Genomic DNA, 71663 nt, shown 5'->3' with positions numbered 1-71663 from the left:
AGGATGTTTCCTATAGTGGGGGAGTCTAGGACCAGAGGACACAGATAGAGTGGATGTGGAGAGGATGTTTCCTATAGTGGGGGAGTCTAGGACCAGAGGACACAGATAGAGTGGATGTGGAGAGGATGTTTCCTATAGTGGGGGAGTCTAGGACCAGAGGACACAGAAGAGTGGATGTGGAGAGGATGTTTCCTATAGTGGGGGAGTCTAGGACTAGAGGACACAGATAGAGTGGATGTGGAGAGGATGTTTCCTATAGTGGGGGAGTCTAGGACCAGAGGACACAGATAGAGTGGATGTGGAGAGGATGTTTCCTATAGTGGGGGAGTCTAGGACCAGAGGACACAGATAGAGTGGATGTGGAGAGGATGTTTCCTATAGTGGGGGAGTCTAGGACCAGAGGACACAGATAGAGTGGATGTGGAGAGGATGTTTCCTATAGTGGGGGAGTCTAGGACCAGAGGACACAGATAGAGTGGATGTGGAGAGGATGTTTCCTATAGTGGGGGAGTCTAGGACCAGAGGACACAGAGAGTGGATGTGGAGAGGATGTTTCCTATAGTGGGGGAGTCTAGGACCAGAGGACACAGATAGAGTGGATGTGGAGAGGATGTTTCCTATAGTGGGGGAGTCTAGGACCAGAGGACACAGATAGAGTGGATGTGGAGAGGATGTTTCCTATAGTGGGGGAGTCTAGGACCAGAGGACACAGATAGAGTGGATGTGGAGAGGATGTTTCCTATAGTGGGGGAGTCTAGGACCAGAGGACACAGAGAGTGGATGTGGAGAGGATGTTTCCTATAGTGGGGGAGTCTAGGACCAGAGGACACAGATAGAGTGGATGTGGAGAGGATGTTTCCTATAGTGGGGGAGTCTAGGACCAGAGGACACAGATAGAGTGGATGTGGAGAGGATGTTTCCTATAGTGGGGGAGTCTAGGACCAGAGGACACAGATAGAGTGGATGTGGAGAGGATGTTTCCTATAGTGGGGGAGTCTAGGACCAGAGGACACAGATAGAGTGGATGTGGAGAAGATGTTTCCTATAGTGGGGGAGTCTAGGACCAGAGGACACAGATAGAGTGGCTGTGGAGAGGATGTTTCCTATAGTGGGGGAGTCTCGGACCACAGGACACAGATAGAGTGGCTGTGGAGAGGATGTTTCCTATACTGGGGGAGTCTCGGACCAGAGGGCACAGATAGAGTGGATATGCAGAGGATGTTTCCTATAGTGGGGGAGTCTCAGACCAGAGGACACAGATAGAGTGGATGTGGAGAGGATTTTTCCTATAGTGGGGGAGTCCAGGACCAGAGGACACAGATAGAGTGGATGTGGAGAGGATGTTTCCTATAGTGGGGGAGTCTCTGGACCACAGGACACAGATAGAGTGGCTGTGGAGAGGATGTTTCCTATAGTGGGGGAGTCAAGGACCAGAGGACACAGATAGAGTGGATGTGGAGAGGATGTTTCCTATAGTGGGGGAGTCTAGGACCAGAGAACACAGATAGAGTGGATGTGGAGAGGATGTTTCCTATAGTGGGGGCGTCTAGGACCAGAGGACACAGATAGAGTGGATGTGGAGAGGATGTTTCCAATAGTGGGGGAGTCTAGGACCAGAGGACACAGGGAGAGTGGATGTAGAGAGGATGTTTCCTATAGTGGGGGAGTCAAGGACCAGAGGACACAGATAGAGTGGATGTGGAGAGGATGTTTCCTATAGTGGGGGAGTCTAGGACCAGAGAACACAGATAGAGTGGATGTGGAGAGGATGTTTCCTATAGTGGGGGCGTCTAGGACCAGAGGACACAGATAGAGTGGATGTGGAGAGGATGTTTCCAATAGTGGGGGAGTCTAGGACCAGAGGACAAAGATAGAGTCTTTGCGGAGAGGATGTTTCCTATAGTGGGGGAGTCTAGGACCAGAGGACACAGATAGAGTGGATGTGGAGAGGATGTTTCCTATAGTGGGGGAGTCTAGGACCAGAGGACACAGGGAGAGTGGATGTGGAGAGGATGTTTCCTATAGTGGGGGAGTCTAGGACCAGAGGACACAGGGAGAGTGGATGTGGAGAGGATGTTTCCTATAGTGGGGGAGTCTAGGACCAGAGGATACAGACAGAGTGGATGTGGAGAGGATGTTTCCTATAGTGGGGGAGTCTAGGACCAGAGGACACAGGGAGAGTGGATGTGGAGAGGATGTTTCCTATAGTGGGGGAGTCTAGGACCAGAGGACACAGATAGAGTGGATGTGGAGAGGATGTTTCCTATAGTGGGGGAGTCTAGTACCAGAGGAAGCAGATAGAGTGGATGTGGAGAGGATGTTTCCTATAGTGGGGGAGTCTAGGATCAGAGGACACAGATAGAGTGGATGTGGAGAGGATGTTTCCTATAGTGGGGGAGTCTAGGACCAGAGGACACAGATAGAGTGGATGTGGAGAGGATGTTTCCTATAGTGGGGGAGTCTAGGACCAGAGGACACAGATAGAGTGGATGTGGAGAGGATGTTTCCTATAGTGGGGGAGTCTAGGACCAGAGGACACAGATAGAGTGGATGTGGAGAGGATGTTTCCTATAGTGGGGGAGTCTAGGACCAGAGGATACAGACAGAGTGGATGTGGAGAGGATGTTTCCTATAGTGGGGGAGTCTAGGACCAGAGGACACAGATAGAGTGGATGTGGAGAGGATGTTTCCTATAGTGGGGGAGTCTAGGACCAGAGGACACAGATAGAGTGGATGTGGAGAGGATGTTTCCTATAGTGGGGGAGTCTAGGACCAGAGGACACAGATAGAGTGGATGTGGAGAGGATGTTTCCTATAGTGGGGGAGTCTAGGACCAGAGGACACAGATAGAGTGGATGTGGAGAGGATGTTTCCTATAGTGGGGGAGTCTAGGACCAGAGGACACAGATAGAGTGGATGTGCAGAGGATGTTTCCTATAGTGGGGGAGTCTAGGACCAGAGGACACAGATAGAGTGGATGTGGAGAGGATGTTTCCTATAGTGGGGGAGTCTAGGACCAGAGGACACAGATAGAGTGGTTGTGGAGAGGATGTTTCCTATAGTGGGGGAGTCTAGGACCAGAGGACACAGATAGAGTGGATGTGGAGAGGATGTTTCCTATAGTGGGGGAGTCTAGGACCAGAGGACACAGATAGAGTGGATGTGGAGAGGATGTTTCCTATAGTGGGGGAGTCTAGGACCAGAGGACACAGGGAGAGTGGATGTGGAGAGGATGTTTCCTATAGTGGGGGAGTCTAGGACCAGAGGACACAGATAGAGTGGATGTGGAGAGGATGTTTCCTATAGTGGGGGAGTCTAGGACCAGAGGACACAGATAGAGTGGATGTGGAGAGGATGTTTCCTATAGTGGGGGAGTCTAGGACCAGAGGACACAGATAGAGTGGATGTGGAGAGGATGTTTCCTATAGTGGGGGAGTCTAGGACCAGAGAACACAGACAGAGTGGATGTGGAGAGGATGTTTCCTATAGTCGGGGAGTCTAGGACCAGAGGACACAGATAGAGTGGATGTGGAGAGGATGTTTCCTATAGTGGGGGAGTCTAGGACCAGAGGATACAGACAGAGTGGATGTGGAGAGGATGTTTCCTATAGTGGGGGAGTCTAGGACCAGAGGACACAGGGAGAGTGGATGTGGAGAGGATGTTTCCTATAGTGGGGGAGTCTAGGACCAGAGGACACAGGGAGAGTGGATGTGGAGAGGATGTTTCCTATAGTGGGGGAGTCTAGGACCAGAGGATACAGACAGAGTGGATGTGGAGAGGATGTTTCCTATAGTGGGGGAGTCTCGGACCAGAGGACACAGGGAGAGTGGATGTGGAGAGGATGTTTCCTATAGTGGGGGAGTCTAGGACCAGAGGACACAGATAGAGTGGATGTGGAGAGGATGTTTCCTATAGTGGGGGAGTCTAGGACCAGAGGACACAGATAGAGTGGATGTGGAGAGGATGTTTCCTATAGTGGGGGAGTCTAGGACCAGAGGACACAGATAGAGTGGATGTGGAGAGGATGTTTCCTATAGTGGGGGAGTCTAGGACCAGAGGACACAGATAGAGTGGATGTGGAGAGGATGTTTCCTATAGTGGGGGAGTCTAGGACCAGAGGACACAGATAGAGTGGATGTGGAGAGGATGTTTCCTATAGTGGGGGAGTCTAGGACCAGAGGACACAGATAGAGTGGATGTGGAGAGGATGTTTCCTATAGTGGGGGAGTCTAGGACCAGAGGACACAGATAGAGTGGATGTGGAGAGGATGTTTCCTATAGTGGGGGAGTCTAGGACCAGAGGACACAGATAGAGTGGATGTGGAGAGGATGTTTCCTATAGTGGGGGAGTCTAGGACCAGAGGACACAGATAGAGTGGATGTGGAGAGGATGTTTCCTATAGTGGGGGAGTCTAGGACCAGAGGACACAGATAGAGTGGATGTGGAGAGGATGTTTCCTATAGTGGGGGAGTCTAGGACCAGAGGACACAGATAGAGTGGATGTGGAGAGGATGTTTCCTATAGTGGGGGAGTCTAGGACCAGAGGACACAGATAGAGTGGATGTGGAGAGGATGTTTCCTATAGTGGGGGAGTCTAGGACCAGAGGACACAGATAGAGTGGATGTGGAGAAGATGTTTCCTATAGTGGGGGAGTCTAGGACCAGAGGACACAGATAGAGTGGCTGTGGAGAGGATGTTTCCTATAGTGGGGGAGTCTCGGACCACAGGACACAGATAGAGTGGCTGTGGAGAGGATGTTTCCTATACTGGGGGAGTCTCGGACCAGAGGGCACAGATAGAGTGGATATGCAGAGGATGTTTCCTATAGTGGGGGAGTCTCAGACCAGAGGACACAGATAGAGTGGATGTGGAGAGGATTTTTCCTATAGTGGGGGAGTCCAGGACCAGAGGACACAGATAGAGTGGATGTGGAGAGGATGTTTCCTATAGTGGGGGAGTCTCTGACCACAGGACAGAGATAGAGTGGCTGTGGAGAGGATGTTTCCTATAGTGGGGGAGTCAAGGACCAGAGGACACAGATAGAGTGGATGTGGAGAGGATGTTTCCTATAGTGGGGGAGTCTAGGACCAGAGAACACAGATAGAGTGGATGTGGAGAGGATGTTTCCTATAGTGGGGGCGTCTAGGACCAGAGGACACAGATAGAGTGGATGTGGAGAGGATGTTTCCAATAGTGGGGGAGTCTAGGACCAGAGGACACAGGGAGAGTGGATGTAGAGAGGATGTTTCCTATAGTGGGGGAGTCAAGGACCAGAGGACACAGATAGAGTGGATGTGGAGAGGATGTTTCCTATAGTGGGGGAGTCTAGGACCAGAGAACACAGATAGAGTGGATGTGGAGAGGATGTTTCCTATAGTGGGGGCGTCTAGGACCAGAGGACACAGATAGAGTGGATGTGGAGAGGATGTTTCCAATAGTGGGGGAGTCTAGGACCAGAGGACAAAGATAGAGTCTTTGCGGAGAGGATGTTTCCTATAGTGGGGGAGTCTAGGACCAGAGGACACAGATAGAGTGGATGTGGAGAGGATGTTTCCTATAGTGGGGGAGTCTAGGACCAGAGAACACAGACAGAGTGGATGTGGAGAGGATGTTTCCTATAGTGGGGGAGTCTAGGACCAGAGGACACAGATAGAGTGGAGGTGGAGAGGATGTTTCCTATAGTGGGGGAGTCTAGGACCAGAGGAAGCAGATAGAGTGGATGTGGAGAGGATGTTTCCTATAGTGGGGGAGTCTAGGACCAGAGGACACAGGGAGAGTGGATGTAGAGAGGATGTTTCCTATAGTGGGGGAGTCTAGGACCAGAGGACAGAGATAGAGTGGATGTGGAGAGGATGTTTCCTATAGTGGGGGAGTCTAGGACCAGAGAGCACAGCCTCAGAATGGAGTGGTGTCCATTTAAAGCAGAGATGAGGAGGAATTCCCACATTCAGAGGGTGGTGGATCTGTGGGATTTGTTGCCACAGAGAGCTGTGGTGGCCAGTCATTGGGTATATCTAAGGGTGAGGTTGATCGACTCTAGATTGGTCCGGGCGTGAAGGGATACGGGGAGAAGGCAGGAGACTGGGGCTGAGAGGAAAAATGGATCAGCCATTTTGAAATGGCGAAGCAGACTCGATGGGCCTAATGGGCAAATTCTGATCCTATATCTTATGGACTTATGGTCTATATTTAAGGCAGAGGTTACCCAGAGGGTTAAGGAGTGAAGGCATGAGAATGATGAGGGAAAAAAATCAGCCATGACTGAATGACAGAGAAAGCTTGATAGGCTGACCAGCCACATTCTGCTCTTACCACTTCTAATAGCTCGTCATCCTCTCTTACTCCGACCCCCAACCCAGTTCCTCCTTTATCCTTCCCTCCCTCTCTCCCATCTCTCCCTCTCTCTCTCCGTCGTTCCCTCCCTCACATCTCTTCCTCTCTCCATCCTTCCCTCCCTCCCTCTCATCTCTCCCTCTCTCTCCTTCCCCCTCCCTCCCATCTCCCTCTGCCCTTCCCTCCCTCTCATCTCTTCCTCTCTCCATCCTTCCCTCTCTCCCATCTCTCTGTCCCTTTCCCTCCCTCCCTCTCATCTCTCCCTCTCTCTCCTTCCCCCTCCCACTCCCATCTCTCCCTCTCTACTGCCTCCATCCTACTCTCCCCTCTCCCTCCCTTCTCTCCCTATTTCCCTCCTTCCCCTTCCCGCCTATCTCCCCTATCTCTCTCCTTCCTCCCTCCCTCACTCTCATTGCCCTCCTCTCCTCCCCTCTCCCCATCTCCTTTCTCTCTCTCTCCTTCCCATTTCTTCCTCTCTTTCTTACCATCCCCCCCTCCCTCACATCTCTCCCTCTCTCTCCTTCCCTTCGTCCGTCCCACCTGTCCCTATCACACCTCCCTCTGCCCCATCTCTCTCTCTCTCTAAGTGGATGGCAGGGAAAGTCTTTGCCTTTGGGCTGATTGATCACGAGGAAACCTCACAGAACTCCCTCGCTCTTTCCTGCATTTTCCGGGTGTCAGGACACCCCAGTGGACGCCAGGGCAGTGCACCTGTCTCCCGAATGCCGCCTGCACCCACCGAGACGCGGAGAGGTTGCCAATCGTCTCGAGGACTCTGGGGCGCCCCAGCGCAGATCCCCACTTCACCAGTGAAGCCCCTTGTGGAATTGGAGGGGGAGGCAGAGAAAGAGCCCCTCCCCCTCTTTAACTCTCTGCCTGGGTCTGTGAACCTGTCGAAGTTTAATGTCCTGGTTGTCAAGCAGCCCAGGATGCTCAGGACATTAACCCTTCTGAGATGCCTCAGTGGTGTGAGGGTGACATAGTGATACATCTTGGCCGGGCCCTCGGAGGGCGCGTTAGGGTGGAGGCATTGGTAGTTCTGCAGTGGTCAAGTGGTCATTAACAAACCGGGCCGTGCCAACGCCAGCGGAGTGAGGTAATCACTCACACAGTCACAGAAACACGACATTCGGTCCATCTAGTCCGTTCCTTCCCGATCTTCTGCCTTGTCATATTGGCCACCCTCTCCCGGCACCTGGTTCGGCGCTCCGCATGAGGAAGTTTCTGCTCAGGGTGCCCAAACACCTTTAACCTTTAGGATTGCCATCTCATGAACTCTGGCCTCCCCACCGTCGAGCTCACCTTCATAAGGCAGTGTGTGAAGAAGGGGAAGGAGCCCCACCACACAGGGCATCCTCTCTTCTCGTTACTACCAGCAGGAGGTACAGGAGCCTGACGACACACACTCGACATTTGAGCAACAGATTCTCCCCCTCTGCCATCAGATTTCTGAACGTACGAGGAACCCAAGAACATTACCTCAATACTCCTCGTTTGTTTTATTTATAACTTCATCTAATTTTATGTATCTGGTTTCCTCAGGTTGTCATAGCCGGGGTTGGTAATGGGGACAAGCTCCCACTACCTATTAAATGCTCCCAATGGCGTCCATCTCAAATAGCCTCTGACCCCCACCTGTGGCTTAGCTACTAAGCCCGGTGGAACCGTTTCTACTGGCAGGAGAAGGGCAAAGCCTCTGGGCAGGTCAGCCGTGGTTGGCAGCTCAGCTGGGAGAAGGAAAACTCTGATCTCAAACCTCCACTGCCTTGTGGCTCTACCCACTCATGGGAAAGGCTTCGGGAGTAAACCCCGGGGAAAAATCTGGAGCTGGAGTCCCTAAGGCAGTCCCACATTCAGTTCAATGCTGACTAGAAGTTCCTCCAACACCGCTGGTCTCAAACTGTATTGGTCTCTGCAGTTTCTTTGTGTTCATCAGATGCGTGGAGAGGGGTAGCCTGCTACATGGGCAAAGGCCTGGCCACCGTATTGTACTGCCCAGGCTTGCGTATTTAGACAGCTCGACACAATATCCATGGTCGACCCTGACGGACAAAGGCCCATATGTACGGTACTGCAGACACTGAAAGAACACGTCACAGTGCAATGTTGGTCAGTGACCATACCAAGACGGTGTTGGTGAGACATGATGCGGTTTTGCGGCACAAAACTATTAACAATTCTACTAAGTTGTAGCGATGTGCTACACACAGCGCTAGAATAACCACACGGAGTCGGTGAGTTAGAGTTGCGATGAAAGAGATTTATTCAAACTTCGCGGCCCGCTTTAAAGCCTTCCCGTTCCCGCCCTCCCTGGGCGGGACTACTGTGGGGAATGCATATTCCCAGACCCTTTCCGCGCGGGATTTTCCCCCTGCTGGTGAAGATGGCCTGGCGCCCATTTTGCGGCCGGCCCCTCTCCCTGTGCGCGCTGTTGTGAGCCGGTTCGTGTGTGCCAGAAAGTGGGTCGCAACATAATCCCCCCACAGAACCGGCGATACCTCCCCCAATCTCCACAGTCTGGATCGGCCTCTGTCTGGGAGGTCTGCCCCTGCGCCGCGGTGCCTGAGTCTGGACCGGTTGCGCCAAGTCCACATGGGCCGGTTTGAGTCGGTCCACCGTGAAAACCTCCTCTCTCCCCCCAATGTCCAGCACGAACGTGGGCCCGTTGTTCCTGATCACCTTAAACGGCCCCTCGTAGGGCCGCTGTAGCGGTGCCCGGTGTCCGCCCCGTCGTACAAAAAGAAACTTACAGTTCTGCAGGTCTTTGGGTACGCAGGTCGGGCTCTGTCCGTGCTGTGAAGTGGGTATGGGGGCCAGGTTACCAAGCCTCTCCCGTAGTCTGTCCAGGACTGCTGTGGGTTCTTCCTCTTGCCCCCTTGGGGCTGGTATGAACTCTCCTGGGACGACCAGGGGTGCGCCGTACACCAACTCGGTCGACGAGGTGTACAGATCCTCCTTGGGCGCCGTGCGAATTCCGAGCAAGACTCAGGGAAGTTCGGCCACCCAGTTAGGCCCCTCCAGGCGGGCCATGAGAGCTGACTTCAGGTGACGGTGGAAACGCTCCACTAGTCCGTTCGACTGTGGGTGGTAGACAGTTGTGTGGTGTAGCTGTGTTCCTAAAAGTCTGGCCATAGCCGACCACAGGCTGGAGGTGAACTGGGCACCCCTGTCGGAGGTAATGTGGGCCGGTACCCCAAAGCGTGCTACCCAGGTTGCGATCAGTGTTCGGGCGCAGGATTCGGAGGTGGTGTCGGTGAGCGGGACTGCCTCTGGCCATCTGGTGAACCGGTCTATCATAGTTAGGAGGTACCGCGCTCCTCGTGACACTGGCAGGGGCCCCACGATATCCACATGGATGTGGTCGAACCTCCGGTGGGTGGGTTCGAACCGCTGCGGCGGAGCCTTGGTGTGCCGCTGCACCTTGGCCGTTTGGCACTGCATGCACGTTTTGGCCCATTCACTGACCTGTTTACGAAGTCCATGCCACACGAACCTGTTGGAGACCAGCCGGACAGTTGTCCTGATGGAGGGGTGCGCTAAGTTGTGAATGGATTTGAAAACCCGCCGGCGCCAGGCTGCTGGGACGACGGGGCGGGGTTGGCCAGTAGCTACGTCACATAGTAGGGTCCTCTCACCTGGGCCTACGGGGAGGTCTTGGAGCTGCAAACCGGAGACTGCAGTCCTGTAATTGGGGATCTCAGCGTCTGCCTGCTGTGCCTCTGCCAGCGCTGCATAGTCCACCCCCTGGGACAGGGCCTGTATGGTAGGTCTGGAAAGTGCGTCTGCCACGACGTTGTTCTTTCCAGAGACATGCCGGATGTCCGTCGTGTACTCGGAGATGTAGAACAGATGTCGCTGCTGGCGGGACAACCAGGGGTCGGACACCTTAATGAACGCAAAGGTAAGTGGTTTGTGGTCTGTAAACGCGGTGAAGGGCCTACCTTCTAAGAAGTACCTGAAATTCCGGATTGCCAGGTATAGTGCCAATAGCTCCCGGTCGAAAGCACTGTATTTGAGTTCGGGTGGTCGTAGGTGTTTGCTGAAGAACGCAAGGGGTTGCCAGCGACCCTCGATGAGTTGTTCCAGCACTCCACCGACTGCTGTGTTGGATGCGTCCACCGTGAGGGCAGTAGGAACGTCCGTTCTGGGGTGCACTAGCATCGCGGCGTTTGCCAAGGCTTCTTTGGTTTTAACGAAAGCGGTTGCGGCCTCTTCGTCCCAGGTAATGTCCTTGTCCTTACCCGACATTAGAGTGAACAAGGGGCGCATGGTTCGGGCTGCTGAGGGGAGGAAACGGTGGTAGAAATTCACCACACCCACAAATTCCTGCAGGCCTTTGATTGTGTTGGGTTGGGGGAAGTGGCGGACCGCGTCTACCTTGGCGGGCAGCGGGGTTGCCCCGTCTTTAGTAATCCTGTGGGCCAGGAAGTCGATGGTGTCGAGTCCGAACTGGCATTTGGCTGGATTGATTGTAAGGCCGAATTCACTCAGGCGGGAGTAGAGCTGGCGGAGGTGGGACAGATGCTCCTGCCGACTACTGCTGGCTATGAGGATGCCGTCCAAATAGATGAATGCAAAGTCCAGGTCGCGTCCCACCGCGTCCATTAGCCGCTGGAAAGTCTGTGCGGCATTCTTTAGACCAAACGGCATTCGGAGGAATTCGAAAAGTCCAAACGGGGTGATAAGTGCTGTTTTGGGGATGTCGTCCGGATGTACAGGGATTTGATGGTATCCCCGGACGAGGTCTACCTTGGAAAAGATCCTTGCGCCGTGTAGGTTTGCTGCGAAGTCTTGAATGTGCGGCACAGGGTAGCGGTCTGGCGTTGTAGCCTCGTTCAGTCTGCGGTAGTCACCGCATGGTCTCCAGCCCCCCGTTGCCTTGGGCACCATGTGAAGGGGAGAGGCCCATGGGCTGTCGGACCGTCGTATGATCCCTAATTCCTCCATCTTCTTGAACTCCTCCTTCGCCAGTCGGGGCTTGTCCGGGGGAAGCCTTCGAGCACGGGCTTGGAGGGGTGGTCCCTGGGTCGGGATGTGGTGCTGTACTCCGTGTCTGGGCACGGCTGCCGTGAACTGCGGTGTCAGTACTGATGGGAAATCCGCCAGGACCCTGGTGAATTCATCGTCGGACAGCGTGATGGAGTCCAGGTGTGGGGCTGGCAACTTTGCTTCACCCAGGGAGAACATTTGAAAAGTCTTGGCGTGGACTAGTCACTTCCCTTACAGGTCGACCAGCAGGCTGTGGGCTCGTAGAAAATCTGCCCCCAGCAGTGGTTGGGCCATGGCGGCCAGTGTGAAGTCCCACGTGAACCGGCTGGAGCTGAACTGTAGCCGCACCGTGCGGGTGCCGTAGGTTCGTATTGTGCTGCCAGTAGCGGCCCTCAGGGTGGGTCCCGGTTCTCTGTTGCGGGTGTCGTAACTCGTTGGAGGTAAGACGCTGATCTCCGCTCCGGTGTCGACCAAAAAGTGGCGTCCCGACTGCTTGTCCCAGACGTACAGGAGGCTGTCCTGATGGCCAGCCGCCGTAGCCATCAGCGGCGGCTGGCCCTGGCGTTTCCCGGGAATTTGCAGGGCGGTCTGCAGCGGCGGGCCTCCGTGCCCCACCGCTGGTGGTAGAAACACCATTGTTCGTTGGGCTCCTCACTCCCGTCGCCGGGTTTTGTAGGCTCTGCTGCCGGGCCTAGTCTGGTCTGTCGTTGGGCACCCGGCTTGGTGATCTGTGCGACGGATGCCCCTCTCTCTTTCCTGGCATTCCACAGCACATCTGCTCGGGCCGCCACCTCCCGGGGGTTGCTGAAATCTGCGTCGGACAGCAGCAGGCATATGTCCTCGGGCGGTTGCTCTAGGAACGTCTGCTCAAACATGAGGCAGGGTTTGTGTCCTCCAGCCAGGGCCAGCATCTCATTCATTAATGCTGACGGCGGCCTGTCTCCCAAACCATCCAGGTGCATTAAGCGGCTGCTCGTTCGCGCCGTGAGAGTCCGAAACTCCTTATGAGCAGGACTTTGAATGCTGTGTATTTGCTGTCCTCCGGGGGCGACTCTATAAACTCCTCAACTTGTGCAGCAGTCTCCTGGTCGAGGGAGCTCAGCACGTAGTAGTAGCGAGTGGACTCCGAGGTTATCTGCCGAATGTGGAATTGAGCTTCTGCTTGTTCGAACCATAATTGGATTCGCAGCGTCCAGAAGCTTGGTAGTTTTAACGAAACTGCGTGAACAGATGCAGCGTCGGTCATCTCTGGTCCAAATATCGTTTGGGCCGTCGGGGTCACCAATTGTAGCGATGTGCTACACACAGCGCCAGAATAACCACACGGAGTCGGTGAGTTAGAGTTGCGATGAAAGAGATTTATTCAAACTTCGCGGCCCGCTTTAAAGCCTTCCCGTTCCCGCCCTCCCTGGGCGGGACTACTGTGGGGAATGCATATTCCCAGACCCTTTCCGCACGCGGGATTTTCCCCCTGCTGGTGAAGATGGCCTGGCGCCCTTTTTGCTGCCGACCCTCTGCCTGTGCGCGCTGTTGTGAGCCAGTTCATGTGTGCTAGAAAGTGGGTCGCCACAAAGTATACATTTTCCTGTCTACGATCACTGAAATCATCAGGCAGCCATTGGGCCCTGGACGGGCTTCACTCCCCTCAGCACTGAACTGTCTCCGTGACTGTGGCCTGTATCAGGCCCTGGACCGGTTTCACTCCCCTCAGCACTGAACTGTCTCAGTGACTGTGGCCTGTATCAGGCCCTGGACCGGTTTCACTCCCCTCAGCACTGAACTGTCTCCGTGACTGTGGCCTGTGTCAGGCCCTGGACAGACTTCACTCCCCTCAGCACTGAACGGTCTCCGTGACTGTGGACTGTATCAGGCCCTGGACCGGTTTCACTCCCCTCAGCACTGAACTGTCTCAGTGACTGTGGCCTGTATCAGGCCCTGGACCGGCTTCACTCCCCTCAGCACTGAACGGTCTCCGTGACTGTGGCCTGTATCAGGCCCTGGACCGGCTTCACTCCCCTCAGCACTGAACGGTCTCTGTGACTGTGGCCTGTATCAGGCCCTGGACAGACTTCACTCCCCTCAGCACTGAACTGTCTCCGTGACTGTGGCCTGTGTCAGGCCCTGGACAGACTTCACTCCCCTCAGCACTGAACGGTCTCCGTGACTGTGGACTGTATCAGGCCCTGGACCGGTTTCACTCCCCTCAGCACTGAACTGTCTCAGTGACTGTGGCCTGTATCAGGCCCTGGACCGGCTTCACTCCCCTCAGCACTGAACGGTCTCCGTGACTGTGGCCTGTATCAGGCCCTGGACAGACTTCACTCCCCTCAGCACTGAACTGTCTCCGTGACTGGACTGTGTCAGGCCCTGGACAGACTTCACTCCCCTCAGCACTGAACTGTCTCTGTGACTGGACTGTGTCAGGCCCTGGACCGGCTTCACTCCCCTCAGCACTGAACTGTCTCCGTGACTGGACTGTGTCAGGCCCTGGACCGGCTTCACTCCCCTCAGCACTGAACTGTCTCCGTGACTGGACTGTGTCAGGCCCTGGACCGGCTTCACTCCCCTCAGCACCGAACTGTCTCTGTGACTGTGGCCTGTATCAGGCCCTGGACCGGTTTCACTCCCCTCAGCACTGAAATGTCTCCGTGACCTCACTTTTGGGGACTGTGGTTCATGTCTGTTATTTGTTTATTTTTTATATTGTTCACACAATTTCTTCTGTTTTTCTGCTCGTTGGATGTTTGATGGTGTTTGTTGTGTGTGGGGGGGCAGTTTGTGGATACTATTGTGTTTCTTTGTCTTGCGGCTGTCTGCAAGAAGATGAATCTCAAGCTTGTGTATGGTTTGATAATAAATGTACTTTGAACTTGAACTTTGGGGGTTTAAACTTGGCCATAAATCTGAATCTGATTTGGACTTGATTTTTTCAATACCATCCCAAACGTTGCAGAAACTCCTTACTCTGCCTTGCCTGTGTCCATGTCGTACTGCAGAAGTCTGCTGTATGAGCTGGGATTATCTGTTAGCTGGCCATTTTAATCCCACCTGCCATCTCCACACCAACGTGTCCGTCCACGGCCTTCCCTTCTGCCAAGGTGAGGCCAGGCCCAGGGGAGAGGTACATAATCTGTCTGAGCCGTCAGTAGCCTGACAGCATCAACGCTGATGACTCGAACCCTTCCCTCTCTGGTACTCCCTTCCCCTTTCTGTTTTCCACGATCACCCCCGAAATCCTCCCTCTGGTTCCCCGCCTCCTTCCGTTTCTTCCACAGTCCACTCTCCTCTCCAACAGATCAGATTCCTTTCCCCAGACCTTCACGTCACACCCCTCCCCGCTGTTCCTGCTAGGCTGCGTGGCCGCACAGTCACTGAAACGCCCCGCGCACATACCTTCGTTGCCACGCAGCTAGAAAACGTTTATAAAACGTGAAAGATTTTCTTTGTCATACTGTATCTCATTACACCCGTCAGTTAATAAATAAAATCAAAAATGCATGTGATTTTTCAATTTTCATTCTAAATATGCATATTGCAAAAAGAAACATTTAAAATGCCACGCAGATTTCAGGCCGTGTAAAAATTTCCTGCTCAGAGCAATGGTTGGTCTGTGCAGTTGTAAAAAACATAGGAGGAAACGTAGCTGCCTCCCGGCTTCACCATGCTCGCATATCCCAATCCTTCCCCACCTACAGTACCTTTCCTTCGCCCTCACTTGGATTCATACATCATCTCCCAGCTCCTGCTCCTAACCGTCCCCTTCATCTCTTTACGTTCCCCCAACCCCCAATCCTGATGAAAGATCTTGGCCCAAAACTTCGACTGTCCATCTCTCTGCACAGATGCTTCCTGACCCTCTGAGTTTCTCCAGTGTTTTGTGTGTGTTGCTGCCCCGGGCATTCCGAGGCCTGGGATCCACGGTCCCCTTGCTTCATGCTATTGATCCATGGCATAAATAGGTTGGGAACCTCTGCTATTACGTGCCCTCATTGGCCACTTTATCACCGTACACCTGCTTGTTAATGCAAATATCTCATCAGCCAATCACAAGGCAGCAATTCAATGCATAAAAGCACGCAGACATGGTCAAGAGGTTCACTTGTTGTTCAGATCAAACATCAGAATGGGGAAGGAATGTGATCTAATTGACTTTGACCCTGGAATGATTGTTGGTGCCAGATGGGGTGGTTTGAGTATCTCAAAAACTGCTGATCTCTTGGGATTTTCACCCACAGCAGTCTCTAAGGTTTACAGAGAATGGTGTGAGAAACAAAAAGACATCCAGTGAGTGGCAGTTCTGTGGTGAAAACGCACATTGTTAATGAGAGAGGTCAGAGGAGAATGGCCAGACGGGTTCAAGATGACCACACGTTATAACAGTGGTGTGCAGAACAGTATCTCTGAACACACAACATGTCAAACCTTGAAATGGTTGGGCCACAATAGCAGAAGTCCACGAACATACTGACAGTGGCCACTTTATTAGGAGCCTGTTCATAAACAGCCCACCCACCCTGTCTCAGCCCTCCGGACAAGTGGGAGGCAGGGAGCCCCCCACTGACCTCATCAACTCTCGAGTGGGAAGGAAGTCACCTTTGACTCCGAAGGGTGGACGAGAGGCACTGGACAGCAAGAGGAGAGAGGACAAGGAACATGGAGTCAGGAGGGAGTGAATCAGAGTGAGGGGGAGGTTTGGTTGTGCATTGGGGTATCGGGGGGGGTTGCAAGGGCTACCCATTACACTGGCAGAAGGTGAGGACAGGCAAGCTCTTCCGATGACCCCCAGACAGAACACCTACCCTTCCTTCTGCTCAGGCCGAGCGACTGCACTCTTCCACGGGCGCAGCGACCCCACACGGAGACCCTAGATCTGGGCGGATACAGTTCCCACGGATAAAGCCCCTTTTCCGGGCCTTCATGCGGGGCTTAGCTACTAATCCCGGCAGAACCGCTTCTACTGACAGGGGAGAGGCAAAGGCGGGTTACTGGTGCCTTAAAACCAGTCACTTCGGGCAGGCGGGGCTCGTCAGCCGCGGTTGGCAGCTCATCTAGGGGACGGAAATCTCTGATCTCAGACCTCCGCTGCCTTGCAGCTGTACCCGCTCATGAGGAGGGCTTCGGGAGTAAACCCCAAGGGAAAAATCCGGAGCTGGATTCCCTAAGGCAGTCCCACATTGAGTTCAACGCTGACTGGCAACTCCAGCGACGCCGCTGGTGCCAAACTGTATCGGTCTCTGCCGTTCCTTTGGGTTCATCAGCTGCAGGGAGGGGAGGAGCTGCTGCATGGGCAACAGTTTGCTCTCCATAGCGTCCTGTCCAGGCATCCACATCTAGACAGTGAGGTTGCAACATCCATGGTTGACCCTGTCCAACAGAACCCTCACAAACTCTCCTCCCATTGGACCCAATCCCAATGAAACCCATTCCCACGTGTTGAGATCAGTCCGTTCCCTCCCTCCCTTGACTCCCACTATGGTTCAGAGGGAGTCCCAGCATCGCACCAACGGCCGTGTCTAATTACTAATGGCCATCTGTAAGGAGTTTGTACATTCTCCCCATGACCCCGCGGGTTTCCTCCTGTTACTCTGGTTTCCTCCCACATTCCGTACATTGGTGAGTTGTGGGCACTCTATGTTGGCGCTGAAATCACGGGCACACACGCGGGCAGTCCCCGGCACTATCCTTGCTTCATTGCATGTTTCTGCATACACGGGGCTGGTAAAGATCATCTTGAATCTTCAGTCTTCATCTCCGACGTGCCCATGTTCTGATCCTTCCCCCAGCCCAGAGAGCGGTGCTGCAGCCGGACCCCCGTCCATTGCAGCCCCAGGTACCACAGCCCACAACAGACACAAATATAACACAGGCAAATGCTCAGGGAAACGCCGGCAATCCAGAAACACTCAAACAGCATTGAGAATATAGTATTAATGGTAAGACTCTTGGCAGTGTGGAGGATCAGAGGGGTCTTGGGGTTTGAGTCCATCGGACACTCAAAGCTGCTACACAGGTTGACTCTGTGGTTAAGAAGGCATACGGTGCATTGGCCTTCATCAATCGTGAGATTGAGTTTAAGAGCCGAGAGGTAATGTTGCATCTATATAGGACTCTGGTCAGACCCCACTTGGAGTACTGTGCTCAGTTCTGGTCGCCTCACTACAGGAAGGATGTGGAAACCATAGACAGGGTGCAGAGGGGATTTACACGGAAGTTGCCTGGATTGGGGAGCATGCCTTATGAGAATAGGTTGAGTGAACTCGGCCTTTTTTCCTTGGAGTGACGGAGGATGAGAGGTGACTTGATGGAGGTGTACAAGATGATGAGAGGCATTGATCATGTGGATAGTCAGAGGCTTTTTCCCAGGGCTGAAATGGCTAACACGAGAGGGCAGAGTTTTAAGGTGCTTGGAAGTAGCTACAGAGGAGATGTCAGGGGTAAGTTTTTTATGCAGAGAATGGTGAGAGTGTGGAATGGGCTGCTGGTGACGGTGGTGGCGATGGAAACGATAGGGTCTTTTAAGAGACTTCTGGATAGGAACATGGAGCTTAGAAAAATAGAGAGCAATGGGTAACCCTTGGTAATTTCTAAGGTAAGGACATATTCGGTACAGCTTTGTGGGCCAAAAGATCTGTATTGTGCTGTAGGGTTTCTATGTTTCTAAATCCAGCACTGGCGGACTTGCAAATCTTTTGCAGTGTCGGAAGTTTGAGCTCATATTTGGTAAATTTTCCAGCAAATCTGATAAGGTTAAGGGGAAGGTTTGGTCAACAGGGTCCTGGGTGGGTTTAAAGAAAGCGGGAGATGGGGTTCCAGTGGGATTAAAAATGCTGGCAGAATGAGTCCTGGTGGGATTGCTGGAGAACCGGGGAATGGTTGGGGATTGGTAGGAAATCGAGGAGGTTGAGGGAATGGATGGGGTTTGGTGGAGAATTGGGGAAAGAGAGGGAGAGGGAATGAATGGGGATTGATGGGGAATTGGGGTGAGGGTGAGGGAATGGATGGGAATTGGTGAGGAATAGAGGAAAGAGGGAGAGGGAATGAATGGGGATTGATGGGGAATTGTGGAGAAGTTGAGGCAATGGATGGGAATTGGGGCGAGGGTGAGGGAATGGATGGGGATTGGTGGGATTTGGGGTGAGGGTAAGGGAATGGACGGGGATTGATGGGAATTGGGGAGGGGTTGAGGGAATGGATGGGGATTGATGGGGATTTGGGGACCGGTTGAGGGAATGGATGGGGATTGGTGGGAATTGGGGAAAGAGAGGGAGAGGGAATGAATGGGGATTGATGGGGAATTGGGATGAGAGTGAGGGAATGGATGGGAATTGGTGAGAAATAGAGGAAAGAGGGAGAGGGATGAATGGGGATTGATGGGGAATTGTGGAGAAGTTGAGGCAATGGATGGGAATTGATGGGAATTGGGGCGAGGGTGAGGGAATGGATGGGGATTGGTGGGATTTTGGGTGAGGGTGAGGGAATAGATGGGGATTGATGGGATTTGGGGTGACGGTGAGGGAATGGGGATTGATGGGAATTGTGGACCGGTTGAGGGAATGGATGGGGATTGGTGGGAATTGGGGAAAGAGAGGGAGAGGGAATGAATGGGGATTGATGGGGAATTGGGATGAGGGTGAGGGAATGGATGGGAATTGGTGAGAAATAGAGGAAAGAGGGAGAGGGATGAATGGGGATTGATGGGGAATTGTGGAGAAGTTGAGGCAATGGATGGGAATTGATGGGAATTGGGGCGAGGGTGAGGGAATGGATGGGGATTGGTGGGATTTGGGATGAGGGTAAGGGAATGGATGGGGATTGATGGGAATTGGGGAGGGGTTGAGGGAATGGATGGGGATTTGGGGACCGGTTGAGGGAATGGATGGGGATTGGTGGGAATTGGGGTGAGGGTGAGGGAATGGGGATTGATGGGAATTGTGGACCGGTTGAGGGTATGGATGGGGATTGGTGGGAATTGGGGTGAGGGTGAAGGAATGGATGGGGATTGGTGGGAATTGGGGTGAGGGTGAAGGAATGGATGGGGATTGGTGGGGAATTGGGGAAAGGTTGAGGGAATGGATGGTGATTGGTGGGATTTTGGGTGAGGGTGAGGGAATAGACGGGGATTGATGGGATTTGGGGTGACGGTGAGGGAATGGGGATTGATAGGAATTGTGGACCGGTTGAGGGGATGGATGGGGATTGGTGGGAATTGGGGTGAGGGTGAAGGAATGGATGGGGATTGGTGGGGAATTGGGGAAAGGGAGGAGGGGAATGGGTTTGGATTGTTTAGTAGGAATGGATTGGGAGGACTACTGGCTTTGGACACTCAAAATGAATGGTAGTGCCCTGGGGAGAATCAGGGAAGAAGGAGCCTTTGGTGTACATCTCCTCCCCAATCAATGAAGACAATGGCTGCGGATGCAGGACCACCCTGCACAGGATCCCCTCCCAGTCACACACCGTCCCAACTTGGAAACATATCCCCGTCCCTCCCCTGCCTGTTCATGGGGTAAGAGTGAAAGGTGAATCTCTACACTCAGAATTACCAGTGGATGTGGGGCCGATTTCATCGTTACCAGATATATGGACAGGTGCACGGGTGGGACAGATTTGGGCATCGTGTTCTGGGTGCAGGTAGAGGAGTGGGCCAGCACGGAGGAGACGGGCCGATGGGCCTCTCTCTCTGTGCTGTAGTACCATATCACTCTAAGGACTGCAGCCTTTCATAGGAGCGATCACACACCCCCGCCTCTCAGCTGGGGATGGGTGAAAAATGGCGGCCTCGGATGAGACAGAAAGGAAGTCCTCTGCAGAGTGTCAGGTGTGAGTCAGGGGTCACTGTTCGACACCTGTCACCCCAGTGGGAACAGGAGCAGTCTGGACAAGTCCAGCAACGTCGGAGCCTGGCTCTGTCATCTGTCCGATTACCTGTCTGTGTGTGTGTGTGTATGTCTGTGTGTGTGTGTATGTCTGTGTGTGTGTCTGTGTGTGTGTGAGTGTGTCTGTGTCTGTGTGTGTCTGTGTCTGTGTATGTGTGTGTGTGTGTCTGTGTGTGTGTGTGTGTGTATGTGTGTGTGTGTGTGTGTGAGTGTGTCTGTGTCTGTGTGTGTATGTGTGTGTGGTGTGTGTGTGTGTGTGTGTGTGTGTCTGTGTGTGTGTGTGTGTGTGTGTGTGTGTGTGTGTGTCTGTGTCTGTGTGTATGTGGTGTGTGTGTGTGTGTATGTGTGTGTGTGTCTGTGTGTGTCTGTGTCTGTGTGTGTGGTGTGTGTGTGTGTGTCTGTGTGTATGTGGTGTGTGTGTGTGTGTGTGTGTGTGTGTGTGTCTGTGTGTGGTGTGTGTGTGTGTGTGTGTGTCTGTGTGTGGTGTGTGTGTGTGTGTGTGTGTCTGTGTGTATGTGGTGTGTGTGTGTGTGTATGTGTGTGTGTGTGTGTGTCTGTGTGTGGTGTGTCTGTGTGTGGTGTGTGTCTGTGTGTGTGTGTGCGTGTGTGTGACCATGTGCGTGTCTACATGTGTAGAGTTTGTATGTTCTCCCTGTGACTATGTGTGTGTCCCCCCCCTCCACCCCTGGGTGCTCCGTGTCCCTCCCGTGTCCCAACGACATGCAGAGTCAGTGGGTTAATGGCTGTAACCCTATCCCCCTGGTGTGTGGGATACATGGGGAAACGATGGAGCGAAGAAGGAATGAGATTGGGTAGGAATGGGAGTGTGGGACTGGACTCCGTGGCCCGAGCATTGTTTCTCTCCTGTATCTCTCGAAGGCTCCACGAGCCCTGAACTGACCCCAGTCCTGGGCTGTCCAGCACAGCTTCCCGCTCCAAATCCAGCCCGGTTGTCCGAGGTGAGGTCGGGCCTATAATGACATGAGACGCAGGCAAGATGCAAACACAAGTCAGGTAAATCCACATTTTAAAAAAAGACAATTAACCAATTAATCTCTACAGTTAACCTGCTAAACATCCACTGTTAACTAGTTATAGTGATAGTTAAAAGGTCCATAAACGGGGCCAGGAATTGCCGCACTCTGCCGCCCTCTCCGACGCTGGCGTGTTCGTGGTGACTTGTTGCTGTTACGTGGTTGGACCCAGATTCGGTTTCAAGGGGCAGATGATGTTAGGCGAGGTCTCGAACTTTGGCCAGCAGCGAGATTACCTCACAGATCAGCAGGGAGAGGCCGGCCCTCCAGGCCCCACCGTGGCCCCGCTTGTCTGTCACGTGTTCCATATCCTGTGTGGTCCTAGGCCCCACCGACAACTCGGCAGCCGATGGCCGGCCTGGAGTTAAAAACTGACCAGTGTGTAGACCATACTGAGAGAGAGAGAGAGAGAGAGAGAGAGACGGAGAGAAAGTGAAGGTGCATGCAGTCATGGGCTCCAATCCAAACAATTGGTTTATTGATCATTACAGAATGTCTCTCTGGTGCTTCCCGCTCCCTCCCCTCTCCCTTCCCCTTTTCCCAACCATGATTCCCCTCTCCCTGCCCCCTTCCCACTCTCAGTCCACAATAGAGACCCAGATCAGAATCAGGTTTATCATCACTCACACGTCAGGAAATTTGTTTTTTTTGTGACAGCAGTACAGTGCAATAAATAAAATTACTACAGTCCTGTGTAAAAGTCTCAGGCACATGTGATATATAAGACTTTTGCATAGGTGTCTGAGTTTTTGTTTGTACGTGTCTGTCGGTACCTATGTCTGTGTGTGTGTCTGCGTCTGTATGTGCGCATGTGAGAGAGGCAGACGGGGAAGTTTAGCATCGTGCGTGAGAGAAAGGGAAGGGCACGGCGATTCGGAGGGCAATGTCATACAGAGCCCTGAGCAATTTAAACAGGGACGCTCTGGCACCATCGGAGGCAATCTCTGTACTTCTGTCCAACCTGCGATGTCCCAGCGTGAAGAGTTCACAGCTCCAGACCAACAGAGCACCTGACTGAGAAGGGAAGTTACCCAAAGGCTCTCAAATGGGGGAAATATTTCTGAAATATCAGCAATTTGACCAAATGATTTGTCTGAATGATTTGAACAACATTTGGATAAAGTGTCAGACTTTGATCTCATAACGACGGTGGAGTGTGGACTGAATAAACACACCCTCAGCCAATTGCTAATATTTATAAATGATCTTCATTCTGCAAAATGAAATTAAGAAATCATAGAATACACTTTATTACAGCAGGGATCATTCTGCCGTGGGTAACCACAGATTCCTGCATTTACTGCACATTTTACGATGATGTTCCTGCATTTTCTGTACAATTTAAGACGATGTTCCTGCATTTACTGCACAATTTAACCGTAGCCAAATACTGCACAATTTACAAAGACCAATGAACCTACTAACTGGTATGACATTGGACTCTGGGAGGGAACTGGAGCACCCGGAGAAAACCAAAGCATTCTATGGGGAGGACGTACAAACTCCTTATAGGAGTGCCAGGATTGAACTCTGAACTCTGACGCCCCGAGCTGTGACGATGTCGTACTAACCACTACAATACCATGGTGCACTAAGATCGATCTGACCCTTCCCTTCCACCTAACCCTCCATCCATGTGTCTGTCTAAGAGTCTCTTAAATGTCCCTAATGTATCTGTCTCTACACCACCCCTGGCAGGACGTTCCACACACCCACCACTTACCCCCCATCACCTGAAATGTCCCGAATGTATCTGTCTCTACACCACCCCTGGCAGGATGTTACACACACCCACCACTCTCTGCATAAAAAAACTTACCTCGAACACGGCCCCCCCCCACCTGTATACTTTCCACAAAATACCTTAAAATTATTCCTCCTCATATTAGCCATTTCTGCCCTGCGAGAAAGCCTCCGATATATGCTACTTCTCATCTTGTACACCTCTATCAAGTCACCTCACATCCTCCTTCGCTCCAATGGGAAAAGACTCAACCTATCCTCGTAAAATACGCTCTCTAATCCAGGCAGCATCCTGGTGAATCTCCTCTGCACCCTCTCTAATCCAGGCAGCATCCTGGTGAATCTCCTCTGCACCCTCTCTAATCCAGGCAGCATTCTGGTAAATCTCCTCTGCACCCTCTCTAATCCAGACAGCATCCTGGTGAATCTCCTCTGCACCCTCTCTAATCCAGGCAGCATCCTGGTAAATCTCTTCTGCACCCTCTCTAATCCAGACAGCATCCTGGTAAATCTCTTCTGCACCCTCTCTAATCCAGACAGCATCCTGGTAAATCTCTTCTGCACCCTCTCTAATCCAGGCAGCATCCTGGTAAATCTCCTCTGCACCCTCTCTAATCCAGACAGCATCCTGGTAAATCTCTTCTGCACCCTCTCTAATCCAGGCAGCATTCTGGTAAATCTCCTCTGCACCCTCTCTAATCCAGGCAGCATCCTGGTAAATCTCCTCTGCACCCTCTCTAATCCAGGCAGCATTCTGGTGAATCTCCTCTGCACCCTCTCTAATCCAGGCAGCATCCTGGTGAATCTCCTCTGCATCCTCTCTAATCCAGGCAGCACCCTGGTAAATTTCCTCTACACTCTCTCTAATCCAGGCAGCATCCTGGTGAATCTCTTCTGCACCCTCTCTAATCCAGCCAGCATCCTGGTAAATTTCCTCTGCACCCTCTCTAATCCAGGCAGCATCCTGGTGAATCTCCTCTGCATGCTCTCTAATCCAGGCAGCATCCTGGTAAATCTCCCTCTGCAGCCTCTCTAATCCAGGGAGCATCCTGGTAAATCTCCTCTGCAACCTCTCTGATCCAGGCAGCATCCTGGTCAATCTCCTCTGCACCCTCTCTAATCCAGACAGCATCCTGGCGAATCTCCTCTGCACCCTCTCTAATCCAGACAGCATCCTGGTAAATCTCCTCTGCACCCTCTCTAATCCAGGCAGCATCCTGGTGAATCTCCTCTGCACCCTCTCTAATCCAGGCAGTATCCTGGTAAATCTCCTCTGCACCCTCTCTAATCCAGGCAGTATCCTGGTAAATCTCCTCTGCACCCTCTCTAATCCAGGCAGCATCCTGGTAAATCTCCTCTGCACCCTCTCTAATCCAGACAGCATCCTGGTAAATCTCCTCTGCACCCTCTCTAATCCAGGCAGCATCCTGGTAAATCTCCTCTGCACCCTCTGTAATCCAGGCAGCATCCTGGTAAATCTCCTCTGCACCCTCTGTAATCCAGGCAGCATCCTGGTGAATCTCCTCTACACCCTCTCTAATCCAGGCAGCATCCTGGTAAATCTCCTCTGCACCCTCTCTAATCCAGACAGCATCCTGGTGAATCTCCTCTGCACCCTCTCTAATCCAGGCAGCATCCTGGTAAATCTCCTCTGCACCCTCTCTAATCCAGGCAGCATTCTGGTGAATCTCCTCTGCACCCTCTCTAATCCAGGCAGCATCCTGGTGAATCTCCTCTGCATCCTCTCTAATCCAGGCAGCACCCTGGTAAATTTCCTCTACACTCTCTCTAATCCAGGCAGCATCCTGGTGAATCTCTTCTGCACCCTCTCTAATCCAGCCAGCATCCTGGTAAATTTCCTCTGCACCCTCTCTAATCCAGGCAGCATCCTGGTGAATCTCCTCTGCATGCTCTCTAATCCAGGCAGCATCCTGGTAAATCTCCCTCTGCAGCCTCTCTAATCCAGGGAGCATCCTGGTAAATCTCCTCTGCAACCTCTCTGATCCAGGCAGCATCCTGGTCAATCTCCTCTGCACCCTCTCTAATCCAGACAGCATCCTGGCGAATCTCCTCTGCACCCTCTCTAATCCAGACAGCATCCTGGTGAATCTCCTCTGCACCCTCTCTAATCCAGGCAGCATCCTGGTAAATCTCCTCTGCACCCTCTCTAATCCAGGCAGTATCCTGGTAAATCTCCTCTGCACCCTCTCTAATCCAGGCAGCATCCTGGTAAATCTCCTCTGCACCCTCTCTAATCCAGACAGCATCCTGGTAAATCTCCTCTGCACCCTCTCTAATCCAGGCAGCATCCTGGTAAATCTCCTCTGCACCCTCTGTAATCCAGGCAGCATCCTGGTAAATCTCCTCTGCACCCTCTGTAATCCAGGCAGCATCCTGGTGAATCTCCTCTACACCCTCTCTAATCCAGGCAGCATCCTGGTAAATCTCCTCTGCACCCTCTCTAATCCAGACAGCATCCTGGTAAATCTCCTCTGCACCCTCTCTAATCCAGGCAGCATCCTGGTAAATCTCCTCTGCACCCTCTCTAATCCAGACAGCATCCTGGTAAATCCCTTCTGCACCCTCTCTAATCCAGGCAGCATTCTGGTGAATCTCCTCTGCACCCTCTCTAATCCAGGCAGCATCCTGGTAAATCTCCTCTGCACCCTCTCTAATCCAGGCAGCATTCTGGTGAATCTCCTCTGCACCCTCTCTAATCCAGGCAGCATCCTGGTGAATCTCCTCTGCATCCTCTCTAATCCAGACAGCACCCTGGTAAATTTCCTCTACACTCTCTCTAATCCAGGCAGCATCCTGGTGAATCTCTTCTGCACCCTCTCTAATCCAGCCAGCATCCTGGTAAATTTCCTCTGCACCCTCTCTAATCCAGGCAGCATCCTGGTGAATCTCCTCTGCATGCTCTCTAATCCAGGCAGCATCCTGGTAAATCTCCCTCTGCAGCCTCTCTAATCCAGGGAGCATCCTGGTAAATCTCTTCTGCAACCTCTCTAATCCAGGGAGCATCCTGGTAAATCTCCTCTGTACCTTCTCTAATCCAGGCAGCATCCTGGTAAATCTCCTCTGCACCCTCTGTAATCCAGGCAGCATCCTGGTAAATCTCCTCTGCACCCTCTCTAATCCAGGCAGCATCCTGGTAAATCTCCTCTGCCCCCTCTCTCATCCAGGCAGCGTCCTGGTAAATCTCCTCTGCACCCTCTCTAATCCAGGCAGCATCCTGGTAAATCTCCTCTGCAACCTCTCTGATCCAGGCAGCATCCTGGTCAATCTCCTCTGCACCCTCTCTAATCCAGACAGCATCCTGGCGAATCTCCTCTGCACCCTCTCTAATCCAGACAGCATCCTGGTAAATCTCCTCTACACCCTCTCTAATCCAGGCAGCATCCTGGTGAATCTCCTCTGCACCCTCTCTAATCCAGGCAGTATCCTGGTAAATCTCCTCTGCACCCTCTCTAATCCAGGCAGTATCCTGGTAAATCTCCTCTGCACCCTGTCTAATCCAGGCAGCATCCTGGTAAATCTCCTCTGCACCCTCTCTAATCCAGACAGCATCCTGGTAAATCTCCTCTGCACCCTCTCTAATCCAGGCAGCATCCTGGTAAATCTCCTCTGCACCCTCTGTAATCCAGGCAGCATCCTGGTAAATCTCCTCTGCACCCTCTGTAATCCAGGCAGCATCCTGGTGAATCTCCTCTACACCCTCTCTAATCCAGGCAGCATCCTGGTAAATCTCCTCTGCACCCTCTCTAATCCAGACAGCATCCTGGTAAATCTCCTCTGCACCCTCTCTAATCCAGGCAGTATCCTGGTAAATCTCCTCTGCACCCTCTCTAATCCAGGCAGCATCCTGGTAAATCTCCTCTGCACCCTCTCTAATCCAGACAGCATCCTGGTAAATCTCCTCTGTACCCTCTCTAATCCAGGCAGCATCCTGGTAAATCTCCTCTGCACCCTCTGTAATCCAGGCAGCATCCTGATAAATCTCCTCTGCACCCTCTGTAATCCAGGCAGCATCCTGGTGAATCTCCTCTACACCCTCTCTAATCCAGGCAGCATCCTGGTAAATCTCCTCTGCACCCTCTCTAATCCAGGCAGTATCCTGGTAAATCTCCTCTGCACCCTCTCTAATCCAGGCAGTATCCTGGTAAATCTCCTATGCACCCTCTCTAATCCAGACAGCATCCTGGTAAATCTCCTCTGCACCCTCTCTAATCCAGGCAGCATCCTGGTAAATCTCCTCTGCACCCTCACTAATCCAGACAGCATCCTGGTAAATCTCCTCTGCATCCTCTCTAATCCAGGCAGCATCCTGGTAAATCTCCTCTGCACCCTCTCTAATCCAGGCAGCATCCTGGTAAATCTCCTCTGCACCCTCTCTAATCCAGACAGCATCCTGGTAAATCTCCTCTGCATCCTCTCTAATCCAGGCAGCATCCTGGTAAATCTCCTCTGCACCCTCTGTAATCCAGGCAGCATCCTGGTAAATCTCCTCTGCATTCTCTCTGAAACTTCCCCATCCTTCCTGTGAAGGCGACCTGAACTGAACACAATATTCCAAGTGTGGCCTAACCAGAGCTCCAACATTACCTCACGGCTCTTGAACTCAATCCCCCGATTAATGAAGGGCAGCACACTGTATGCTTCTTAACCTGCCTTTGAGGGATCTGTGGTCATGGACCCCAAGATCCCTCTGTCCCTCTATACTGCTCAGAATCCCACCATTTACCCTGTGTTCTGCCTTCGGAATCAGCCTTGCGATGTGAACCGCCTCACGTTTCTGTGCTCCCTCTGCCGCGTAGCGGGGTTAGGTGGGGCCTTTATCACGCCGGCTGCTTTACTCAGGCTGTGAGAAGTCTTTTCTTTTCTGAAGACTACGACCAGCTCTTTGTTTTTGGCTGATGGTGAGGGAAATATAGTTGTCACAGCGCCATGCAGCCTCAGTCTCTGTCTCCTCCCTGTACTCCGGCCCATCGTAATATGGCCCACTACGGTGGTCTCACCTTCAAAGCTGTGTCTGGAGCTGGAGCAGAGACTGGCCCCGCAGTTGTGAGTGTACAGGGAGCTGCGGGCCCAGGCCTGTGGTGCACCCGTGGCAGAGAGGTGTGCATGACTCCCCTCGGCAGCTGTGGAGGCCAGGTCATCGAGTATAATTAAGGCAGAGTTTGATGAGTCAGGGTGCCAAAGGTTTCAGGGAGAAGGTGGAAGATTGGGGTTGAGCAGGTCAGAGTTAAAGCCGACTTCTCCCAGCTCATCAGCAAAACAGTACGTTCTTCCTATTCTAAAATCTCTAAGCTCTTTCCAAGGTTTCAGGGTCCTCTCGGGACCTTGGACCTGGCAGTGACACTCGAGGACTGCGGCTCTGCACCAGGGTGTGTTACCGTTCTGGGAGCTCGCCAATTGGCTGCGTTTCGGCACATCCCGGATTGGCCTGAATTGGGACAGCTGCACGGCCCTGCGGACGCGGATTTTCACCCCTGAGGCTTTCCGTTATCGATCTGCCGGTTCTCCAGTCGGGGGAACTCGAAAGCAAAAAACAGCACTTCAGACCCGACTGTAGCATCAAAATGGTCTCCCCGTCGCTGTGGAAGGAGTGATATCTGTCTCTCCCTCGCTAGTGAGAGAGCCAGCCTGAGGGATGTTAAAATGTTGGGACGAGCAGTAGTTTTTGATGGAAAGTCACCTATGGTCCATCCAGGGGCTTTGCTGATGCGGGCCTGGTGGGTGGAGGGAATGCTGGTGCTTCGTGTTAGAATAAGTGGAGCTGGGGAGGGTTGGTGCTGCTTGAGCCTGGGGCAGGGGGCTCTGGGGATCTTGCGTCTATTTTCTATCATTCATTCTTTGGGAGGTTTTCTTCTGTTTCAAGGATGTCTGTGAAGAGTAAGAATTTCAGGTTGTATACTGTATACATTTTCTGATTTTAAATGGGACGACTGAAATCAGCCAATGATTTGACTCGATGGGTCAAAACGGCCTAAGTCTACCCCTATGCTTTATGGTTTTATGGTCTGACTGATCGAAGTCTGTTGGCTGGGAAGTCAAGGACTGAACTGCAAAGTGTCCCACGTGCACGAGTTTGAAGATCAGTTTCCTTGGAATTATAGTCTTCTTCTGGGTTAAGAGGGCACTGGAGAATCTCAGGGAAGACAACTCAACACTTTGTTCATCGCACTTTTTCTGGCAAACGATCATCGCAAGTAATAGCCCGTGCATTCCCTTTGGACCTGGAGGCGATTGGATGTGGCTGGCCTGAGGCCGGATCAGTCGGCAGGGTGAGGCACACAGAGTGGGGTCCAGGCCCCAGAGGATGAACCCAACGTTTGGAAGGAGATTTAGGCACCAGACTAAATTGGAAAGGTCACGGTATCGGGGCCCGAGATAAGTGAGTGGCCGGTTCGGACGTCTACTCGGGTCTGCACTGAGCTCTGGGTCTCGGGACTCTCTTTGTGGATTCAGTTCGGAACGCTATTTGATTGCGATTATTGTTTTGCAGGATTTGTTTTTTCCTCTCTGCACACTGGGTGTTTGTCAGACCATTCTTTAACGGGCTCTGTTGGGTTTCTCTGTTTCGTGGTTGCCTTATGGAGATGAATATCAAGGTTGTATAATGTACACCTGCTTTGATAATAAATGAAGGTTGAACTTGGAGTTCGAGGGTGAACTTTGAGCTTGGGATTATAGTATTAAATCACTTGGCCCAGTGCACTCAGTCCACAATGGGCCGGATTTCCTGGAAGCCAACCATTTTAATTCCCTTCCAACGTGTCCGTCCATGGCCTCCTCTACTGCCTCGATGGGGCCTCTCTCATGGTGGAGGAGCAACACCTCATAATCCCTTCTTGACAGCTTCCAACTTGACGGCATGAACATCGATTTGTCCATCGTCGGGTAATTTCTTCCCCTTGCCCCTTCTCTCTTTTTTCACGACCCATTCTGACATCCTTTGTGCCCCCGACTCTTCTCCTCAGCTGCCTACCAGCTCCCCCTGGGGCCCTCTGCCTCCCCTTTCTCCCATGGTCCACTCTCCTCTCCAATCAGATTCCTCCTTCTTCAGCCCTTCACCTTTTCCACCAATCAATTCCCAGCTTCTCACTTCATTCCCCCTCCCCCATTCATCTTCCCCCTGACCTATCACTTGCCAGCTTAAACTCCTACCCAACTTTCCGCCACCTTCTCATTCTGGCTCCTTCCCCCCGATAGAGCGTCTCAGCCCAAAATGTCTACGGTTTACTCTTTTCCACAGATGCTGCCTGACCTCCTGAGCTCCCCCAGCACTTTGTGTGTGTTGCTCCGGATCTTGGTGGAAGGGTGGATCAGTACTTTGTAGGTTGCCGGTGTTGTGGAGAGCATAGAACGTGTGGATGATTAGCGAGGGGACATTGAAAGAAGGCAGATCTGGGCTGAGAAGTAGGACGAGGGATCTTCACTCTGTGTCACACCCCAGGACTGGCATGGGACGGTCTAGTGGTCTCGAAATGGGAATGTTCCCTGCTCTCGAGAGCCATGTGTCTCCTCTCTACCTCCCCAGATAAGAAAGCTCTCAATGATACCCTGCCCTCATTAGCACCGTAATCAATAAAAGCAACAGGATGTGTGACGAACTGCTTTGACAAATGAAGCTATTTAAATCTCTGCAAGAGATTCACCTGCAACGACTCTAAACTGTCATCGAAAGCAGGCGACCGGACAAATGAAAATTAACTTCGAATCAGCTCGTTTGTTCATCATATAAATTTTGTGAATGTGTTAATGTCAAAGCGGATGCCCAGAGATTTGCCGCTGTAGGTGGGGCCCACTGGATCTCCCCGTCAGCGTTTAAAGGGGAAATGCTGTGGCGAGGATCTCCTGTGAGGATCTGGCCTGCCCCCTGCCTGACTGGAGGACCCACCATGAGAGGAAGGGTGTGTGACGTGGCGATGAGGGGTTGGCCAGGGTCTCCCCTGCACCAAACGGGCTTGATCCATTCCTGACGCTTTTAACATCGCTTATAGATGCTCCCGGGCCTCTTTGGCATCAATCGTGTGGAAATCCCCAAGCAATGGAGCCAAGCAGCCAATGACCAATCACCACTTTCCTCTAGCCGAGCATCACACAGCACGGAGGAGGCCAGCCGGCGCATCGAGCCTGCTCCACCGTCCCACCATGGCTGATTTATTACTGCTCTCAACCCCGTTCTGCCTGTACCAGTCGGACTGTTCAGCAATCTATCAACCTCCGCTTTAAATACACCCAAAAACTTGGCCTCCACAGACTCGCCATCCACTTGCTAAAGAAATTCCTCCTCATCACCGTTCTAATTGGATGTTCCTCTATTTTAAGGCTGTGTCCTCTGGTCCTGGACTCCCCCACTATAGGAAACATCCTGTGCACATCCACTCCATCTGTGTCCTCTGGTCCTAGACTCCCCCACTATAGGAAACATCCTCTCCACATCCACTCTATCTGTGTCCTCTGGTCCTAGACTCCCCCACTACAGGAAACATCCTCTCCACATCCACTCTATCTGTGCCCTCTGGTCCTAGACTCCCCCACTACAGGAAACATCCTCTCCACATCCACTCTATCTGTGTCCTATGGTCCTAGACTCCCCCACTATAGGAAACATCCTCTCCACATCCACTCTATCTGTGTCCTCTGGCCCTAGACTCCCACACTATAGGAAACATCCTCTCCACATCCACTCTATCTGTGTCCTCTGGTCCTAGACTCCCCCACTATAGGAAACATCCTCTCCACATCCACTCCATCTGTGTCCTCTGGCCCTAGACTCCCCCACCATAGGAAACATTCTCTCCACATCTGCTGTCTGGGCCTTTCAGTTTTCGATAGTTTTTTTGGCCCCCCATTTTTCCAGCGCCAGTGAGTCGAGACCCCAAGCTATCCGTCCAATGCCAGAACACCCTTTCTTAGAAAAAGGGCCAAAAACTGCTCACAATACACCAAGTGTGATCTGACCATTGCCAAGTGGATGACAACAAGGTCTTTCTTCCAGGTGAGCTCAAAGTCTTCCATGCTCACTTTGACCATAGGAATCTTCACAAACTCCCACAGCCCCGATGACCCTCCAATTTCGGTCTCTGAGAGCACCCTGGGGTGAACCCCACGGAAAGCATCCGGCCCAGAGCAGGAGCTGTGCTGATCAACTGGCTGGAGTGTTCACTGAGATCTCTACCCTCTCGCTTCGGCAGTCTGAGGCTCCCACCTGCTTCAAGCAGGCTTCAATTACACCAGCGCCGAAGAAGACCACGGTGACCTGCCTGAATGATTATCGTCCAGTTGCACCTACATCCACGGAGTTGAAGTGCTTAGAGAGGCTGGCGATGAAACATATCAGCTCCAGCCTGATAAGTGACTTAGATCCAATATGCCTACTGGCACAACAGATCTACAGCAGCTGCCATTACATTGGCTCTTCACTCAGCTCTGGAACATCTGGACAGCAAAGACGCATACTTCAGGACGTTCTTTATCAACTACAACCTGGCATTTCACACCATCATCCCCTCAAAACTAATCAGTAAGCTCCACGACCCTGGCCTCAATAGCTCCTTCCGAAATTCGATTCTGGATTTCCTCACTGGTAGACCCCAGTCAGCTGGGATTGGCAACAACGTCTCCTCCACGATCTCCACCAGCACAGCCGCACCACACGGCTGTGAGCTCAGCCCCCTGCTCTACTCACCTTGTTCTTATGACTGTGAGGCTAATCACAGCTCCAAAGCCATGTTCAAGTTTGCTGACAACACCACTGTCGTTGTCCGAATCAAAGGTGGTGATGAATCAGCACATGGGAGGGAGATTGAAAATCTGCCTGAGTGGTGTCGTAACAACGATCTTTTACTCAATGTCAGCGAGAGCAAGGAGCTGATTATCGACTTCAGGAGGAGGAAACCGGAGAACTTTAACCTCACTGGGGAATCAGAAGTGGAGGGTGTCAGCGACTCGAAATTCCTCAGCGTTACCATTTCAGACGGTCTGTCCCGGGCCCAACAATTATGAAGAAGCCAAGGCAGAGGCTCGACTTCCTTAGAAGTTTGTGAAGATTTGGCCTGACATCTATAACATTGACAATCTTCTATAGATGTGGGGTGGGGTGTATATTAACTGGCTGCATCACAGCCTGGTATGGAAACATCGATACCCTTGAATAGAAAATCCTACAAAAAGTAGTGGATACAGCCCAGTCCATCACAGGTAAAGCCCTCCCCACCAGTGAGCACATCTACATGAAACGCTGTCACAGGAAAGCAGCATCCATCATCTGGAACCCCCACCACACAAGTCATGCTCTCTTCTCACTGCTGCCATCAGGAAGGAGGTACAGGAGCCTCAGGACTCACACCACCAGGTTCAGGAACAGTTATTACCCCTCAACCATCAGGCTCCCGAACCAGTGAGGATAACCTCAACTCTGAACTGATTCCATCGGGAAGGAGGTGCAGGAGCCTCAGGACCCACACCACCAGGTTCAGGAACAGTTATTACCCCTCAACCATCAGGCTCCTGAACCAGTGAGGATAACCTCAACTCTGAACTGATTCCATCAGGAAGGAGGTACAGGAGCCTCAGGACCCACACCACCAGGTTCAGGAACAGTTATTACCCTCAACCATCAGGCTCCTGAACCAGTGAGGATAACTTCACTCAACTGCACTGAACTGTTCCCACAACCTATGGACTCACTTTCAAGGACTCTTCATCTCATGTTCTCGATATTTATTGCGTATTTATTTATTATTATCGTCTCCTTTCATATTTGGACAGTTTGTTGTAAATACAATCCTGGATCTCCTACCACAGTGGTGTCATCAACAAACTTGAATATGGTGTTGGAGCTGTAATGAGCGTCACAGTCAAAGCGAGTAGAGCCAGGGGGCCAAACACACATCCCTGAGGTGCTCCTGTGCCGATGGAGATTGTGGAGGAGAAGTTTTTACCAGTCTGAACTGACTGGGGTCTGCAAGTGAGGAAATTCAGGATCGACTTTGAAATCCGGACAGACTTCTGGAGGTGTGTAGTGGAGAGCGTATTGACTGGCTGCGTTACGGCCTGGTATGTGAACACCAGTGCCATTGAGTGCAAAATCTTTCAAAAGGCAGTGGATTCGGCCCAGTCCATCATGGGTAAAGCCCTCCCAAACATTGAAACATCGTCACAGGAAAGCAGCATCCGTCATCAGGAACCCCACCACCCAGGAAATGCTCTCTTCTCGCTGCTGTCATCAGGTTGAAGGTACAGGAGCCTCAGGTCCCACACCACCAGGTTCAGGAACAGTTATTACCCCTCAACCATCAGGCTCCTGAACCAGTGAGGATAACCTCAACTCTGAACTGATCCCATCGGGAAGGAGGTACAGGAGCCTCAGGACCCACACCACCAGGTTCAGGAACAGTTATTACCCCTCAACCATCAGGCTCCTGAACCAGTGAGGATAACCTCAACTCTGAACTGATTCCATCGGGAAGGAGGTACAGGAGCCTCAGGTCCCACACCACCAGGTTCAGGAACAGTTATTACCCTCAACCATCAGGCTCCTGAACCAGTGAGGATAACCTCAACTCTGAACTGATTCCATCGGGAAGGAGGTACGGGAGCCTCAGGTCCCACACCACCAGGTTCAGGAACAGTTATTACCCCTCAACCATCAGGGGATAACTACAGTCATCTATTGAGATGTCTCCACAGCCAATGATCTCACTTTAAGGACTCTTTATCTCATGTTCTCGTTATTTATTGCTGTTTATTTCTGTCTGCATTTGCACAGTTTGTTGTTCATTGATCCTGTTTACAGTTACTGTTCTATAGATTTGCTGAGTATTCCTGCAGGAAAAGCATCTCAGGGTTGTATGTACTCTGATAATAAACCTTGAACTTTGCACATTGGTTGTGTGTCCATTCTTATGCTGTGGTCTTTCAATGATTCTATTATTTTTTATTGGATTTCTGAGTATGCCCACAAGAAAATGTATCTCAGTGTTGTATATGGTGACATATATTCACTTCAATAATATACTTACTTTGAACTCATAAAGTGTCGGCATTACATCCTTGCTTTTATACTCTAGTCCTCCTGAAACGAATTAAACACCCGCCTTTTACACCAATCCCCTTTGACTCTCACCACCTTCGCATCAACACCCCAAAATTCTACCACACACCCACACGCTGCGACTTACAGGGACCGATGAACCCACAGACTCACTGGGGTGGGCAAGGAAACTGATACCACCGGGGGAATGGTCACCGAGTCCAGAGTGTTTGAGTGATAAGAGAAGACTGGACAAGCAGGGTCTGTCTTCCCTCGCGTGAAGGAGGCTGACGGGCCACCTTAAAGAGGTTTATAAAGTCCTGAGGGGCTCAGAGACTCATTCCACCGAGATACAGCACTAAGCATCATAGGAAGTCATTCCTGCCTGTGGCCATCAAACTTTACAACTCCTCCCTTGGAGGGTCAGACATCCTGAGTCAATAGGCTGGTCCTGGACTTATTTCATAATTTACTGGCATAATTTACATATTACTATTTAACTATTTATAGTTCTATTACTATTTAATATTTATGGTGCAACTGTAATGTAAAACAATTTCCCCTGGGATCAATAAGGTATGACTATGACTATGACTATAATCACAGTCCTTTCCCCAGGGTAGGGGAGCCTAAATGTAGCAGAGGGAGAGGGTGTGCTGACAGGCGACTGATCCCAGGTGCAGAGGGACAATGTGTGTCCGTAGAGACAGAAACAAGAATGTGTTCATAGGAATTTGGACCGAGTGACACCACGAGATGAATCATTCTCATAACGAGGACCCCGCCATACGTGCTAATCAGGAGCCTGCTTTAAATACTCACAGTGCAGGGAAAACCCATGCCAGTCAAAATCAATTTGACAAGATTAGACGGAAAGCACAAAGGCTTAATGACTCCAGATAAGACTTGACATAGTTAACAAATACAGGTGTTTAGATGTATGGGCCACATTTAAGGGGACCTGAGAGACAAACTATTCATGCACAGGCCAGCCGATGTGTGGAACGGGCCGCCAGAGCTGGGTACACTTACGACATTTAAAAGATATTTGGGCAGGTACAGGGATAGGAAACGTTTGGAGAAATGTGCAGGAGAGGAGAAGATGGCGGCGCGACGTAGCTCGCAGCACCCACTCCGGTGATGAATATCTGTTATTTGTCAAGTAGGATGCTCTGCACAATCCTGATTTGATGGAGACGGACGTGAGAGCACGGAGGAAAATCTGGTGAAACTTCTGAAATGCCTGTTTCGCTGCTGCTGCTACTGTGCGATCGAGAATCTCCGGAGGGGAAGGCCCCGAGTCCTCGGCTTTGCTTGTTGCTCGGCGGCCGGGCTGGTCGGAAGCTCGAAGTTTTTGGACGGACTCAGAGTCCGCTGCGGTCGGGTGCTTCCGATGGTGCTGCATCGGCAAGTTTGCGGTGTTTGGAGGTTCATGGCAGGGAGAGTTTCTCCCTTCTACCGTCTGCCTGAGATGATGAGGCTATCGGGACTTTGAGACTTTTTTTACCGTGCCCATGGTCTGCTCTTTATCAAATTACGGTATTGCTTTGCACTGTTGTAACTATATGTTATAATTATGTGGTTTTTTGTCAGTTTTAGTCTTGGTTTGTCCTGTGTTTCTTGTGATATCTTTCTGGAGGAACATTGTATCATTTTTTAATCCATGCATTTCTAAATGACAATAAACGAGGACTGAGTGTCCTCATAATCTAAGCTAAAAAAAAAGAGGCAAGTGAGAGCAGTTCAGAGGTCACCTTGGTCAGCACAGAGGAGATGGACTGAAGAGCCGATTCCAGTGCTGTCACTGACCACTTTCAATCATGAATCTTTGTTTCAGATGCCGGATTTTGAGTACCCCAGCTGGGATTCAAACTCATGCCCCTGAATCCGAGGTTCAGAAGTCAGGTTGCCCCCCACACCAGTGTAGGCTTTGGGTATCATGTGGGTGCAACCTCGAAGGAAAACCGAGGAGAGGGAATTTAGAAACAAGAAAGATCTGCTGACGCTGGAAATCTGGGCACACGCCCAAAATGCCGGAGGAACTCAGCGGGCCGGGCCGCATCTACGGAAAAAAGTACAGTCGGCATCTCGGCCCGAAACGACAACTATACTTTTTTTTCCCATTGATGCTGCCTGGCCTGCTGAGTTCCTCCAGCATTTTGTGCATGTTGGGAGGAAGTTCTGGGGCTTGCTGAAGGAACTGCTGTGAGCCGTGAGATTAAATCCGGGAACAAATGGAAAGCCAGAAGGCCAGAAGTGATAGTACTCAGGTCATTCCCTCTGATCACAATTCCCAAATTCCCTTTAAACTCTCCGAAGAGCATAAAATATGGGAGAGGAATTAGGCCATTCAATCCATTGATTCCGCTCTGCCATTCCATCAAGGCTGATTTACTTTCACTCCCAACACCACTCTCCTGCTTTCTAGAAAATAGAAAATACAAAAATCTGAATTGCACAGGGACTTCGGAGTCCTTGTGAAGGATTCCCTAAGGGTTCATTTGCAGGTTGAGCCTGTGGTGAGGAAGGTAAATGAGATGTTAGCATTAATTTCGAGAGGACTAGTACATGAAACCAAGGGTGTAATGTTGAGGCTTTATAAAGCACTGGTGAGGCCTGACTTGGGAGTATTGTGAGCAATTTTGGGCCTCTTATCTGTGCTGAAACTGGAGAGGGTAAAAAGGAGGTTCACAAAAAAGTTTCTAGGATTGAATGGCTTGTCACATGAAGAGCATTTGATGGCTCTGAGTCTGTATTCACTAGAATTCAGAAGAATGAGGGGTGACCTCTTTGGAACCTATCAAATGGTGAAAGGTTTTGATGAAGTGAATATGGAGAGGATGTTTCCTATAGTGGGGGAGTCTAGGACCAGAGGACACAGATAGAGTGGATGTGGAGAGGATGTTTCCTATAGTGGGGGAGTCTAGGACCAGAGGACACAGATAGAGTGGATGTGGAGAGGATGTTTCCTATAGTGGGGGAGTCTAGGACCAGAGAACACAGATAGAGTGGATGTGGAGAGGATGTTTCCTATAGTGGGGGAGTCTAGGACCAGAGGACACAGATAGAGTGGATGTGGAGAGGATGTTTCCTATAGTGGGGGAGTCTAGGACCAGAGAACACAGATAGAGTGGATGTGGAGAGGATGTTTCCTATAGTGGGGGAGTCTAGGACCAGAGGACACAGATAGAGTGGATGTGGAGAGGATGTTTCCTATAGTGGGGGAGTCTAGGACCAGAGGACACAGATAGAGTGGATGTGGAGAGGATGTTTCCTATAGTGGGGGAGTCTAGGACCAGAGGACACAGATAGAGTGGATGTGGAGAGGATGTTTCCTATAGTGGGGGAGTCTAGGACCAGAGGACACAGATAGAGTGGATGTGGAGAGGATGTTTCCTATAGTGGGGGAGTCTAGGACCAGAGGACACAGATAGAGTGGATGTGGAGAGGATGTTTCCTATAGTGGGGGAGTCTAGGACCAGAGGACACAGATAGAGTGGATGTGGAGAGGATGTTTCCTATAGTGGGGGAGTCTAGGACCAGAGGACACAGATAGAGTGGATGTGGAGAGGATGTTTCCTATAGTGGGGGAGTCTAGGACCAGAGGACACAGATAGAGTGGATGTGGAGAGGATGTTTCCTATAGTGGGGGAGTCTAGGACCAGAGGACACAGATAGAGTGGATGTGGAGAGGATGTTTCCTATAGTGGGGGAGTCTAGGACCAGAGGACACAGATAGAGTGGATGTGGAGAGGATGTTTCCTATAGTGGGGGAGTCTAGGACCAGAGGACACAGATAGAGTGGTTGTGGAGAGGATGTTTCCTATAGTGGGGGAGTCTAGGACCAGAGGACACAGATAGAGTGGATGTGGAGAGGATGTTTCCTATAGTGGGGGAGTCTAGGACCAGAGGACACAGATAGAGTGGATGTGGAGAGGATGTTTCCTATAGTGGGGGAGTCTAGGACCAGAGGACACAGATAGAGTGGATGTGGAGAGGATGTTTCCTATGGTGGGGGAGTCTAGGACCAGAGGACACAGATAGAGTGGATGTGGAGAGGATGTTTCCTATCGTGGGGGAGTCTAGGACCAGAGGGCACAGATAGAGTGGATGTGGAGAGGATGTTTCCTATAGTGGGGGAGTCTAGGACCAGAGGACACAGATAGAGTGGATGTGGAGAGGATGTTTCCTATGGTGGGGGAGTCTAGGACCAGAGGACACAGATAGAGTGGACATGGAGAGGAAGTTTCCTATAGTGGGGGAGTCTAGGACCAGAGGACACAGCCTCAGAATAAAGGAGCATCCTTTTAGAATGGAGATGAGGAGGAATTTTTCTTTAGCCAGAGGGTGATGAATCTGTGGAATTTGTCGCCACAGGTGGCTGAGGAGGCCAGTTATTGGGTATATTTAAGGCAGAGGTTAATAGATCCTTGACTGGTCTGGGCATGATGGGATACGGGGAGAAGACAGGAAATTGGAGCTGAGAGGGAAAATGGATCAGCCATGACGAAATGGCGGAGCATACTCGATGGGCCGAATGGCCGTATGGTCTTCGCCCTGTAACCTTTGTCGCACTGACTAATCAAGAACCTATCAACTCACTCTGGGAAATACACGATTTGACTGAATGAGGTCCAAATAAAACTTGCATTTAATAGCAGCCAACAATCTGGAATATTTGTCAATCCACCTGCACTGGGCTCCCCGGGGCACAGGACTGTCGTAGATCTGGCTGGGAAGCACTCCGGAAGCTGCTCCTTGGATAGAGGAGCCCTGAGTGACGCAGGAGGCCCGGAGGCATGGTTGCCGTGGGAGGAGAGAGTGAGGGCCCCTGGGGATTGTGTCAGGGATTCGCGGGAAAGAGGAGTTTTGGGGGAAGAAGGAGGGGTGGATAGAGAACGGGAGCATTCTGGTCGTCCCACTGTCGGAAGGATGTCGGGGCTTTGGAGAAGGTGCTGAGGAGGTTTAGCAGGGTGCTGTCCGGTTTAGAGGGCATGAGAGGCTGGATAAACTTGGGTTGTTTTCCCTGGAGTGCCAGAGGCTGAGGGGAGATCTGATAGAGGTCTATAAGATTATGAGAGGCACAGACAGAGTAGACAGGGAGTATCTGTTTCTCAGGGTTGAAATGTCTAATTCCATTTCAGGTCAGAGCAGGTAATTTCAAACGAGATGTAAGGGGCAAGTTTTTTTACACTGAGAGCGGTAGATGCCTGCACTGCACTGGCGGGAATGGTGGTAGAGGCAGATTCATTAGGGGGCATCATCATCATAACTTGTCACACCAGACAGCCAGCCGCTCTCGTGTTGTTTGGTTGACGTTGAGCTGGTCAGTGTCAGGTAAATCAGGTGAGAGTGGGCAGTTCCGCAGACGTGTTCAATGTTCTGCACCCTTTCGCCACACTCACAGGATTGGCTGGTCTTTAAACCCCACTTCACCACATTGTCTCCCGTCCTACAAACTCCCGCTCTCGCCCTGTTGAGAGCGCACCACTTCCGTCTGTCAAGCGGTGCCCTGTCTGGTGACATTTCTGTGGGGTCTTGCACTGTATTGTTTGGTGGGGTTCTGGCTTCTGTTTGCTGCCAGAGGTCAATCCTGTATGTTTGGGGGGATGTTCCGTGCGATAGTTCCTCCACTGTAGCAAAGCTTTTCCTCAAGTTTAGGCGGTTGGGAACTGGCACATGATGGTGTAGTGGGTGCTGTGGATCCGAGTTCTGTTTACCTTTTTCAATTTTTGTTCTGTTGTGTCTTCGGATCTCTAGGGGAGCAATGCCTGCAAGTCTGTAAATGACGTTAAAGGATTAGAGGCATTAAAGAGACGTTTAGATAAGCAAATGGATGTGAGGGGAATGGAGGGATATGGACATTGTGTGCGTAGAAGAAATAAGTTTAGTTGGCAATTTGATTACTAATTTAATTGGTTCAGCCCAGAATTCTGGCTGAAGGGTTTGCTCCTATGTTGTATGGGTACTGTGTAAAATGTCTCAGGCACATTTATCCCACCGGGGTGTCTAAGACCTTTACACAGTACTGTATTTGTCGACGTGGAGCGGAGAGCGAGTTTGTAAATCTGACGGGAGTAAAGGATGTTGGGAATGGTGAGGGTGGAGCACCATGGGAGGGGTGTGGGATAGGGAGCAGAGGAGTGTCAGGGGTGGGTACAGACACACCCAGCCCTGAGACACCAGGCAAGGCCATTTGATCCCAAACAATTGGTTTATTGATCATTACAGAATGTCTCTCTGGTGCTTCCCGCTCCCTCCCCTCTCCCTTCCCCTTTTCCCAACCATGATTCCCCTCTCCCTGCCCCCTTCCCACTCTCAGTCCACAACAGAGACCCAGATCAGAATCAGGTTTATTATCACTCACATGTGTCAGGAAATTTGTTCTTTGTTTGCAGCAGCAGTACAGTGTAATGCATAAAATTACTATAGCACTGTGCAGTACATGGAATTACTGAGTCTTAGGCACCCAGGCGACCCAATGAAAACCAAGGCTCGTGCACAGAACATTACTGTTTACAACATACATATTGATTAAATAATAATAGACTCTTGTCATAAATGCAAATACCCCTGTGTGCTGATTAATAAAGCACTCTTTCATTAGGTTCACTTACATCTGTAATCAATATCTGTTCCCTGCATTACCATGAAATATCGTCTGTGTACACTTGCTAATGAGGTGACACCATTCTGGGTCAGAAGGAGATCTGCTTATGTAACCAGCCCTTGTTTGCACATTCTTGCGGCAGACAGCGAGACTGTGGGTAGGGATGGTGGGGGAGGAGCGTGCCTGAGGGTGCCCATGGGTGGTGGGGCACTCAAACATCACCAATACCTGGCCCTGGCCCAACCAGGTCGATGCTAGGGCCAAGAAATTTCACCTCCTCGGCAGGCTGAGGAACCTCAACATGCTCCTCGACGGCCCTCAACAATCTTTACCACAGCAATCACCCCGTCCAACACGCCACACCTTGCTACGGCAACAGCTCTGCCCAAAACTGGCCAAGTTTGTGGACGAAGCGAAGAGAGGTGTAAGGCCGGTGGCACTGAGGGAGTAGATAAGGCTGCAGAAGGACTTGGACAGATCAGGAGAATGGGCAAGGAAATGGCAGATGGAATACAGTGTCGGGAAGTGTATGGTCATGCACTTTGGTAGGAGAAATAAAAGCAGAGAATGCTTTCTAAATGGGGAGAAAATTCAAAACTCTGATGTGCAAAGGGACTTGGGAGTCCTTGTGCAGGATTCCTGAAAGGTTAACTTGCAGGTAGAGTCGGTGGTGAGGAAGGCAAATCTGATAGCAGCATTCATTTCGAGAGGACGAGAATACAAAAGGAAGGATGTGATTTTCAGGCTGCACAAGGCACAGGTGAGGTCTCACTTGACTATTATGAACAGTTTTTGAGCTCCTTTATCTGACAAAGTATGTGCTGACATTGCAAGGGATTGGCAGAGATTCACAGTAATGATTCTGGGATGGAAAATGTCAGCATACAAGAAGAAAGAGATGCAATCGAATTCAAAATTATCAAATGTTGAAAGGCCAAGGGAGAGAAGGTGTGAACAGGGTTCCAATAGTGCGGGAGTCTAGGACCAGAGGGCACAGAGAGTGGATGTGGAGAGGATGCTTCCTACAGTGGAGGAGTCTAAGACCAGAGGACACACATAGAGTGGATACGAAGAGGATTATTCCTGTAGAGAGGGAGTCTAGGACCAGAGGGCACAGATAGAGTGGATGTGGAGAGGATGTTTCCTATAGTGGGGAGTCTAGGAGCAGAGACGCAGATAGAGTGGATGTGGAGAGGATATTTCCTATGGTGGGGGAGTCTAACACCAGAAGGCACAGACAGAGTAGATGTGGAGAGGATGTTTCCTAGAGTGGCGGAGTCTACGACCAGAGGACACATATAGAATGGATGTGGAGAGGATGTTTCCTATAATGGGGGAGTCTAGGACCAGAGGACACACATAGAGTGGATACGAAGAGGATTTTTCCTGTAGAGAGGGAGTCTAGGACCAGAGGGCACAGATAGAGTGGATGTGGAGAGGATGTTTCCTACAGTGGGGGTGTCTAGGACCAGAAGGTACAGACAGAGTGGATGTGGAGAGGATGTTTCCTATAGTGGGGGAGTCCAGGACCAGAGGACACAGATAGAGTGGATGTGGAGAGGATGTTTCCTATACTTGGGGAGTCTAGGACCAGAGGACACAGATAGAGTGGATGTGGAGAGAATGTTTCCTATAGTGGGGAGTCTAGGAGCAGAGAAGCAGATAGATTGGATGTGGAGAGGATATTTCCTATGGTGGGGGAGTCTAGGACCAGAGGGCACAGATAGAGTGGATGTGAAGAGTATGTTTCCTATAGTGGGGGAGTCTAACACCAGAAGGCACAGACAGAGTAGATGTGGAGAGGATGTTTCCTATAGTGGGGGAGTCTACGACCAGAGGACACAGATAGAATGGATGTGGAGAGGATGTTTCCTATAATGGGGGAGTCTAGGACCAGAGGACACACATAGAGTGGATGTGGAGAGGATGTTTCCTATAGTGGGGGAGTCTAGGACCAGGGGACACAGATAGAGTGGATGTGGAGAGGATGTTTACTGTAGTGGGGGAGTCTACGACCAGAGGACACAGATAGAGTGGATCTGGAGAGGATGTTTCCTATAGTGAGGGAGTCCAGAACCAGAGGACACAGATAGAGTGGATGTGGAGAGTATGTTTCCTATAGTGGGGGAGTCTAGGACCAGGGGACACAGATAGAGTGGATGTGGAGAGGATGTTTACTGTAGTGGGGGAGTCTAGGACCAGAGGACACAGATAAAGTGGACGTGGAGAGGATGTTTCCTATAGTGGGGGAGTCCAGGACCAGAGGACACAGATAGCGTGGATGTGGAGAGGATGTTTCCTATACTTGGGGAGTCTAGGACCAGGGGACACAGATAGAGTGGATGTGGAGAGGATGTTTACTGTAGTGGGGGAGTCTAGGACCAGAGGACACAGATAAAGTGGACGTGGAGAGGATGTTTCCTATAGTGGGGGAGTCCAGGACCAGAGGACACAGATAGCGTGGATGTGGAGAGGATGTTTCCTATACTTGGGGAGTCTAGGACCAGGGGACACAGATAGAGTGGATGTGGAGAGGATGTTTCCTATAGTGGGTGAGTCTAGGACCAGAGGATACAGATAGAGTGGATGTGGAGAATACGTTTCCAAAAGTGGAGGACTCTAGGACCAGGGGACACAGTTAGCTTGGATGTGGTGAGCATTTTTATTGCCGAGGGGAAGTTCCTGAATTCTCATTCAAGGGGTTAGGGGATTCATTATGCGGAATGAGACAGTGACGGGGAGAGTGTCCATGGGGATTTAGTGTCTGCGGTGAGTCAGTGACAGGGAGAGTGTCCGTGGGGATTCAATGTGTGGGGTGAGTCAGTGACGGGGAGAGTGTCAGTGGGGATTCAGTGTGTGGGGTGAGGCGGTGACAGGGAGAGTGTCCGTGGGGATTCAGTGTGTGGGGTGAGTCAGTGACGGGGAGAGTGTCAGTGGGGATTCAGTGTGTGGGGTGAGGCGGTGACGGAGAGAGTGTCCGTGGGGATTCAGTGTGTGGGGTGAGGCGGTGACGGGGAGAGTGTCCGTGGGGATTCAGTGTGTGGGGTGAGTCAGTGACGGGGAGAGTGTCCGTGGGGATTCAATGTGTGGGGTGAGTCAGTGACGGGGAGAGTGTCCGTGGGGATTCAGTGTGTGAGGTGAGGCGGTGACGGGGAGAGTGTCCGTGGGGATTCAGTGTGTGGGGTGAGTCAGTGACAGGGAGAGTGTCCGTGGGGATTCAGTGTGTGGGGTGAGGCGGTGACGGGGAGAGTGTCCGTGGGGATTCAGTGTGTGGGGTGAGGCGGTGACGGGGAGAGTGTCCGTGGGGATTCAATGTGTGGGGTGAGTCAGTGACAGGGAGAGTGTCCGTGGGGATTCAGTGTGTGGGGTGAGTCAGTGACGGGGAGAGTGTCCGTGGGGATTCAGTGTGTGGGGTGAGTCAGTGACAGGGAGAGTGTCCGTGGGGATTCAGTGTGTGGGGTGAGGCGGTGACGGGGAGAGTGTCCGTGGGGATTCAGTGTGTGGGGTGAGGCGGTGACGGGGAGAGTGTCCGTGGGGATTCAGTGTGTGGGGTGAGTCAGTGACGGGGAGAGTGTCCGTGGGGATTCAGTGTGTGGGGTGAGGCGGTGACGGGGAGAGTGTCCGTGGGGATTCAGTGTGTGGGGTGAGTCAGTGACAGGGAGAGTGTCTGTGGGGATTCAATGTGTGGGGTGAGTCAGTGACGGGGAGAGTGTCCGTGGGGATTCAGTGTGTGGGGTGAGGCGGTGACGGAGAGAGTGTCCGTGGGGATTCAGCGTGTGGGGTGAATGAGTGACAGGGAGAGTGTCCGTGGGGATTCAGTGTGTGGGGTGAGTCAGTGACGGGGAGAGTGTCCGTGGGGATTCAGTGTGTGGGGTGAGTCAGTGACGGGGAGAGTGTCCGTGGGGATTCAGTGTGTGGGGTGAGTCAGTGACGGAGAGAGTGTCCGTGGGGATTCAATGTGTGGGGTGAGTCAGTGACGGGGAGAGTGTCCGTGGGGATTCAGCGTGTGGGGTGAATGAGTGACAGGGAGAGTGTCCGTGGGGATTCAGTGTGTGGGGTGAGTCAGTGACAGGGAGAGTGTCCGTGGGGATTCAGTGTGTGGGGTGAGGCGGTGACGGAGAGAGTGTCCGTGGGGATTCAGTGTGTGGGGTGAGTCAGTGACGGGGAGAGTGTCCGTGGGGATTCAGTGTGTGGGGTGAGGCGGTGACGGAGAGAGTGTCCGTGGGGATTCAGCGTGTGGGGTGAATGAGTGACAGGGAGAGTGTCCGTGGGGATTCAGTGTGTGGGGTGAGTCAGTGACGGAGAGAGTGTCCGTGGGGATTCAGCGTGTGGGGTGAATGAGTGACAAGGAGAGTGTCCGTGGGGATTCAGTGTGTGGGGTGAGTCAGTGACGGGGAGAGTGTCCGTGGGGATTCAGCGTGTGGGGTGAATGAGTGACAGGGAGAGTGTCCGTGGGGATTCAGTGTGTGGGGTGAGTCAGTGACGGGGAGAGTGTCCGTGGGGATTCCGTGTGTGGGGTGAGTCAGTGACAGGGAGAGTGTCCGTGGGGATTCAGTGTGTGGGGTGAGTCAGTGACGGGGAGAGTGTCCGTGGGGATTCAGTGTGTGGGGTGAGGCGGTGACGGGGAGAGTGTCCGTGGGGATTCAGTGTGTGGGGTGAGGCGGTGATGGAGAGAGTGTCCGTGGGGATTCAATGTGTGGGGTGAGTCAGTGACAGGGAGAGTGTCCGTGGGGATTCAATGTGTGGGGTGAGTCAGTGACAGGGAGAGTGTCCGTGGGGATTCAGTGTGTGGGGTGAGGCGGTGACGGAGAGAGTGTCCGTGGGGATTCAGTGTGTGGGGTGAGGCGGTGACGGAGAGAGTGTCCGTGGGGATTCAATGTGTGGGGTGAGTCAGTGACAGGGAGAGTGTCCGTGGGGATTCAATGTGTGGGGTGAGTCAGTGACAGGGAGAGTGTCCGTGGGGATTCAGTGTGTGGGGTGAGTCAGTGACGGGGAGAGTGTCCGTGGGGATTCAGTGTGTGGGGTGAGTCAGTGACAGGGAGAGTGTCCGTGGGGATTCAGTGTGTGGGGTGAGGCGGTGACGGAGAGAGTGTCCGTGGGGATTCAGTGTGTGGGGTGAGTCAGTGACAGGGAGAGTGTCCGTGGGGATTCAGTGTGTGGGGTGAGTCAGTGACGGGGAGAGTGTCCGTGGGGATTCAGTGTGTGGGGTGAGGCGGTGACGGAGAGAGTGTCCGTGGGGATTCAGTGTGTGGGGTGAATGAGTGACAGGGAGAGTGTCCGTGGGGATTCAGTGTGTGGGGTGAGGCGGTGACGGAGAGAGTGTCCGTGGGGATTCAGTGTGTGGGGTGAATGAGTGACAGGGAGAGTGTCCGTGGGGATTCAGTGTGTGGGGTGAGTCAGTGACGGGGAGAGTGTCCGTGGGGATTCAGTGTGTGGGGTGAGTCAGTGACGGGGAGAGTGTCCGTGGGGATTCAGTGTGTGGGGTGAATGAGTGACAGGGAGAGTGTCCGTGGGGATTCAGTGTGTGGGGTGAGTCAGTGACGGGGAGAGTGTCCGTGGGGATTCACCGTGTGGGGTGAATGAGTGACAGGGAGAGTGTCCGTGGGGATTCAGTGTGTGGGGTGAGGCGGTGACGGGGAGAGTGTCCGTGGGGATTCAGCGTGTGGGGTGAATGAGTGACAGGGAGAGTGTCCGTGGGGATTCAGTGTGTGGGGTGAGTCAGTGACGGGGAGAGTGTCCGTGGGGATTCAGTGTGTGGGGTGAGTCAGTGACGGGGAGAGTGTCCGTGGGGATTCAGTGTGTGGGGTGAGTCAGTGACGGGGAGAGTGTCCGTGGGGATTCAGCGTGTGGGGTGAATGAGTGACAGGGAGAGTGTCCGTGGGGATTCAGCGTGTGGGGTGAGTCAGTGACGGGGAGAGTGTCCGTGGGGATTCAGCGTGTGGGGTGAATGAGTGACAGGGAGAGTGTCCGTGGGGATTCAGTGTGTGGGGTGAATGAGTGACAGGGAGAGTGTCCGTGGGGATTCAGCGTGTGGGGTGAGTCAGTGACGGGGAGAGTGTCTGTCGGCGAATTCAGATCGAGATTTTTCTGGCAGACACAGCATTAGTGTTCAGCGAAGCTGTCTCCCAATCAACGCCAGGTCTCACCGACATACGGTCGGCCACTCTGGGAGCTCCGGTCCAGGTATATGAACTGCAACAGGCTCGCAGGTGAAGTGTCACCTCACCTGGAAGGACGGTTTGGGGCCCTGAATGGTGGTGAGGGAGGAGGTGTAGGGGCAGGTGTAGCACTTGTTCTGCTTGCAAGGGTAAGCGCCGGGAAAGAGATCCGTGAGCGGGACGAGTGGACAAGGAAGTCGTGTGGGGAACGATCCCTGCGGAAAGCAGGAAGTGGGGTCAAGGGGAAGATGTGTATCGGCTGTGGGAGGGGATTCAGTGGGTGGGGAGAGTCTCAGAAAAGGACGGTGTCGGTGTCTGTGGGAAAGGGCTCGGCATGTGGGGAGAGTCAGTTGGAGTGATTGAGTTTGTGAGACACTCCTCATGAAATCCTGCTGAAGGGTCTCGGCCCGAAACGTCTACTGTACTTTTTTCCCATAGATGCTGCCTGACCTGCTGAATTCCTGCAGCATTTTGTGTGTGTTGCTTCTAACATTATCCAAATTACAATCTGCTCATTTCACGGGAAATTTCTCCCAGGGATACAAAAACTCATTTGCTTAAGAAAGGGTGAAATGACTTGTGATCGCAGTTCAGCAGAGTATAATGCTCAGTATTTCAGCAGGGACAGTTTGAACGTCACCGTTGGCCGATCTCCTGCAAACTGCACCACCCAGCTGTGCCTGTGTTGGGGCTGTCTCAGTAATCTCTCCACCCATGGGAGGATTCCACACCAGCTCCCTCATCCACCACTCAGACTGGTGCTCTCCCGCACAACAACCCCCCCACGCCCCGTGATTCACCACACTACAACACCTGCTCCCCCTCGGGGGGCACAGACACTGAATATCAAACAATACCACACAATACAGGCCCTTCGGCCTACAAGGTCGTGCTGACCTCTTAACCTTCTCTCAGATCAATCTAACCCCTCCCTGCCACATAACCCTCCATTTTTCTATCATCCATGTCCCTGTCTAAGAGTCTCTTAAACGTCCCTAATGTATCTGTCTCTACCCCCACCCCTGGCAGGACGTTCCACACACCCACCACTTACCCCCGATCACCTTAAATGTCCCTAATGTATCTGTTTCTACCCCCACCCCTGGCAGGACGTTCCACACACCCACCACTTACCCCCCATCACCTTAAATGTCCCTAATGTATCTGTCTCTACACCACCCCTGGCAGGACATCCCACACACCCACCACTTACCCCCCATCACCTTAAATATCCCTAATGTATCTGTCTCTACACCACCCCTGGCAGGACGTTCCACACACCCACCACTTACCCCCGATCACCTTAAATGTCCTAATGTATCTGTCTCTACACCACCCCTGGCAGGACGTCCCACACACCCACCACTTACCTCCCATCACCTTAAATGTCCCTAATGTATCTGTCTCTACACCACCCCTGGCAGGACGTCCCACACACCCACCACTTACCCCCGATCACCTTAAATGTCCCTAATGTATCTGTCTCTACACCACCCCTGGCAGGACATTCCACACACCCACTATTCTCTGGGGAAAAAACATACATCTGACATCTCCGACCCCCATACTTTCCTCCAATCACCTCAAAATTCTGCCCCCTCTTATTAGCCATTTCTGCCCTTTGAAAAGATCTCTTGCTGTCCACTCGGTCTGTGCTTTGTATCATCTTTTACACCTCTAAAAATCACCTCTAATCCTCCTTCACTCCAAAGAGAAAAAAAATTCAAGCTTGCTCAACCTACCCTCATAAAACACCCTCTCTAATCCAGGCAGCATCCTGGTAAATCTCCTCTGCACCCTCTCTAATCCAGGCAGCATCCTGGTGAATCTCCTCTGCACCCTCTCTGATCCAGGCAGCATCCTGGTAAATCTCCTCTGCACCCTCTCTAATCCAGGCAGCAACCTGGTGAATCTCCTCTGCACCCTCTCTAATCCAGGCAGCATCCTGGTGAATCTCCTCTGCACCCTCTCTAATCCAGGCAGCATCCTGGTGAATCTCCTCTGCACCCTCTCTGATCCAGGCAGCATCCTGGTAAATCTCCTCTGCACCCTCTCTAATCCAGGCAGCATCCTGGTGAATCTCCTCTGCACCCTCTCTGATCCAGGCAGCATCCTGGTAAATCTCCTCTGCACCCTCTCTAATCCAGGCAGCAACCTGGTGAATCTCCTCTGCACCCTCTCTAATCCAGGCAGCATCCTGGTGAATCTCCTCTGCACCCTCTCTAATCCAGGCAGCATCCTGATAAATCTCCTCTGCACCCTCTCTAATCCAGGCAGCAACCTGGTAAATCTCCTCTGCACCCTCTCTAATCCAGACAGCATCCTGGTAAATCTCATCTGCGCCCTCCCTAATCCAGGCAGCATCCTGGTAAATCTCCTCTGCACCCTCTCTAATCCAGGCAGCATCCTGGTGAATCTCCTCTGCATCCTCTCTCCTCTTCACCCTCTCTAATCCAGCCAGCATCCTGGTGAATCTCCTCTGCACCCTCTCTAATCCAGGCAGCGTCCTGGTAAATCTGCTCTGCACCCTCTCTAATCCAGGCAGCATCCTGGTGAATCTCCTCTGCACCCTCTCTAATCCAGGCAGCGTCCTGCTAAATCTCCTCTGCACCCTCTCTAATCCAGACAGCATCCTGGTAAATCTCCTCTGCACCCTCTCTAATCCAGACAGCATCCCGGTAAATCTCCTCTGCACCCTCTCTAATCCAGGCAGCATCCTGGTAAATCTCCTCTGCACCCTCTCTAATCCAGGCAGCATCCTGGTAAATCTCTTCTGCACCCTCTCTAATCCAGACAGCATCCCGGTGAATCTCCTCTGCATCCTCTCTCCTCTGCACCCTCTCTAATCCAGACAGCATCCCGGTGAATCTCCTCTGCACCCTCTCTAAAATTTCCACATTCTTCCCATAATAAAGAAACCAGAAATGAATGCAGACGAAATGTGGTCTCAGCACAGTTTTATCGATCTGCAACATTACCTCGCAGACAGACTGACATTCTGAATTTCAAAGTTGAAAGTAAATGTCATTAACAGTATATGTAGTGGTTCGCACAACACTATTGCTGGTACCAGTGGTGGCGGGGTGGTCAGAGTTCAATTCCAAGCTGGTCTGTACACTCTCCCCGTGAAATGTGTGCGTTTCCTCCCACAGTCCAAAAAGTTCAAAGTTCAAAATAAAATTTACGATCAGAGTACGTACTTGTCACCACATACACCCCTGAGATTTGTTTTCCTGCAGACATACTCAGCAAATCTATAGAACAGGAACTGTAAATAGGATCAATGAAAGATCAACCAGAGTGTGGAAGGCATCGAACTGTGTACATGCAAAAATAAATAAATAGCAATGAATAAGGAGAGCATGAAATAACAGGATAGAAGAGTCCTTATAGTGAGACCATCAGCTGTGGAAACATCTCAATAGAGGAGTGTAGTTATCCTCTTCTGTTTAAGAGCCTCAGGTCCCACACCACCGGGTTCAGGAACAGTTATTACCCCTCAACCATCAGGCTCCTGAACCAGTGAGGATAACCTCAACTCTGAACTGATTCCATCGGGAAGGAGGTACAGGAACCTCAGGTCCCACACCACCAGGCTCAGGAACAGTTATTACCCCTCAACCATCAGGCTCCTGAACCAGAGGGGATAACTTCACTCAACCTTGGTTGAGGGTAATAACTGTTCCTGAACCTGGTGGTGTGGGACCTGAGGCTCCTGTACCTCCTTCCTGATGTGAGCAGTGGCAGAAGAGAGCATATCCTGGGTGGTGGGGTCCCTGATGATGGATGTCGCTTTCCTGTGACAATGTTTCATTTAGATGTGCTCAATGGTGGGGAGGATTTTTCCTGTGATGGACTGGGCAGAATCCACTACCTTCTGTGGGATTTTCCACTCAAAGGTGCACACACACATACTCTCGCGCACACAGACAGACTGACAGTCACAGACACACACACACACACACACACACACACACACACACACACACACACATACACACACACAGACAGACACACACACATACACACAGACACACACAAAATAACACACACACACATACACACAGACACACACACACACACACAGACACACACACAGACACACACACACACACTCACACACACAAACACAGACACAGACACACAGAGACACACACACATACTCTCGCGCACACAGACACACTCACACACACACACGCACACAGACACACACACTCACACACACAAACAGAGACACACACACAGACACAGAGACAGACAGACACACACACAGACACAGAGACAGACAGACACACACACACACACTCACATACACACACACACACACAGACACACGCACACACACACAGACACAGAGACAGACACACACACACGCACACACACACAGAGACAGACACACACAGACACAGAGACAGACATACACACACGCACACACACACACAGACAGACAGACACACACACACACAGACACACACACTCACACACACACAGACACAGAGACAGACACACACACACACACACACACACACACAGAGACAGACACACACACACACACTCACACACACACAGACACAGAGACAGACAGACAGACACACACACACACACAGACACACACACACACACTCACACACACACACAGACACACAGGACAGACACACACACACACACACACACACACACACAGCAGAGACCGTGTGGCCTGTTTCTGACTCTGCGTTGCGTGAGGCCAGGTCGCCACTCACCTGTACAGGTAATAGAAGAAGGAGATGAGATAGAAGGAGAGCTTGCACCATGACTCCTTCTGGTAGTAATTGAGGATCTCGGCACTCATGACCGAGGCGGGGTCGTACAGCAGCTCCGAGCCGTCTGCGGGCCGGTGGAAGTACCTGTGGAGACACGAGGGGCGGCTGGGTTACCGACAGACACAACGTGGCAATGCCTGCTCTCTACACAGAGGGCATGCCGAGATTCCCCTGGGGGGCAGTGCACTGGCCCCACAGTGTTCCACGATTCATGGGGAGACCATTCGACCCGTCCGGTCTATGATATCCGCTTGGCACTTGGCATTTGGATGGCCTCCCTGCAGAGTGTACCCCTCCTGTGGGCAATTAACCTGAGAAACCCGCACATCAGCGGGATGTGGGAGGAAACCCGGGAGACTGGGGTGATGGTGGGCGGGGATTGAACCTCGGGTCCCTGGCACAGCAAGGCTGCTCTCCTACCTACTGCATCACTGTGCCAAGGAAAAAGGGAACAGCAGACGTCTATTGCCCCAAGACAGATCCATCTGTCCACATTCCCTTTGGGACCCCTCAGGGGTCTGTGTGTGTGTGTCTGTGTGTGTAATAATCGTATGTTAATTTGAAAATGTGTATTGGTGGTGAATCTGATTGCCACAGACTAAGTCACTGGGTGTATTTAAAGTGGAGCTGGATACATTCCTCATTAGTCAGGGCATCAATGGGGAGAAGGCAGGGGAAAGGGGTTGAGAGGGATAATAAATCGGCCATGATGGAATGGCGCAGCAGACTCGATGGGCTGAATGGCCTTATTCTGCTCCTGAATCTAATGATCCTATGAATTCCTGATTATTGTAGTGTTTTGCTGTTTAAATACACTTTTGCACAGTACTGCAGTAATTTTAGGTATTGCACTGTTCTGCTGCAGCAAAAGGAAAACAAATTTAATGACATACGTGAGCGATGATAACCCGAATTTTTGATCAGATCAGAGGGAACATGTCCGTGTGCAGTCTACACAGATGCCCCCTTCTCCTGAGAGCAATCCTCTGGAATCAGAGGGGAACATTGTCTCTGTGGTTACACAGAGCAGCCCCTGATAAATCCAGAATCCTTCAACAAGACCCACTATTCCCAATGAGAACAGGCGGGTCACACTGCCCTCTGGAAGGACAATGCGAAACCTAACTTCCAACGAAAATATGGTCCATCAACAAATATGTACGTCAGAGAGAAAACATTAATCTGTGATGTCCCTGACCCCAGGAGTGTGTGATGGGACGGTGTAGAGGGAGCTTCACTCTGTGTCTGACCCCGGGAGTGTGTGATGGGACGGTGTAGAGGGAGCTTCACTCTGTGTCTGACCCCGGGAGTGTGTGATGGGATAGTGTGGAGGGAGCTTCACTCTGTGTCTGACCCCGGGAGTGTGTGATAGGACGGTGTGGAGGGAGCTTCACTCTGTGTCTGACCCCGGGAGTATGTGATGGGACGTAATTGAGGGAGCTTCACTCTGTGTCTGACCCCAGGAGTGTGTGATGGGACGGTGTGGAGGGAGCTTCACTCTGTGTCTGACCCCGGGAGTGTGTGATGGGACAGTGTGGAGGGAGCTTCACTCTGTGTCTGACCCCGGGAGTGTGTGATGGGATAGTGTGGAAGGAGCTTCACTCTGTCTGACCCTGGGAGTGTGTGAAGGGACGGTGTAGAGGGAGATTCACTCTGTGTCTGACCCCGGGAGTGTGTGATGGGACAGTGTGGAGGGAGCTTCACTCTGTGTCTGACCGTGGGAGTGTGTGATGGGATGGTGTAGAGGGAGATTCACTCTGTGTCTGACCCCGGGAGTGTGTGATGGGATGGTGTGGAGGGAGATTCACTCTGTGTCTGACCGTGGGAGTGTGTGATGGGATGGTGTAGAGGGAGATTCACTCTGTGTCTGACCCCGGGAGTGTGTGATGGGATAGTGTGGAGGGAGTTTCACTCTGTGTCTGACCCCGGGAGTGTGTGATGGGACAGTGTAGAGGGAGCATCACTCTGTGTCTGACCCTGGGAGTGTGTGATGGGGTGGTGTGGAGGGAGCTTCACTCTGTGTCTGACCCCGGGAGTGTGTGATGGGATGGTGTGGAGGGAGATTCACTCTGTGTCTGACCGTGGGAGTGTGTGATGGGATGGTGTAGAGGGAGATTCACTCTGTGTCTGACCCCGGGAGTGTGTGATGGGATAGTGTGGAGGGAGTTTCACTCTGTGTCTGACCCCGCGAGTGTGTGATGGGACAGTGTAGAGGGAGCATCACTCTGTGTCTGACCCTGGGAGTGTGTGATGGGGTGGTGTGGAGGGAGCTTCACTCTGTGTCTGACCCTTTTTTTTTAACAAAATTCTTCATTACAAATATCGGTGCTATACAATATGTACAAAAACAGTGACTAACACAGTTACTTCACTACTAACAGACAATACATGTTAAACCAGTATATTACCATCTCTATCAATGATGGCAATTACACCCCGCGGGCCCAACGGTCCCGGAACACCTCTCTGGTCGCCATGGACTGCGCGTATTCCTTTTCAATATTCACCCGAGCACGAACATACCCCCTAAACATTGCCAGGCAGTCTGCCTGGGGAGAACCTCCTGCCACCCTTTTCCAGGAGCCACTGATGGCAATTTTCGCCAGTCCCAGGAGCAAGTTGACAAGGACATCTTCGTCCCTCTGTGCCCCCCTCCTTACTGGATGACCATATATAAATAGGGTGGGACTGAAATGCAACCAGAAGGCGAGAAGCAGCCCACACAAATATGCAAAAAGGGGCTGCAGTCTCGCACACTCCGTGTACATATGGAACACGGTCTCCTCCAGCCCGCAGAAGTGACATGTGGCCAGGTTATCCGTGTACAAACTAAAGAACTTATTGCAGGGCACCGCTCTGTGCAGCACCCTCCAGCCGAGATCCCCAAGGTGCATGGGAAGGACTCCCTCGTAAAGGGACTTCCATTGGGGACCCCCCCTCACCCCCAGGTGGAAAGACAGACCACCATGGCGTGTCGGGACGGTGGACAAGGGCCAGGAAGTGGAGGGTGTGGAGCAGCAGCCCATACAGATACCTCCTGCTTGCATCCCTGAACGGGATTGTGGGTGTCGAGGAGAGATGGCTCAAGTTGTGTGGACTCGGCTCTCGGGTAAGGCTGCGGGGCCTGGGCCCGACGAGCAGCTCAGCCTGAGTTGTTCCACACACCTGAGCCGTACCGACATCCGTTGAGGCAGGGCAAGGGTCAGCCAGGACCCCGCCCTCTGCCAGAGGAGGGGATTCCCGGCCTGAGGCAACCATGTTCCAGACTCTCAGTAGGTCCTGATAGAAGCCGGGCAGCCTCTGCAAAGCAGCACGGCCGATGCCCGCCGGTGGTAGCTGCATATCTTCGTGAAGACAGCAGCCCCTCCGGAGGAAGAAAGTCGCCAACACGTGCCACCTGGGAGGGTGCTTGGTGTACAGGAATCTCTGTAGAGTCCTGAGGCACAGAGCCGCCAGTCGCGTACATACACACACCAGCCACTGTCCGCTCTCTCCTACTGGGAGACTCAGAACCACTGCAGAGACCCAGTGTTTCCTGTTGCCCCAGAAGGAGTCCACTAACTTCCTCTGCATTCTCGTGACAAAGGGGGCAGGTGGTGCCAAGTTGACCATCCGGTACCACAACATGGAGGCCACCTGCTGGTTTATGACCACCACCCTGCCTCGATGGGAAAGCACCCTGAGAAGGCCTGACCAGCGCCCCAGCCGGGCCACGACCTTTGTCTCCAGGTCCTGCCAGCTCGCCAGCCAGGTCTCCCCAAAAGGACTCAGGTAGACTCCCAGATAGAGAAGACGTCTGGTGCTCCGCTCAAAAGCTCTCATCTCCTCCGGCAGGGAGTCCACCTGCCACTGGCCTACTAAGAGTCCGGAACATTTCGTCCAGTTGATCCTGGCGGAGGACGCCGCCGAGAAAACATCTTGGCACTCGTGCATCCTCCACTGGTCACAGGGATCTGTCGTCATGAGGAGTACGTCATCAGCGTAGGCCAAGAGGACGACCTCCATGTCCGGTTCACGCAGAACCAGACCCGTCGGCCTTCGTCGAAGAAGGCTGAGGAATGGCTCGACACAGATCGCATACAGTTGATCAGACATGGGGCACCCTTGACGCACTCCTCTTCGGAAGGGAATAGGCGCTGTCAGTGATCCATTAATCTTAACTAGGCACTCTGCGGCAGAGTACAGGAGCCCAACTCGGGCCACAAAATGTGGTCCGAGCCCAAAAGCCTGCAGGGTGCCCACCAGGAAACTGTGGTCTACCCGGTCAAAAGTCTTCTCCTGGTCAAGAGAAAGAAACGCTGCCGGGGACCCAGACTCCCGGAGCAGGTGAATCAGGTCCCGCACTAGGCGGACATTGTCCTGGATGGAGCGGCCTGGGACTGTGTAAGATTGGTCAGGATGGATCACCTGTCTCAGTACTGAACCACGACGGTGTCATGGTCCGGTCCATGAAGTCCGTATTCCAGTTCACAGTCGGGTCCATCAACCCTTGCTCCAGGTTTTCCTGTCTACACTGTTTCTGTTCTTGTTGAGCTCTAATTGAGGCAGCTGATGCTCGTTGCGGCTGGCTGCATAAATACCTTCGGAGACCAGGGCATGGCTGCTGGATTGTTCTTGTCCTTACTCCTTGTATCCCTTCTGCTTTCTGTTTCCTCGCCTGAAGCCCTGCCTTGTCTTGCCGGTAACTCTCGGCTCACCTGAAGTTCTCGTTTCACCTGCATTGCCTGAAGCCTTGTCTTGTCTTGCTGTCTTGTCCTGGAGCCACCCCACACCTAGCTCCCTTCCTGTCCCTGGCCTCCGCCGGGTAAGTCAGGTTGTCTTGCCATTACCCTGCGGCTGGTTCTGTCCCTTCCTGTCCCTTGTCTCCGTCGGGTAAACCACGCCGTATTGTTGTTACCTATGGTTGGTTCTGTCCCTTCCTGTCCCTTGTCTCCATTGGGTAAGCCAGGCCATCTTGCTGTTACCTATGGTTGGTTCTGTCCCTTCCTAACCCTTGCCTTCGTCGGGTGGTGATCCACGCCCTGCCCAGGAGTAGCCTCCAGCCTTCAGTCTCCAGCCAAGCCTCTAGCCTCTAGCCTCAAGCCTGAAGACTCCAGCCTCCTGCCTCCTGCCAAGCCTCACCTCAAGTCTCCAGCCTCCTGCCTCCTGCCAAGTCTCGTCCTTGCCTAGTTCTGGGGTTTGAGCCAGAGGCAAGACCCAGGGTCTGGCTCAGAGTCCAAGCCCGGGCTCCTAGCTCTCTTGTCCGGTCCTGTTCCAGGTTCCCGGTTTTCCTGTCCATGTCCTTGCCCTCACCCTGTATCCTAGTCCTGTCCCTAGTACTTCAGTGTCTGTGTCTTGCACTCGGGTCCATTCCTAGCAACTGCCTTATGACAAACGGTTGGCCATTGCCCGGGCGAAGATCTTGTAGTCCGCGCACAAGAGAGAGACCGGCCGCCTGTTCTTTCGCAGGTGGAGGTCTCCCTTCTTGGGCATTAGGACCACAACAGCTCTCCGCCATGAGAGGGGCATTTCCCTGGTGGCTAGGCTCTCCCCTAGGACAAGGCTGTAATCAACCCCTAGCACATCCCAGAAAGCCTGATAAAACTCTACACTCAGTCCATCCAAGCCAGGGGACTTGCCCCTCCGGAGTTGCCGAAGGGCAGTGGACAGTTCCTCCTGAGTCAGGGGGGCGTCCAGGTGCACCGCGTCCTCTGGGCTGACCTTAGGTAAATCTTTCCAGATCTCATTGCACGCCTCTGCATTTGACCGATCTGGCGAGAATAAGGACCGATAGAATGAACGGACGTCGTTGTTAATTCCTTCGGGGTCCGTGATGGAGGAGCCATCGGCAGCCAGCAACTCCACTAGCTGCTTCTGAACTCCCCACCACTTCTCCAACGAGTAGAAGGGTGAGCCACGGTCCCAATCCTGCAGCATTTAGATCCTTGACCTCACGTACGCACCTTGGGACTGCTGGAGCTGCAGATTCCTTAGCGCGTCCTTCTTCTCCTGGTATTCCTGCCATAGCTGTTGGTCTCCAGCGGTCGGACCAAGACGGGACTCCAGGTCAAGCAATGCTCTCTCAAGCCACTCAATCTCAATGTCAACCCCCTAGTGTACTCCCGACATAAAAACCGGATGTGGGCTTTGCCTACATCCCACCACAGCCGGAGGGAGCAGAACTCTCACCGTCTCTCCCTCCAGGTGACTCAGAACGCTCGGAATGAATCCCAGATGGGTCTGTCTTCCAGCAGCTGGTTGTTGAAATGCCAATACCCGGATCCCACCCGAGGGTGCAGTGGAATAAATTCCATCAGGTGATGATCTGAGCACCACACTGGTCGCATGGAGGACGCCGATACGCGGGAGACGTAGGCCCGAGAGATAGACATGTGGTCTATCCGGGAACCTCCCTCTCTAGCCCTTCTCGAGAAGGCGCTGGAGTCGGGGTGAAGATTCCGCCAGCGGTCCACCAAGTCAAAGGAGCCGACTAGCTCCTTTAACTTTTTTGCCGATGCTGGGTCACGTTGGAGGCCCGAGCGGTCCTCCACCTCGAGGGTACAATTGAAGTCTCCCCCGAGGATGATGCAGTCCCCAGGATTGATGGAACTCAGCAGAGAGGACAGCTGACAGAATAGACGCGTCTGTATCACACCGCGCCTCGGAGCATACACATTGATAAAATGCAAAGGTACGCCATCCAGGCGCACAGCCAGGTGGAACAGACGGCCGGGCACAACGCCTTGGACCCTTACGATTTCTGGCTGGAAGGTCGGGGCCAACAGGATCGCCACCCCGCTAGAGTTGGAGCTGAGGACTGAGAGCTTGTTATGCCTGCGAAGAGGACCCCTGCTGCCGTTTACATTTAGACTCGATATGGTAAGTCTCATGTCGGGAGCACACTAGGCCTCAGCACCAGTACCCTCCCCGCTGAGAGCGGAGGCGCCCTCAACCACACTATCCCGAAGATAGCCAAGAATATTTTTTGCTTTCCGGGCCCGACTGGTACCATCGCTACGCTGTGACCCACCATCCCCCGTAGGAGCGAGGCTGTTTCTCCCTCTGATGTCCCTTACCAGGTCATCCCTGAAGGATTTCAGCTACCGCCTGTCGTTCCCCGACACCGCATTCCCCTTCCCCTTCCCCTTCCCCTTCCCCTTCCCCTTCCGTCTGAGGATGACTCTCAGGGACCACCAGCCTCGGCATGCTAGACCAGCGAAGCGCGGCTAGTTTAGGCCGATGCTTTGCACCCTCAGAGGTGAGAATGAAATCTCTGATTTCCTCCACCGGTATCAGTGGGGATTTCTCAGGAGGGGTGAGGATGTCCAATGTCTCGCTATCAAAGCAGTCTCCCTCCAACCCGTCACTGCAAATAGATGCCCCATCTTTCTCCTCGTGTGTTCTAATAGACGGCCGCACTTGTGACCCACACTGCGCAGCGGGTACCTCACTCATACCTGCTCGCTCCACCGTCGCATCAGTCTCATCCACATTTGCGACAGTGGAGGGATAATCCCCAGGGACTCACTGCAAGCCATTATTTGATGGGGTCGGCGTGCATAGAATATCGTCCTCCCCAGGGGGCAGGTATGAAGGGGAACCCGGCACCTTTGGTCCAGGGGATTCACAGGCAGCCTGATACTGAGAATGAGAGAGCTTTGTCTCGTCTCTTCTTACACTATTCGATACACTTGCCTCCAGGGAGGCGCTTACTACTAAGTCCTGGGTGGAGGCCTCCAGGGCTGTCTCATTTGTGCAAACAGGGCTATCACAAGCTTTCTGCACAACCACACCATCTACCCCAGGACTGGTGGCTGCATCTGGGGACTCAGGTTTGGAACCAACATACGCCCGGATTCCCACCCCTTCCTGGGACTCCCCCGCATCTACATCCCCTGCCCTCTTGCGGGAACGTTCCCTTCTCCTCTTCACACCGGAGGAGCACACAGGAGCAGGCTTCACCGATGGGGCGGCGCTCTCTGTTTCCGTCACCCCGTCTGCTTGCGCACTTCCCCGAGCCTCCCGCTCCACTTCAGGGGAAATGGGCGTGAGCTCTGCGGTCTCGGGGGCCGACTTCTTAGGGTGTTTGAACTTCTTCCTCACTTTCTTACTCTGCACAGGCTCCACCCCGTCCCCCACCTGAATCTCCCTGCACATAGTCTCAAGATCTCCCGCCTGAACCACAGGGGCAGGAGCAGGGACTGAAACAGACGTAGGAATAAGGACAGGGGTAGAGGCAGGAGCAGGGGCAGGCGAGGGACTGAAATAGACGTAGGAATAGGGACAGGGGTAGGGGCAGGAGCAGGGGCAGGCGAGGGACTGAAATAGATGTAGGAATAAGGACAGGGGTAGGGGCAGGAGCAGGGGCAGGCGCAGGAATATGATCAGGGGCAGAGGTAGCTGGGGCACTGGTGCCTGAAGTGGGTTCCCTAGGGTTCCGGGTGTTAGGACAGTCCCTCCGAAAGTGCCCCACCTCCCTGCACGCATGGCACCGTGGGCGCTCAGAACCCCAATACACCTGATAGTCTGCCCCCTCATGCCGGACTGTAAACCGGCCCTCAACGTTGTCCTCCCGTTCCAGCTGTATGAACACCTGACACCGGAACAAGATTACGGTGCGGAGGGTGCGTCTCTTAAAGTTGTGCCTGATGGCAGTTATCTCCGACTTTACTTGTCCCAAGCAGGCTAGTGCGGGAAGCAGGTCCTCGTTGGGGATGAAAGGTTTAATGTGACCGAGGACGATGCGTTACGTGGAGGCCGTCACCAGCTCCATCTGTAAAAAGATGTTTCCACAGTGATCCCCCTACTGAGAGCCTGATGCACCAACTCATCATTCCTCAGATAAAACTCTGCCTTCCCAAACTCTCTTCCGGTGGCCAAAATAACATCCTTTCCCACCCGGTCCTCCATGGCCTCGGCACACTTTTCCAGAGTAGTTCCAGGATGCAAAATACATTGCACCCCGTGTTTTACATTCACCGACCAAAACAGGGCATTGCCCGAGGCTGGAGAGGCAGCTGCCTTTGCATAACTCCCCGAAGGCCTGCAACTCCCTGGAGACCGGTCCGGCATGCTGGCGCTATCTCCGAATCGAGAAATACACGACAGTGCCGGTTATAAAGTCCTGCAGCGAGTCGAGTAACTGGCCGGAAAAGTTTGTCCTCGACAGTACCTTGCTGGCTCGGCACCAGAAATTCCAGCGCCAGGAAAGGCCCCGTCGGTCCTGCAGAGCTCCCAGGCCGTGAGAGGTCGAGACCTCTCAACAGATGCTCCGGCCCCTACACCGAACAAGAATCATGACGATAAAGGTGGAAAGACGTTGTCCCGATGTTAGTGGGGGAACAACGGCATTTGTCTCCGGTTTTTGGAGCGAAACGGCTTCCTGGCGAGTTGCCAGCGGCCGCAGCTGGGTGCTACACAGTTAGCAGCCGCCAACAAACCGACTACAAACTGGCGGAAAAACTCCAAATGAAGCTTCCACACTAAAACAGCCTCTCACTCACATGTCCAAGAGACAATTCGAATCATGTCCAATGTATCTCACGACCTTAATACAGCAGTTTTTCCTCGATTTCTACCAGCTGAATCAGAACAGCCCGATGCTATGTCTGACGCTGGGAGTGTGTGATGGGACAGTGTGGAGGGAGATTCACTCTGTGTCTGACCCCGGGAGTGTGTGATGGGACAGTGTGGAGGGAGATTCACTCTGTGTCTGACCCCGGGAGTGTGTGATGGGACGGTGTGGAGGGAGATTCACTCTGTGTCTGACCCCGGGAGTGTGTGATGGGACAGTGTGGAGGGAGCTTCACTCTGTGTCTGATCCCGGGAGTGTTTGATGAGACGGTGTGGAGGGAGCTTTACTCTGTGTCTGACTCCGTGAGTGTGTGATGGGACGGTGTGGAGGGAGCTTCACTCTGTCTGACCCCGGGAAGGTGTGATGGGACATTGTAGAGGGAGCTTCACTCTGTGTCTGACCCTGGGCGTGTGTGATGGGACAGTGTGGAGGGAGATTCACTCTGTGTCTGACCCCGGGAGTGTGTGATGGGACAGTGTGGAGAAAGCTTCACTCTGTGTCTGACCCCGGGAGAGTGTGATGGGACAGTGTGGAGAGAGATTCACTCTGTGTCTGACCGTGGGAGTGTGTGATGGGACAGTGTGGAGGGAGCTTCACTCTGTGTCTGACCCCGGGAGTGTGTGATGGGACGGCGTGCAGAAAGATTCACTCTGTGTCTGACCCCGGGAGTGTGTGAAGGGACGGTGTGGAGGGAGTTTCACTCTGTGCCTGAGCCCGGGAGTGTGTGATGGGACGGTGTGGAGGGAGATTCACTCTGTGTCTGACCCCGGGAGTGTGTGATGGGACGGTGTGGAGGGAGATTCACTCTGTGTCTGACCCCGGGAGTGTGTGATGGGACGGTGTGGAGGATCTGGATCTGAAATCCCTCAGTCCTGGTGTCGGTGAGTTTTTGGGACAACTGCCCCAGGAAGTTGTGAGCACGTCCCGCAGCAGACACTCACCTCCAGAGATGGTAGAACAGTAGAGGAATGTTCAGTCCCAGGGTCACCCACTCTCCCGCACAGGTGAACATGACACAGAACAGGCCGTGGATGGAATATTCCGGTAGAACGAGCTGAAACGCGAAGGCAGACAGAGCAGACAGCAATCAGTGCTGACTTCAAAGTTCAACGTACATTTATTATCAGAGTTCAAACAGTTCCCCCTCTAACAAGAGTATAGCGAGGCCAGTTTTCTGCTCCAGGTGTCAGATGTGAGATGTCCTGGAGACTCCCAGCCTCCCTGACGGCCACATCTACACCACGTGCATCGAGCTGCAGCTCCTCAGAGACCGAGTCAGGGAACTGGAGTTGTAGCTCGATGATCTTCGGTTTGTTTGGAATAGTGAGGATGTGACAGACAGGAGCTACAGGCAGTTCGTCACAGGAGACAGCTGAGTGGGTGAAGATGAGGAGAGGGAAGGGCAAGAGTGAGATACTGGAGAGTACCCCTGTGGCCGTCCCCCTTAACAGTAAGTACTCCATTTTGAGTGCTGTTGGTGGGGGTGTGGTCCCACCTGGGGGAAGCAACAGTGCCTCTGGCTCAGAGTCTGGCCCTGTGGCTCAGAAGGGTAGGGAAAGGGAGAGATGGTAGCAGTGATAGGGACCTCTATCAGGGAGTCAGACAGGCGATCCTGTGGGCAAGGAAGTAGAAACACAGATGGTAGTTTGCCTCCCAGGTGCCAGGGTTCGTGATGTTTCAGAGCGTCTCCACAATATCCTGAAATGGGAGGGTGAGCAGCCAGAGATCGTGGTACATATTGGTACCAACGATAGAGGTAGAAAACGGGTGGAGGTCCTGAAAGCAGAATACAGGGAGATAGGAAGCAAGCTGAGAAGCAGGACCACAAAGGTAATAATCTTGGGAATGTTGTGGTGAGAATCGAACCCGGGTCACTGGTACTGTAAAACATTGTGTTAACCACTACACTACCGTGCGATGGGAATCGAACCCAGGTCACTGGTACTGTAAAACATTGTGTTAACCACTACACTACCGTGCGATGGGAATCGAACCCGGGTCACTGGGACTGTAAAACATTGTGCTAACCACTACACTACCGTGTGATGGGAATCGAACCCGGGTCACTGGTACTGTAAAACGTTGTGTTAACCACTACACTACCATATGATGGGAATCGAACCCGGGTCACTGGTACTGTAAAACGTTGTGTTAACCACTACACTACTGTGTCCTTGAGCACCCCTCAGGATGAACACACAGAGTTTCCACACGGATGAATCTTAAAAGTCAGTTCCATTCCTGTACTGAGTGTAACTCCACCACACAGCGGGGGACGGATAATTGTCCCTTACTAGTTTTCTGGGCAATCACGGGAAACAAATTATCGAGCTATTTGTTGCATGGCTTGACAAGCAACAGAGAGAAGGTGGTTGAAACTCTGAACTAAAATGAGATGTGCTGCAAATACTCAGCAGTTCAGTCAGCATCTGTGGAGAGTGAATCTACAGTGTTCCAGACCGATCATCATCATCGTCGTGTGCCGTGTTGTATGACGTGAGCGATCAGTTACTGTTCCAGACTGATCATCATCATCGTCGTGTGCCGTGTTGTATGACATGAGCGATCAGAATTACTGTTCCAGACCGATCATCGTCATCATGTGTCGTGTTGTATGACGTGAGCGATCACGGTCTTCCATCTGTCGTTCATCTGAGTTGTAATGAGTCCTTCAAAACTGATCCCCTCTATTCACCATGCGAATGGTCACAACATCATTTTATCGAGAAAATTATATCACTCATTTCCTCCTTCAGGCAGATCCAGAAAATATATTCATATTTATTTAAATGTGGCAGGTGGAAGTTTGCTGTTAGCAAATTACAGAAATAACTGTATTTAAAGTACTCCAGTGGCCTTTTGGGACATTGAGGTCAGCAATACAACAAATTCTTTCTACAGTTCTGTGCAAAGGACTTAGGCACATAAATATATCGCTCGGTTGCCTGGGACTTTTGCACAGACCTGTATTTGTCAACGTGGAGCGGAGAGCCAGTTTGTAAATCTGGTGGGAACAAATGATGTTAGACAGAGGCTGCGGAGTACACGGTCTACAAAACGCACCCTGGTTAACTCTCCCGAACCCGCCACCTCTCCCACCGAGAGCATCGTCCCCAGGTTCCCCTCACAGGCCCCGTCTCGGAAACGTATCACCGTTCCTTCGCGTTCACTCCATCTAAGGCCCGGAACTCCCTCCCCACGGGAGCCCATTGACGTTGAAAGGTGGGAGACCAGGAAAGGAAGAAACCACGACAGTGAGGATCTCATCAGGTGCCTCCTCTCTGCGGACCCTGTCTACACCTCTGGCCAGCCGAACCCCACCCCAGACATTCTCTCTTGTCCCCTCCCCAGTCTGTGCTGAACACAATGCTGATTTAAATTAGGTCCCTTGAAGTCCTCTCCCTCCACGTGCTGCTCGCTGGATGAGACATTGGCTTTGTGGGAGAAGCCAGGGAGTGGTGGCAGATGGTTGTCTCTCTGACTGGAGGCCTGTGACTAGTGGAGTGCCAGAGTGCTGGGTCTGTTGTTGTTTGTCATCTGTATCAACGATCTGGATGATAATGTGGTCAACTGGATCAGCAAGTTTGAGGATGACACAGAACATGTCGTGGACAGCAAGGAAGGCAGGGGGATCTGGACCAGCTGGAAAAATGGACTGAAAGTTGGCAGATAGAATTATTTTTCTTTTTCAATCTCTTTATTAGTTTCATAAAAATAAACATAACATGGTAATGGTACAAAGTTATTAGGAATACATTGATATAATTGGCATAAGTGATTATAAAGTCAGTTGACACTTAAATGGTAAAATTCCCAATCATATAGGATACAAATGAACAATATAAAACAAAGAAAAATATCTAAAAAAAACATGAAAATGGAAAAGAAAATTATAATCCCCCCCCAAAAAAAACTAATCTAAACAGAATTAATCAACTAAACTAAAAAAAAAGACATGGTAACATCATTAAAAAAAAGAGAAAAAAGAAAACCTTAGTGTGGACGACTCCGTTCCTCTTAACCAATATTACAAAGAAATAAAATAAGTTTGGAAAAGGTCAAATTACGTCATATGAAAATGTTGAATAAATTGCCTCCAAGTCTTTTCAAAGTTAATAGAGGGATCATAAACAACACTTCTAATTTTTTCCAAATTTAAACACAGCATAGTTTGAGAAAACCAATGAAATGTGGTAGGAGGAGTAATCTCTTTCCAATTTAGCAAAATGGATCTTCTAGCCATTAGAGTAAGAAATGCAATCATCTAACAAGCTGAAGAGGTTAAATGATTTGATTTTATCATTGGTAACTCAAAAATAGCAGTAATTAGGTAAGTCTATATTCAAAAGGCAGATGGAATTCAATGCAGACAAGTGTGAGGTGTTGCACTTTGGTAGGACCAACCAGGGTGGGTCTTACACAGTGAGGGGTCAGGCACTGAGGAGTGTGGTGGAACAAAGGGATGTGGGAATACAGGTCCATAATTCATTGAAAGTGGTGTCACAGGTAGGTAGAGTCATAAAGGCACATTGACCTTCATAAATCAAAGTATTGAGTACAGGAGATGGGATGTTATGTTGAAGTTGTGTAAGACGTTGGTGAGGTCTAATTTGGTGTACAGTGTGCAGTTTTGATCACCTACCTTCAGAAAAGAAGTAAATAAGGTTAAAGAGTACGGAGGAAATTGACAAGGATGTTGCCGGGACTGGAAAACCTGAGTTACCAGGAAAGTTTGAATAAATTTGGACTTTATTCCTCGGAAGGTGGAAGATTGAGAGAAGACTTGACAAAGGAGCAGATAAGGGTTTCTCTACTGAGGTTGGGTGGGACTACAACTAGAGGTCATGGGTTAAGGGTGAAAGGCGAAACGTTTAAGGGGAACGTGAGGGGAAACGTGAGGGTGGTGAGAGTGTGGAACGAGCTGCCAGCACAAGTGGTGGAAAAGTTTGGTCAGGCATGGGGATGGTAGGGGCATGGAGGGCTATGGTCCCGGCACAGGTGGATGGGAGTAGGCAGTTTTAATGGTTTGGCATGGACTAGATGGGCCGAAGGGCCTGTTTCTGTGATGTACTTCTCTGTGACTCTGTTCATAAAAACCTCTTAAACATTTCTATCGTGCCTGCTTCCGCCACCAAACCTGGCCCCCCCCCTCGACACCCGTCACTGCCTGCGTAAAAGGGAACTTGCCCCGCACACCCCCACAAGTTAACATCATGGTGGCCCAGGAGCTGGTAAGCCTTATGATCCAGACTCCACGACATACGGTTACAATGCTTGGAATCAAATGACCTTGCCTGGTGTCTCAGGGCTGGGTGTGTCTGTACCCACCCCTGACACTCCTTCTCTGCCACCTGTCCCTCACCCCTCCCACGACGCCCCACCCTCACCATTCCCAACATCCTTTCCTCCCACCAGATCTCTGCTGTCCATTGACACATACAGTACTATATATATATATATATATCCTAGCTATGTATATCTGCCCAAAACTTCTGCACAGTACAGAACACAAGGCAACAACATGACATGGGTTATTCTATAGAACACACAGAAGTAATGATGAGAGAACCACGATTCTCTATAACATGCACTGTATCTCTCAAATGTGGGTGGCAGTGTGGAGATGCATCTCTACCAAAGGAGGTGTAAGGTGCTCCCTCCCTCTGCTAGCCTGCAGGTCACCCTTGGGCAAGGTGTAGCACCTGCTTAGCCCCCGATCAGGGTGACGTGAAGCCGTGGGATCAGGTGGTGGATGGTCGTATGAGCAGCCGGTGCAGATCACAAGTCCTGGTTATGCGACCACTGACACCAGGTAAACACTCTCTGACGAGTATTGATAATGGTTGAGGTCACCCATTTTGTAAAGACACGGCCCAGAAGAAGGCAACGGCAAAACATTTTTACAGGCGGTGTGATGTTTGCTTCCAGAATTTGCTGGTGTTTAATTGAATTCATTCTCCCCTCTACCAGTAAATGTTCCCCGTGCCACTGGCTGCAACACAAGCCCAAAGCATGATCGATCCACCCCTGTGCTTAACAGTTGGAGAGGGGTTCTTTTCATGTAATTCTGCACCCTTTTTTCTCCAAACTTACTGTAGGGTTCTCAGTAATATTAACTGTAATGTTAACTGTTAACTGCTAATTATAAAATGGCTTCTCTGAAGTGTAATAATGAAATGGCTTCTTTGCAATGTTAACTATGAGGCAATGTTCTCTGCAGCTGAAATGTTTGGGTTACAGTTATAGATAACGGAGGAAGTAACCAATGGAAGCTATGTTATTCTATCTGTATGTGTGGGAACCCGGGTCAGTGCGCCGGCTTTTCGGGAGGAGAACCGAAGAAGGAGGACGTGCTGGATGCGCTCTGGTCGACCACTGTGGTTGGTCCCAGGCGGCGGGTCGAGGAGGTCAGAGGAGATCGAATGGTGGAAAGACCCCATTAATTGATCTCCAATGTTTGTGCACGAAGTGGTTGAACTCTGATAAGTTTGGCACCTTTTACTTTCCTTTTATATTGTATCTCTATTAATTACATCGTTCCAGTAAGATCCATAAAGTAATCTGGAAATCGTACCTTGTGTGCTGTCTGATCTTCTATGTGTGAGTTTGTACCAGGGTACATTACACAGCAAGTACGCAAACGTGTGACACGGTTTGGTGGGTGGACGGGGTTTCCCCGAGACAAACACAAGCTGATAGCCCTGAGCGTACCTTTGCTCATTGCAGCCAAAAAGTTCTATTTTAACTTCATCAGTCCACAGGACTTGTTTCCAAAATGCATCAGGCTTGTTTAGATGCTCCTTTGCAAACTTCTGACGCTGAATTTTGTGGGGAGGCCGCAGGAAAGATTTTCTTCTGATGACTCTTCCACGAAGGTCATACTTGTGCAGGTGTCACTGCACAGTAGAACAGTTCACCACCACTCCAGAGTCTGCTAAATCTTCCTGGAGGTCTTTTGCAGTCAAACGGGGGGTTTGATTTGCCTTTCTAGCAATCCTACGAGCAGTTCTCTGGGAAAGTTTTCTTGGTCTTCCAGACCTCAACTTGACCTCCACCATTCCTGTTAACTGGCATTTCTTAATTACATTACAAACTGAGGAAACGGCTACCAGAAAACGCATTGCTATTTTCTCATAGCCTTCTCCTGCTTTGTGGGCATCATTTATTTTAATTTTCAGAGTGCGAGGCAGCTGCTCAGAGGAGCCCATGGCTGCTGATTGTTGGGACAAGGTTTGTGGAGTCAGGGTATTTATAAAGCTTTGAAATTTGCATCACCTGGCCTTTCCTAATAATGACTGTGAACAAGCCATAGCCCTAACGAGCTATTTAAGGTCTGAGACCTTGGTAAAAGTTATGTGAGAGCTCAAGTCTCTTGGGGTGCCCAAACTTTTGCATGGTGCTCCTTTCCTGTTTTTTCACTCAAAAATTGTACAAAACAAAAATAGTACATTAATCTTGCTTAAGATGTTGAAAAGAATGTTTCATCTTTAACTTTATGACTTTTGGAGATCAGTTCATCTTCTACTCACTTAACTATTCACAGTAGCAGAAATTTTGACCAAGGGTGCCCAAACATTTCCATGCCACTGTATCTATCCATCCCTCATTCTCCGGATGAGTCAAAGGTCATCGAGCTGCACCCCTGCTCCTTAGCGCGGTCTCCGAGGAGCTGCAGCTCTGTGCATCCGGTGCAGATGTCGTTTTCCGGAAGGCTGGGGGACTCCCGGAATTCCCACATCTCACACAAAGAGCACAGCACAGCCCTTCGAGCAATGTGGCGTCCCACTGGTCACAGGCCTCCAGTCTGAACAAGAGCCCTCCGCAACCATCTACTCACTCCTTCCATCAAGCCAATTTTGTACTGAATCAGCGAGCTCGGCCCAGATCCCGTGTGATCTAATCCCTCGACGTTCCCATCAGAACCACCCTGATTCTCTCCTCACCCGCACACTGGGCAGGAGAAGCGGGGACAATCTACAGTGGCCGAATAACCCACCACCACCCCACCCCGCCCCACAGCCATGTGGTGTTGTGGGAAGTTTACTCTTGAGAAGCATTTGTTGGTCTCACAGTGATCGGGGCTGGGTGTTCCTTCACGACAGTTGCTGGAACGTTGTGACTGACGGGGGTGGGGAGTGTTGGTGACACAGGGATCGGTGCTGGGTGTTCCTTCACTACAGTCGCTGGAAGGTTGTGACTGATGGGGGTGGGGAGTATTGCTGTCACAGGGATCGGTGCTGGGTGTTCCTTCCCCACAGTCGCTGGAAGGCTGTGACTGACGGGGGTGGGGAGTGTTGGTGTCACAGGGATCGGTGCTGGGTGTTCCTTCCCCAGAGTCGCTGGAAGAATGTGACTGACGGGGTGGGGAATATTGGTGTCACAGGGATCGGTGCTGGGTGTTCCTTCACTACAGTCGCTGGAAGGTTGTGACTGATGGGGGTGGGGAGTATTGCTGTCACAGGGCTCGGTGCTGGGTGTTCCTTCCCCACAGTGGCTGGAAGGCTGTGACTGACAGGGGTGGGGAGTGTTGGTGTCACAGGGATCGGTGCTGGGTGTTCCTTCACTACAGTCGCTGGAAGGTTGTGACTGATGGGGGTGGGGAGTATTGCTGTCACAGGGATCGGTGCTGGGTGTTCCTTCCCCACAGTCGCTGGAAGGCTGTGACTGACGGGAGTGGGGAGTGTTGGTGTCACAGGGATCGGTGCTGGGTGTTCCTTCCCCAGAGTCGCTGGAAGAATATGACTGACGGAGTGGGGAATATTGGTGTCACAGGGATCGGTGCTGGGTGTTCCTTCACTACAGTCGCTGGAAGGTTGTGACTGATGGGGGTGGGGAGTGTTGGTGTCACAGGGATCGGTGCTGGGTGTTCCTTCACCACAGTCGCTGGAAGGTTGTGACTGACGGGGGTGGGGAGTGTTGGTGTCACAGGGATCGGTGCTGGGCGTTCCTTCCCCACAGTCGCTGGAGGGTTGTGACTGACGGGGTGGGGAGTCTTGGTGTTACAGGGATCGGTGCTGGGTGTTCCTTCCCCACAGTCGCTGGAAGATTGTGACTGACGGGGTTGGGGAGTGTTGGTATCACAGGGATCGGTGCTGGGTGTTCCTTCAACACAGTCGCTGGAAGGTTGTGACTGACGGGGTGGGGAGTGTTGGTGTCACAGGGATCGGTGCTCGGGGTTCCTTCACCAGAGTCGCTGGAAGGTTGTGACTGATAGGGGTGGGGAGTGTTGGTCTCACAGTGATCGGTGCTGGGTGTTCCTTCCCCAGAGTCGCTGGAAGGTTGTGACTGACGGGGGTGGGGAGTGTTGATGTCACAGGGATCGGGGCTGGGTGTTCCTTCACCACAGTCGCTGGAAGTTTGTGACTGACGGGGTGGGGAGTTTTGGTGTTACAGGGATCGATGCTGGGTGTTGCTTCACAACAGTCGCTGGATGGTTGTGACTGACGGGGGTGAGGAGTGTTGGTGTCACAGGGATCGGTGCTGGGTGTTCCTTCCCCACAGTCGCTGGATGGTTGTGAC

The 71663-nt window shown here is 52.0% G+C and overlaps 1 protein-coding gene across 1 annotated transcript; it reads right to left on the bottom strand.

The window, feature by feature from the left end:
• Positions 1–20911: 20911 nt before the first annotated feature.
• LOC134342166 (protein cornichon homolog 2-like) lies at positions 20912–64704 on the bottom strand. Its single transcript, XM_063040141.1, has 4 exons — positions 64657–64704; positions 63086–63198; positions 52532–52675; positions 20912–21627 (listed from the first exon to the last, which is right to left on the bottom strand). Exons 1-4 carry the CDS (start codon positions 64702–64704, stop codon positions 21600–21602), a joined length of 333 nt encoding a protein of 110 aa, XP_062896211.1. The 3' UTR covers positions 20912–21599.
• Positions 64705–71663: the final 6959 nt, after the last annotated feature.

The sequence above is a fragment of the Mobula hypostoma genome, unplaced genomic scaffold (assembly GCF_963921235.1).
Source record: "Mobula hypostoma unplaced genomic scaffold, sMobHyp1.1 scaffold_189, whole genome shotgun sequence".
In the NCBI taxonomy this organism is placed as follows: domain Eukaryota; kingdom Metazoa; phylum Chordata; class Chondrichthyes; order Myliobatiformes; family Myliobatidae; genus Mobula; species Mobula hypostoma.
The sequence above is the reverse complement of the archived record's forward strand: the minus strand, read 5'-3'. Positions and strand labels throughout refer to the sequence as shown.

Excerpts from the sequence above, each read along its gene's own strand:
- LOC134342166 (XM_063040141.1), bottom strand. The coding sequence starts at position 64,704 with ATGTCATACAACACGGCACACGACGATGATGATGATCAGTCTGGAACA. Across the intron at positions 63,199-64,656 it reads ATGATGATCAGTCTGGAACA|CTCGTTCTACCGGAATATTC; the intron begins GTAACTGATCGC and ends TTCGCGTTTCAG. Across the intron at positions 52,676-63,085 it reads CTGTTCTACCATCTCTGGAG|GTACTTCCACCGGCCCGCAG; the intron begins GTGAGTGTCTGC and ends GTGTCTCCACAG.